The 72089-nt window shown below is 41.1% G+C and overlaps 1 protein-coding gene across 2 annotated transcripts; it reads left to right on the forward strand.

Annotated features, from left to right (window-relative positions):
- The first annotated feature begins 33756 nt into the window (after positions 1 to 33756).
- Positions 33757 to 40017, forward strand: IRX2 (iroquois homeobox 2). 2 transcript variants are annotated; one of them, XM_030507381.1, is made up of 5 exons: positions 33757 to 34538; positions 36358 to 36763; positions 37208 to 37954; positions 38644 to 38711; positions 39423 to 40017. In XM_030507381.1, exons 1-4 carry the CDS (start codon positions 34296 to 34298, stop codon positions 38685 to 38687), a joined length of 1440 nt encoding a protein of 479 aa, XP_030363241.1. In that variant the 5' UTR covers positions 33757 to 34295; the 3' UTR covers positions 38688 to 38711; positions 39423 to 40017. The 2 variants fall into 2 exon arrangements, 1 of the variants encoding a protein (XP_030363241.1); XR_003994526.1 differs by lacking the exon at positions 39423 to 40017 and having other exon boundaries at positions 37208 to 38516; positions 38644 to 38703.
- The last annotated feature ends 32072 nt before the right edge of the window (positions 40018 to 72089 follow it).

Raw genomic sequence — 72089 nt, forward strand, 5'->3', positions numbered from 1 at the left:
AGCAGATCTCATGGCATAAAGATCCAGAGGCCAAAAGGCTGCCATAGGACAAACTGCAAACGGAACCTCTAATTCCATGTGTCCTTGAATTTTATTGCACAATCTCTGTCTTTTTCCAAAAGGGTGCAAATAGGAAGCTGGAGGAGCATGTTGAGAGTAAGGCTGTTATTATGTCTCTGCATCATGTAGAATCACTATGCTGAGGAGCTCTGTAGTGGTTGGTTACAGCAGCATAACTTTTGCACATCATAGCTTTTGGCTGCAGGGAAACAATTTCCCCCTTCACCCTCTCCTTCAACTTCACATTGTTTTTCTCCCTTGCTAAGTCCATTCAGTCAGACTTTGAGCAGGACACAGGAGAGCTGGAAAGAAATTCCATTGATCCATTACCACAGTGTTTAAGGACTTGTGCCTGGGAGAGATTCGAGGTGTCTTTAGGACCAGGACAACCTTACAGTAGTGTTTTTTAGGGTAGGATGACTACATATGCCATTGTCAGTATTTTTTTTGTTCTGCCTTTTGAGGACCATTGTCCATTCCCAGCTGTGTGACAAAGCCTGGAAGACAGACAACCTGACACTTGTGCTAGGCTACGTAATCCTTTGGAAAAGGTCTCTTCCAGATACATGATCCAATACACAGACATTCAATCTTCCACTGTTAATCATACTTTGGATAAGAACTTGCCCTATACCCCAACCCTTTCTTTTTATTTAACAGACCATCTTGGCTTATATGTATCCTTGCCTCTCCCAGACCCACCTCTGCTACACAGGTGCTGAGTGCATTTCAAAATTTTGGTGGGGAGGAAAAATCTCCACTCCAAGCAAAACATAAGAAAAACACCACTTTTATTATTCTATCCTATATGACCTTGAGAAAAAATGAAGCCTTTTAAAGTATTCCATCCAAACCTGTGGGGTATTAAACAGAGAAAACGTAGGAGGGATTGTTGGTTTCACCTTTAAGAAAACAAAAGGCTGATAGAAAAAGCATTTCCCACAGATTTCTCCCATGTGAGACCTATATGAAGTCTCCTACATGGTGGAACATGGAGCAGGGGCAGGGTTCTCCCGGGTTGCAAGGGATCATCCTCAGAGCTGCTATTCCAGAGACAGCTCACAGCCCTGTTTAGGCTTCATTAAAGAGCAGGGGGAAAGGAGGGAAGTACCCAGTCAGCTGTAGATCCAGGCTGCCATCAATGTACTGTACCTAAATTAAATTCATTTACTGTAAGCCCTTCTAGAGGAGTTGCAGCTATGACTTTATTTAAAAAAAAAAAAAAAAAAAAAAGGCAGCCTGTCTTTTTCATGTGCTAAACATGGAGTGGAAGATGTTTTACTGAAATGAAATTAGAAAAAAAACCCACAAAAACACAAAAAACCCCACACAGTATTTTCAGTTATAGTTATTACTTATGCAAAATAAATGATCAAAACTAAGTAACAAACTCACATCTCTCTTTTGAGATTTCTATACACAAAGAAATTGGGTTATCTACAAACACTTTATGGTTTTGAAATGTGTTATTGCATTCTAAATACTTGAATTAAAACAATTTGATTTGCATTGTACTATTATAGAAGACTCTAAATCCTTTTATCAGATGATGGGTTTTTTTTTCCTTTCTTTCTTTTTTTTTTGGTATTATTAAAGGTTTTCAAGCTTTGTTATTTAAATAAGATAAACACTAAGGTAACTAGGAAAGCCAGCATGTTTTAGAAGTCTGCTGTTTGAGTGCTTTCCAAAGAGACAGTAGTATCTGTATCCTAATATATGTATGAAATATAATAGAAGGGATTCAATAAGATTCCTTAAAAACTATTAGGCATAAAAATCCTGACACAGTGGAGATATTGCTTGAGGTACACCTTCAGGATCAAGGTCAGTCCTTATGCTCAAGCATCACATTGTGGGAGAATCTTGGTTTTGCAGAATAGAATACAACAAATTTAAGCAAACCCTAAATGCTAGGCAAAAATATTCCACCCCCAGGTTTGTGGAAATTCTACCTGTGTATGTCCTTGTTTACTGAACAGGTGGCTTAAATGGCAATGTGAGAAGAATACCATATGTCTTTGCTATTCAAGTGAAACATGAAGTCAATATTAAAAAGTTCCTGGTGGAAGCTTACTAAGTAAAGATGGCTAAATTTCAAAACCTTAAAGTCTCAGTTTACAAGTCTGGACTTCACTAGCGTGAAGTCTTCTGAACTGTACAAATGTTTTGGATGTGAAAAATGTGGACAGACGTCTTGCCTGTTTCATTTCAGAATCTGCGTCCTTCAGAGTTTTCTTATTTCCTTTTCTGAATCAGAGCTATGTGCATAAGGACGTATGGCATTGTGCACTTGCTAATGGTCACAAATCCTTCAGAAGGTGTGTCATAACCATGGTAACAAAAGTTTTAAATACACAAGAAATTAGAGTTTCCAGTATGTTCCGTCACCCCCATTGGATTACATTCAATTAGTGTACAACTTCAATATTTTACTTAAAAATATGATATGCTCTGACCACACAACCCAAGTCTTGGAAAGCAAATGCAGGGACTGTGAGAATGAAGACCTTAGGCCCACTGTAGGAGAGGATCAGGTTCGAGACCATCTTAAGAACCTGAACGTGCACAAGTCCATGGGACCTGATGAAATCCATCCACGGGTCCTGAAGGAGCTGGCGAATGAAGTTGCTAAGCCACTGTCCATCATATTCGAAAAATCCTGGCAGTCAGGTGAAGTTCCCGATGACTGGAAGAAGGGCAATATAACCCCCATTTTCAAGAAGGGGAAGGTGGAAGACCCGGGGAACTACAGACGAGCCAGCCTCACCTCTGTGCCTGGCAAAATCTTAGAACAGTTTCTCCTGGAAAACACGCTAAGGCACATGAAAAACAACGAGGTGGTTGGTGACAGCCAACATGGCTTCACTAAGGGGAAATCCTGCCTGACCAATTTGGTGGCCTTCTATGATGGAGCCATGGAACTGATGGGCAGGGGCAGAGCAGTTGATGTCATCTACCTGGACTTGTGCAAAGCGTTCGACACTGTCCCGCACGACATCCTTGTCTCTAAATTGGAGAGACATCAATTTGATAGATGGACCACTCGGTGGATAAAAAACTGGCTCGATGGCCGCACGCAAAGAGTTGTGGTAAATGGCTCGATGTCCAGTTGGAAACCTGTAACGAGTGGTGTCCCTCAGGGATCGGTATTGGGACCGGTCCTGTTCAACATCTTTGTCGGCGACATGGACAGTGGGATTGAGTGCGCCCTCAGCAAGTTTGCCGACGACACCAAGCTGTGTGGTTCGGCTGATACGCTGGAGGGAAGGGATGCCATCCAGAGGGACCTTGACACGCTTGTGGGGTGGGCCGATGCCAACCTTATGAAGTTTAACCAAGCCAAGTGTAAGGTCCTACACCTGGGTAGGGGCAATCCCAGGCACTGCTACAGGCTGGGCAGGGAAGAGATTCAGAGCAGCCCTGCAGAAAAGGACTTGGGGGTGTTGGTTAACGAGAAGCTTAACATGAGCCAGCAGTGTGCGCTTGCAGCCCAGAAAGCCAACCGTATCCTGGGCTGCATCAAAAGCAGCGTGACCAGCAGGTCAAAGGAGGTGATCCTGCCCCTCTACTCTGCTCTCGTGAGACCTCACTTGGAGTATTGTGTACAGCTCTGGGGTCCTCGACATAGAAAGGACATGGAGCTGTTGGAGCAAGTCCAGAGGAGGGCCACGAGGATTATAAGAGGGCTGGAGCACCTCCCATATGAAGACAGGCTGAGAGAGTTGGGGCTGTTCAGCCTGGAGAAGAGAAGGCTGCGTGGTGACCTCATAGCAGCCTCCCAGTATCTGAAAGGGATCTACAAGGATGCTGGGGAGGGACTCTTCCTTAGGGACTGTAGTGGTAGGACAAGGGGTAGTGGGTTCAAACTTAAACAGGGGAAGTTTAGACTAGATATAAGGAAGAAGTTCTTTACAGTGAGGGTGGTGAAGCACTGGAATGGGTTGCCCAGGGAGGTTGTGGATGCTCCATGCCTGGCGGTGTTCAAGGCCAGGTTGGACAGAGCCTTGAGCCACGTGGTTTAGGGCAAGGTGTCCCTGCCCATGGCAGGGGGGTTGGAACTAGATGATCTTAAGGTCCTTTCCAACCCTTACGATTCTATGATTCTATGATTCTATGACTGTTGGAGAGTTAAACATCACTGAATTTTTATTTTTACACATTTACTGATTAGGCACAAACCCCAGGAGTTTACTTTATAAAAACCATCCACTTAAGTTATGAGAGTTCAGATTTAGAGTGACCAATCCAAACCTTTGTAACCCTACTCATATCATCGATTTGGGAATTATTTTTTTACAAGCCACATTACATTTTCATTAAATAAGGAGAAAAAGACAGATCTTTTTAAGGAAATGCTTCTTTTTTAATGAATTATTTTTGCTGATTTTTAAACATTAGGGATTTCTTATGTGAGTTTGTGACTGAAGCTAGTGACTGTTCAGTTAACTCTAGTGAGTGTGTAAAGTACCTTAGGTTATCAGAAAAACTGAATATTAAAAAAATTATGGAATAGCTTGTAACTTAGCAGGACAGCTGATTTTCTGTCTTGTTTTGAGGATGTTCTTGCTTTTTACTTTAAAAATAAGGCAAACTTGCAGCCAAAAAGTTTTACTCAATTCCTTTGAATCTAATGCTACTGAAAGGCTATACTTAGAGTTACGCTCATAGAATTTTATGTGAACTAGGAACTTCACATTATTTTATGTACACTGCACATTGTTCTCAAGAAATGACAGATTCTGAGTCTTGATCTTGACTCTGGGTCTGCCAGAGCCTCTAGTTCTTGAACGAACTGCTGCCTTGGTGGTCATAGTGAACACAAAAGTGAAAAAATAATCAGATTCATGGCCAGCAGGATACTTATTTAAATAAAGTGTTTATCTTTTCTTCACCTGATTGTTTTGTTTGGTTGGAGTTTTTTTTAACAATTGTACTGAAAGGCATGGCTGAAAGAGGATCACTTTGACGAGTTGGTAAAAGGTCTGTAAATTAATTGTCCAAGTACCATTACATGATCTAGGCTTTCATCTTGTAAAAGAAAGCCTATTAATAAACCACTTTTCGTACCATATGAGCCCACCTGACAAAAACATTGCTGCATTCATTTTCTCCTTTTACTGGCAGCCAATTTTGTAGCAAGCTAGCAGTATGTAACTAGTAAGATTTCAACATGCTGACAGCAAATTCTCTGCCTCTAGAGGCAGTAACCACTACCTCTATTAAGTTATTCAGTGTTTCTTTACCTCACATTCTTTTCTATAAACTAAAACACTATTTGTTATGGATAGAACTCTTTCATCCATAAGACGCAAAAAGGCTTCTGCAGAAGTGGCAAATATAACTAGTCTGAATTTGCAAGCAGGTCAATGGGCCTGCAAGCATATGAAATTATTTACTCTGCATCACAGACTAGGTATGAGTCAGTAGAAGAATGGAAGTCTACTATTCTTTTGTACAAGTCTTTGATCAGCATGTGTTTCAACATTTACTGCTTATTTTGTAAATAGCGTGTACAATGAAAAGTTTCCAAACATTTCACATATTTAAGATGCTTGGTAACTGATTTCAGTAGGTACTTAGTACAGTGCACTCATTTGTATCTTCAATTTTAATTTTTACCTGCTCTTCTGAGTTAAGAGAGCTCAGGATGTTAAGAACAAATCTAAAAGATGAGGAAAAGCACAATTAATTTTAATATAATTAATTTAAGTCATCTTTCCAGCCTGGCAAAAGGGCAGCAATGCAAGTGTGTCTAAACACAGCCCATTTTGGATTACTGCCATCATCCTGCCCAGTTGTCAGCTGCTGTGTGAATGCAGAAGTGCATGAGTCTTCCATTGCTTTCACATCATATCTGGCACCCCTGTGTAGGGCTTCCATATATTCTCTGGACTCTGCGTTTAGGCACCTGAGTCATTTTCAGGAACCAAAGACACAGAGAATACTCCAGGACAGCATTACGCTGTCCTTTGTCCACTTGCAATCTCCGGGTCTCATCATAGCACCATTTCCAGCATTTGGGGTGATTTAATGGACAAAACATATGTTTGCTATACTATCTCGATTCATTCCAGAAGCAGAATTGACCACCACCTCCCCTCCTTAGTGAATTTATTTTTGATGTCTTCACATATTTTTTTCCCTAAATATCCAAAATCGTGTTCACATGAGTCTTCCAGGAGATGGAAATGTTAGCTTCCCCTATCAGTACTTTGTAACTAGGCACAAATGAAAAATCTGATGAGAGTCATTGCACCTGAAGGATTCTTTAAATTAAGCACAGCCCCCTTGTGCTATTTCCCAATAGGCAGAAATAGGCTATTTACCAATTAGGCAGAATATCTGGAGTATTAGGGGGAAAAAAGAAATACTGAAAAATGGAAATGGTAGGATTGGCAAGAATTAATACAAGAAGACAAAACTTCTGTATAGAAGAAAATCAGATTATACAGATACACACTGCTATGATGAGGCAACACTTTCTTCTGGAATATTTATTACCTGGGTATTCCACAGCATCTGTTAGTCTTTTTTTAATCACTAATTCTAGAAAATATGCAGGTTTTTAAAAGAACTAGTGAAAGAACTCTTTAGATTATTAAGACTGTTTTTCAGTAACTCCAGGAATTTGGGAAAGTCTCTCAGAATGGAATAAATCTATTATTGTGTCCATACTTCAGAAAAAATAATGGGAAGACCATAGCAATTACAGGCCTTCTAAACTGACACCAACCACAGATTAATCAAGTACCCAGCATGATATGTGATTAAAAAATAATTAAGAAGAGTAATATAACTGATCCTACTGAACATGGACTTACAGAAACTTGCTTTATACTTTTTTCCATTATGCATCTTTTACCAAAAAAAAAAAAAAACAAAACCAAAAAAGGTTTTAAAGTGGGGGGAGGGGGATGGAGGAGGGGAAGGAGAGAGAGGGGTAGTTGGTCAGATACCACATATTCTAATGAAGAAATCAAACTAATACTGAAGCCTCAGTAGTATTCATTAAATGAATGAAAAATCTTTCTAGCTGTTCAGTAAAAATATGAAACAGGAAAGAATATTGATCAGTTCTTGTCCTTTCTTAATCTTTCTATCTATAATCTGAAAATAGTTAGTATTGATAAAATCAGTGATTAATAAAAGATAGAGAAAGAGTAATCTATAAAGAAGATGGGCCTCTGATTAATGGGCATGTGGATAAACATGAAATATTGGGGGAAAAATCTTTTTTGTGAAGGGTGGTCATGCCTCACAAACCTATAACACTTTCTTGAAGGACTCAAAGCCTATGTATAGAAAGATTTAGTTGATCTAACCTTCTCGAATATCTAAAAGAAGTTCAGAAAAACTCATTTTCAAAGGCTTTTTAAGGGAAAGTTCTTAAACGAGTAAATATTTTTTTAACAGATGGTAAGAGTAAATGTTCAGGGTTCATAAAAAAGAAATCAATCAAGGAGTCTCAAAAGGATCTGTGCTAATCAATCATCTGAAAAGGAACGAATATTTAGGCAAGAAGTTTGATATTATTATATTAAAGTATTTAGAATAGTAAAGATACTATGTTAAAAATAACACTGAAAGATCTGTTGGTAGAATGGCAAACTCTGGATACTAAACATGTATTTGGAAAAAAAAGACCAGACAACGTAATGGAAAGAAAACCCGTCAGTAGCAGTTAACTGTCAGGACAGTACTTAGGAAATCTTCATGTCATATTTTTGGGGACTGGGAGAATACTCTCATAAAAAGTACTGCTACTGGACTCTCCTGTCTTACTTTAAGCGTGTATTATTTATCACTGAAGTTGTTTTAGGCTTTTGTACTAAGCCAGGAGAGAGCTCAAATGCAGTTCAGCAGTATGACAAAATATATAGCTGTTTGCTGCATCTGAGGAAATTACAGGTAAAAACACATCTACTGAGCTTTTCCCTGGGAAAATCACCTTTGGGTCATCATGTCACCCCTGCCAAGAAGATAAGGACTGCTGTCAAAGAAAATTTGCCTAAATGGCATGGTTATATGCCTGTAGGTGAGAAGGCAATGCAGCTTCCTTGGTAAACCAGGCATGAGCAAACCCCCATTTATATATGGTCAAATATAAAGTGCAAATGGTTATGTTAAAATATAAGTGTAAAAGAGCAAATAGATAAAACTTCCCTGATAGCAAAGCAGTAGCTTGGAAAACACCAAGTGTCACATAAGCAACTGAACATAACACACTGCAATGCTTCTGTAGCCAAAGAGGATTGTTTCTATATTGCAGTCCTTTTCACCTGTTCCTAAAAGATTGATCAAATTGACCTAAATGACACTCAGTCACCTGAATGCCATTTCAGGGAACAAGATTTACTGTTGGAAAGGATACAAAGTTTCACCGAAGAAAATTTGAGCTCACGAAGACCAATCAATAAATTAACTGAATTCAGGTCATTTATCACTATGATTAGATTTGGTTCAGTACCAGAGAGATTATGAGAATGATCATGTTACCTGTTCATACTGAGAAGAATCTCAACCTTTGCTAGTTTTCCCCAACCATAGACCTAACTACAAATGTGTGTCTGCAGAACTCTGAAAGAGAAGTGACAACCCTTAAGAAAATAATGTGTATGGTAGGCTTAAGATTTCTAAGCACTCCCAGATTGGCAAAAAGCTTATCTAGAACAAGTCTCTGCATTACACTTTAGTGACCTATTTCCATATGAAAAGACACTTTTCAACCCCATATATATCATAGTTGTTAAAAAAAAAAAAACCAAAAAAACAACAAAAAACAAAAAACAAAAAAGAAAGGGTTGAAAAAAATTTTTCTTTTATCTCTAAACCACATAGATTTGAAAAGCTTTCCTCAAGCTTTACACAATCTTGCAAAAAATCATCGTCAGGATAGATGTCATTAGCAAGAAATTTCATCTAGAAATGAATGCATAAATGACACCAAAGCACCCAGTGACACCCACATCAAAATGCTTTGTGACACTGAGTTTGCCACATGCTTTCAGCATTTATGTGTTTTACACCAGTTCAGGTGGAAGGGTTAAACATAAATTTACAGCTTTTTCTGCTAGATCTGCTAGTGCAACAGCCAAGCTGGAATTTTGGAGACTTGTGGCATCTAAATGTTGGTCTTGAACAACATACTCTCTCAGTGAGTCAAACTAGAATATTCCTGAGTACACCGTGAAGGCTGAAGTTAAATATCACTTAACAGAGGTGTAAGGGAAAAAAAAACCAAAACAGTGTAATGTCAACCCCAGCACTATTAATATAGATCATATTATGAAAATTAATATATTTTATACTGTGGCTGGACAGTAAAGCATAAAACCTGACAGACAACAGATCAATACATTCTAGGACTGCAAAATACCCTCAAAAATCAAGATAATGTGATATGTGTTTTGAAGTTAGTGATTTCTGAATGACAGCTGAAACATTCAGATTTATTTCTACACAACTTTTCTTTACTTCTCTCTCCTTTACTTTCCTCTTCCTTTTTTCTTTCCATATCTCTAGAAAGAAAAAAATCTATTGCTTTATGAGAAGATTAATAGTAGAGTTTATTCAACAAGGTTATGGAATATAGATTTCCTTTGACTTACTCTTCATCCATAGACACTAGAAAGGGATAAAACCTGCTGAAATATGTAACACTAGATTTTGCGAATACAAGGCCTTAAGAAGCTAGAATATTGCTCATTCTAAGCCACCGCATTCTCATAAATCAGCCAGTGGTCATTTGAAGGCTTGCGTTTACATAAGAGCTTTGCAAGAAGGTTTACAAAGTAGTTTCATTGTGAGCATTAGAATTACTGTATGATAAAACAATTAATATATTAATATATAATTAAAAGGCATTTCTTTGATAATATTCTTTATTTTAAAATAATTGAGCACATAATAACTATACAAAAATTCCTTTTAGGGATAAATTTATTCAGTATTTACTTTTTCTCCAAGAAGGTATTTGAGATATCCCTTGTTCATGTTAAATAAAGCTGCATAGGCATGCACTAACAAATTATAAATGGTGGGGTTTTTGCAGGGAGCATAGTTCAGTATGTTATTCAAATAACCTGAGGCACTAGCTGGACTTCATTAGGCTTCGTCAAGCTTAGCATCCTTTGCTGCAATTGCTACCTAAAAAGATGTGATAATCTTTGTCATGGTACAGAATAGGGTATGAGGTACATTGCTACGAGTGGAGGAAGCAAGTGTTGGAGCAAAGGTGCAAGAGACTGCTGGTGTTAAACTTTGTAATTCTGTTTGTTTGTAACCTTCCTCCTGAAATACCAACTCCAGCATCTTATAATCTGATGCAAGTAGTTAGCCAATCTTTTCCTGTCAACATCAAGTCTTCTGTGTCATTAAAAAAAAAAATATCGTGTAGACTTTTCACTCCCATGTGTATTTCAAGTGAAGCACCCCTTCCTGCTAGCTCTTGCAACTCTTTTGATTTTGTCTTCCACTTCACAGTGACAGAATGCCCCAAGACAGTATCTATCACTGGCCCAGAACATCTCTGACAATTTATTCCTCCTGAAAAAAAGAACCAAAAGGACCAACTAAAGGACCCCCTGGCTCCACTCATCTGTTTGTTCAGGGAAAAGACTTGGCCAGGGAACACTTCAACCTGCCCCCTACCTCACAGCTAGTTTTCAGTCATATCTTCTATGAGCTGGGCAAGGTCTGACCACAGCTAGATAGGAATAACTATATGGGTACCCTGCTCTGCACCAGAGACTGGGAGACTCAATGTAACGAACACACTGTGGCAATGCTGCCCAATTTATTTATCAGCAATACAATTTTCATATAATTTCTGTACTGCAATTTCTATGCGACTGCTTTATTTTCACCATGTTTGTCTCCATTTTAGAGACAGGCCACACAACAAGGTTCTACTGACTCCTGGTTTTGCCACTATAAACCCTTCTGCCCTTACAGGGACCAGAGCAAACAGATTATAAAACCCCTTTTCCTATTTAAATGCACTATTTCCAGCAATCTCCCAGTAATTCGTTATTTTGACGTTTGCACATGTTTTTGCAGACTGGAGATTGGAGGGGGCCAGCCTGATACAGATGGAGGGAGACAGAGCTATAACGAGTTATGTACAGAGAGGGAGCAGACTTAAGTGTTATTTCCCAGACACTCTACTTTTTTTTTTTTTAAGTAGAGAAATGTGTTTCTTTTAAAAAAACATGATGTTGACTGTTAGGTGGCAACCAGATTCCACTTTAAAGGGGAGCTAGGGATCTTCTCCTTAATCCTCTATTTTGTAAAGAGTATAAATAAATGTACCTGGTACTATCACAAGCCTCCAGACCATACTCTGGAAAACACTGGACAATGAGGTCTCATACAAACAAGCATGGAGTGAACAGAGGCCTGATCATAAGGGGAGTGAGATGAAGGATGGGGTGCAGCCCAGCTCTGGCACCATGAGAGCAGGAGTACTCACTGCAAGCATGAATGAAGGAGGATGGATTCAGTATCCTCAGCTACTTCTGTAAATTCATTCTTGCAAGCTGTAGTCCAAGAACTGAAGGCTGATAACTGAAGAATCAAGCCATAGCTTTGCTTGTACAAATTACATCCAGAGAACTGCTTTTACACACACATGACTTTCATAACGTGCCCATTAGCAGATCTAGATATGTTCCAGGTTAAAAACACATGCTAATGTACAGTTCCTTAGCTGCCTTAGAGAAATGGGACCTAAACAGCAGGGCAGAGGGGAGTTCCCCTGCTGGAAAATATGTCCCATTCCAGGCGTGCACATGAACTGGTGGAATGGCAACTTCAACTTATGAATACACTGTGCTTCAGGCATCTGCTGGGGTTACTAGCACTAGTTCTTTCAGATCTGCTTCCAATACCCCGGGTACTACTTGAAGAGTAAAGAGAATATTTCAATCAGCCGCCACAGACAACCACAGACAGTAGTTTTTGCAGCCAGAAGAATTTTAAGACAGTTATTTTTGCCAGGTTAAATAAAGAGGGTATGCCATCAGTAGAAAGCAACACTTTTTAATGATATGATATGATATGACACAATATGATATGATATGTGATATATGATCTCCCCATAACATGGTCAGCTGTGAGCATGGTGAGGCAGGCAGCTCCTGGAGGCAGCAAATAGTCCTGGGCCTACTGTCTAGTTTCCCCTTTTGTGGAGGGCCTGTACTGCTGAGGGCTGGTGCTCCATGTGCAACTAAGGGATCTCCCTCCGTAGGAGCAGTTTCCCAAAGAAGAAAACTTTTTTGGGCAGAGGCACCAAAAAAACAAAATACTCAACTCCCTGGGCCCTCCCCTCAGCTTTTTATTTAATTCTGCCTTTTCCCCCACTTCTCCCTCCCACTTCCACTGCAAGAATTTCCACCCTGCTCCTGGTCCTGGCATCCCATTGCTGGCAAGAAAATTGAGTTTTCTCTACAACCATTGAGAATCTCTGAGCCCACTTTAATCGAAGAGAATTTTCTATTTTGCTTTCATGCTTCCTTTTAAACAAGCTCTACTAATTGGACATTAATGCCCTCGCTGTTTTGACTTCAAATATGGCAGTGCTATTTTGCCACCCTGCATGCTGCCCTGGGGCTGATTCTGCTTTGTAACCAGGGGTTAACGTTTATTACCACAGGCCTTAAGGGAATGGTACGGTGACACAGGCCAGGGTCCACAGAGCATCACGTCCTCTGGTTAAGCAGAAGCTTCCATTAATATATGCAAGTTTTGATACAAGGCTTGGACATTACAAGGCTAATGTTGTAACTGAAGCAGATCTTTAATTACCTCTCTGTGATCAGTTGTCCTTGATCCTACACATGACCGAACAAAGTAAAACACCTGGAACAAGAAGGAGAAGATTTGCAAAGAAATGGAATGGACTTTTCATCTGCAGTATTTAGTATAGGAGAGGAATGACTGCACTGGTTGGGCATTCACAAATCTTTATCCAAGCACATGCATTCAATAATCAGGTGGCTTTTAGATCACAATCCAAACGATCTGCCCAGCTTGGTCATCACATTTCCTGGCAAAGATGTTCTGGCTGTCACAAATTATAGTATGTTATTGTCTATTTATTGTCTATCATTTCCAGGATGAAAATATTCCTCCTAGACAAGGCATAACATATGATATGATAAACTGTGCAGTTATAGAAGTTTACAACCCCTTGCTATTAATAAGTGGGGTGGGCAGTGTCCTTTATATCAGAACATCCGCCTTCGAAATACAAAGTAACCGCAACACATGATCTGTCAAAAACTATCATGATGATAAACAATGGGGTGAGCTCCAAAATAAATAAATAAACATTGCCAAAGAAATTATTTGCATATTTTTCTCTCTCCCCAACCAGTGCTTGAATAATGTCCTCATTCAATGTGCTCGCTCATCCACGCAGGTGCCAGCTGTGCCTCCTTCCTTCAGCAGTAGTCACATGTTACATGGTTTGTAATACCGAGTCCATATTGCTGCAGAAACCTAAGCCATCAAATACAACTCTCTCTGGCCCTTTAGAATTTGTGTGGAATTATGATTTCAGCACTGCAACTAAAATTTGACATTCGGTTGAAGACTCTGGCATGCAGGAAACCAAGACAGACAGAGTACATGCAAAAATGTCCAGACACTAAGAGACATCTCCAGCAATCCTCATGTAATTAACATAAATCTGGGCTGCCAAAAGTACTAACAGCACTTGAAGCAGCTTTGAAATCCCAAATGCATGACTTCTAAATTTAGAGCTCTGTTCTTACTATATTCTGTTATGCACATGTTTAGATTTCTGTTGATTGTTTGCAGAAGAAAAAGAATGTAAAGGTTATTTGTTTAGAGTGAAACCATGGCCTACAACTGCAACTCAGAATTGGGGATGAAGAAAAACTACCTTGCCAATGCAGGAATTTAGAGTGGCATTGTGATTCACAAGGAGCTCAGAACTGAGGCAGCTGCTCTGCTCTTAAAGAGGGTGAGGCTGGCGATGGTGATAGTGATAGCGGTGTTTGCTAGCATACGCAGTCTGCCTCGTTCCCTGTGCCTTGCCTTTTGCAGATGCTAAAAGAAATGGTAGGTCCGCACAGCTGTTACACTCACTGAGATCCTGACCATAGCTGTCCCTTGAGTGGATGGCACAGATATGGGAGATAAAATTTGAGCATGGTGTAGCGGAACTGCAGAACATTGAAACAGGCACTGAACAGAAAGACAGATCTCAAATATGGAGGAAGAAGGTAAGGACCAACATGGATTTTTTTTCTTATTCAGGAGCATCACCATTCCAATTCTGGTACTCAATAGATACCCTGATGTTTCACATCCCCCTTAGCATGTCACAGACAGCTAGATTTGGCTACAATTCAGTTGTCTGGCACCACCTAATTATCCATAAGGTCTGAATTTTTAATCTGTGTATTTGTTACAGGGCTTCTGCTTCAGCAATTCCCCTCGGACATTTCTCACATGGGTTTTTAAGGCACGTCTGTACCATTACATATCTGATAGAAGGGACACATATCCTACTCCTGTTATTTCACCTTTTTTTGGGAGGGGGGAGGGGGAGGAGATGGTATTTCCTGTGTGGAAGCAGACCAATAAAATATCATAGTCTGTACCTACTTTCTAAAAGCTGAATCTTTTTGCTTTCTTTAATGTGCGCTTTTACATGTTCTTCTGTAATGATGAGGTGTTTTTTCTTTGTAATTATACATGCTTTTACACCGTTACGAATCCTGAGATTTCTTTTCTCTTTTTTTTTTTTTAACTTGATTATTCTTTTGTAGATTTATCAACTCAGTAAAATGTAGTTTGATTGGAAAACGCAATTGGTATTATTGTTCAATATCATTAAGTTTCTTCCTTTTCTCTGTTTCTTTGGGGTAATTCTATCAAAACAGCCTCCTTTTCTCAGCAACCTGAAAATTATGTTTTCTCTTCCTTCTCTTTGTAAATAATTTTAGCAGCAGTCTGAAGGAGAAAGAGCATGTACTTAGTGGACTACACAGATACTATGGAAAGAGGCAGATTGCATGATTCTAATGGATACCATCTCAGTAGTAGAGGGAATAATCTCTAGGTAAGGTATTAGGTTGCTGTTAATGTAACCATGAAGGCAGAGGGTGGTAACAGGATAATCCTAGTAGATATACTCAAGTGTTTAAACCAGTTTTATGGTATCCTTCACATGATAATGTAATCAAAAGGGTCAGATAAGGAACACATTTTTAACCATTTGAATGTTAGCGAGAGGAGCCTAGACAATAAAAATAACAGCTGGAGATACTCTTGTCTAAGAAGGAAAATTCTGCATTTGGTACTAGAAATATTATAAGATGGCTGTTATGACTAAAATAGCCTTTCGTACTTCCAGTTTCTTCCGTAGGATAAAATGGGAAAAAAAGGCACAGACAGGGAATTCACATCAAAGACACTGTTAGTTCTTTCTGATAGCTCAGAATGGGAGGCAAATGTTACGGATGAAACATCTACATAGCAAAAAAAAAAAAAAAAAAATATACTGGCGTGTTCGTAGAATCCACAATAGAAAACCTACTCAGTATATAACAGCTTGTATTGGTTTTTAACATCTGCCCATAATGTGTAACAAAGCTAAAAATTTTAATAGGGGTGACTTCATCCCAGAAGATGCTTGCTCATCATCTCATGCATCACAAATTTTCCAGAATTTCTAAAAATAATAAATCGTAATATCTTTATGCAGAAACTCTTGAACTCAAAAAAGATAACTCAGTTTTTGATCTTATTTAAATGAACTAAGAGCTAATTGCTACCATAAAGGAACTGGTTTTCTAGGTATAGACAGAATGACCTGACTGCATTTACCTTGTGCAGAGAGAACATACCATCAAACTATATACATATATATATGTGAAGTTTGTGTAGACTACTTTTTGGTGTATTGTACAAGGAAATAGCCATTGATATATCACATATTTAAAGTGTTAAGTATTGGCAAAATATGGGAACTATCAAAAAATAAAATCCTGGATACCCACAAGCATGGTTCACAAATAAAACAAATTATACTCAGCAAGAAGCTATCCTAGTTAAAAGAAGATTGAAAACAAAATAGAATATAAAATATTAATACGAAATCTGAGTAAATAACAAAATATTATAAGCTACAAGTTGAAATACACTCAGCGAGAAGAAAGGACTGTATGTCCAAAAGCTTGTCTGTTTTTTACAGTTACATCTGTTAATTCAGTAAAAATGTCCCCTCTCCCTGCAAAATTTGCACTAAATTTATCCTCAAATAACCATGGCTACAACAATACGTAATAACAAAAGGAATTTAAATGTAGAGGACAAAATAAAACTCTAGGTTATGTATGCTTATTCTAGATTGCAAACTGTAGCTATGCACATATGTTCCATAGGTATTTTGGGGGTTTTAACAAAACACTGTACCAAACACATTCAATAAAGTGCCAGGTACTGAGAGTTTACCACCTTCAAAGGATAGCACATGAGGAGACATATGCTAAAATGGTGTAGTTTCAAATTACCATATCTTATGAAAACACTTTATGTGCAAAAGCCTTATAGAAACTAATCACAGACTTCTGAGCAATCATTATTCTGGTTTTGTAAATGTATAAAAAATAGGGAATTTTCAAGGTATTGAAAAATTTTCTGTACCACTACAATTCTCATAGAAGGTTCACCCAACTTGGTTTAACTAAATTTAGGATTCTATTTACAGATCAAGTCTGGTGAAAGACTTGTTGCCAAACAACTATTTTTGTCAAGATTACAAGTTTAATCAATGTGTGGCATCATAATAAACATGAATTTCTCCAGAGCAAAAGACACTTCGAAACTGATGGAGACTAAACAGATCAGGTTAAAATTAGTTCACTAAAAGATCTTAGACTAGGTAGTCCTGTTTCTAAGAAAGTCTTTCAGTGGTTTCTTTTTATCATATGGCAAATCATCTAAAGATGGTAAAAAATCTGTGTTAATAAGTTTTGTAGATAATGCAAATGTTAGTGAGGCAGATAATGAAGAGGGTCACCAAGAACGATCCAAATAATCTGCTTAAAATGACACAGTCACACCCTCCCCCCCACCCCCAGTCATTTAGTAAGATGCATATATTACCAAGTAATATACCTAGGAATAAAGTGAAAATTATGCCTACAGGCCGAGAGGCTCGTGCTTTGGAAAGCTGGGGCAAACAGATCCATTTAAAGGTACTGGAGGTTAACCACCTCAACTACCAGTGCAATTCTAGGGCAAAAAGTAAAAAAGAGGATGTAATCCACAAACTTCTAAACCAAGAAAAATCAAGTGGAAGCTAAGAGGTGGTCTTGCCTGCACACACTACCTTAACTGTCAAATCCTAGCTGTGAGGCTAGTTAAACAGGACTCTTAAATCAAAAATCCACACTGCCAGATCCCTCCACACAGACCACAGGTAGAGATGGGCTATGCCAGGGGTCACCCAGTAGAAGGAGCCAGGCTCCACTGGTGTGAGTAATCCCATTAGAGCTTCTGACCAAGCAGGGATTTAATGGGGTTTTGCTTTCCTTGTAACAATGGCATGAGGAGTGTTAGTGGAGAAATCCTCCCCCCCAGCCATTAACGCAGTGGTCTTTATGTCTGCTGCAACATGCAGCTTAACATCCCTAAAAACTGAAAAGTCTAACTAGTTTGCTTGGTAGAGGGGTTTTATTAGAAGCACCTCAACCACTTCTGACAGTGACAGTTTGGGTACTGGAGACAGCACAGCTGCAGCCTGGAGCTGCCCTGCCTGGACTACATTAGCTGCACGACTTTCAGCACTACTCCCAGTCTAATGCAGCTTTATTGCTACCTGTAGTTGAGCTAATTTGTTCAGAGGTAGCATGAGTATCTCTGTGTGGCACTGCACCATGTCATGTGCATATGCCTTTTATGGTCTGTAATGCACAAGGATGTCAGGCTAAAATGATCTAATAATCCTTTCTGGCCTTAAACCGCATGAAACCATCATCAGTCCGTTCCATTAATCTTCCATGAAGAAAAATAAGACACCTGAACATAGCAAGACAGTGAGATACAGCATTAAAAATGTTGAAAATGTTTCTCAACTTCACCCTGCTCTCTCTCTAATTCTGCCGTAAATTACCAGCCCAAGTCACACACCACCCATGGAGATATCAAGGCACTCCCAGACTTTATCAGGCTGCTGCAGAGGACTTACATCTGGCTTGCTACCTAGGCAGTAGCAATTAGCACAGTTTTGGGGGAAGATAAGGAAGCGACAATTGTTCACAAAGAAGTCCAGCATGGTTATCAAAGCTCCTGCGCACTAGCACAAGGATTTTTAGCTAGCCTGTAGAATCACCATGTTAGATACTGTTGTCCAGGCAGCCCTTGCTATTTTCATTAGCATGAGACAGAAACCATCCTGGATTTACTCCCTTTGTTTTAATGTCCCATGTAAAATGCACTGAGCAAGTTGCAATCTGGAAATGGGTAAAAGCTTTGGATCAAAAAATCCAGTAACTGCAACTGCACTTGGCCAGTTTGTGCAGAAGTTACCAGAACACGGTCTCATTGCTCCATACACAGAGAACAAACAGCTGGAGGGCCTAAGCATCCACGTGATGGGGGTTTCAGAGACCAAGCCTGGGAGATGTGCTGATTTGCAGTTCTGGCATGTGAATAGGTTTGTTTTGGACAGCATCTGTTTTATTTTTTTGTTCTCTGTTGTATGTCATGTTACTTTAAAAAGGGATTGACTAGGTCAGATGGACCCCCTGGAGGGAGTAGAGATTCCTCCTTTCCCTGGAGAGCAGATGAGCATGCTTAAAGATGGTGGAAGGAGAAGGAGGAGAGGAGGAGCTCAGGGGCTTCAGGGTGTAGTGGGAGAGGAGAAGAGAATGGGAGTCCTAGTGAGAAGATGGGAGCCTGCTGTTCATGTCCTCATGAAAGGAGCAGGGAACATATGCACAGCCAGGCTTCCCTGGCAACAGGAAGAAAACTTCCTAGGGATCAGAGGGGACTGTGCAGAGCTTGCTGAAAGTCACTGAATTGGCTGAAACCAAACCTGGAAGCTAGTACGCACCTAACACCACACAGGGGAGAGGGGTGAAGCTGTTTAGAAACTTTCCTCTTTTTTTTTGTCCTCGCATAGAGGGAAAATGTTTCTTTATTTATAAACATTTTCATTTCTATTCTGTACAAATTGTCTTTTTGAGTTTAAAAGACCCTTTGGTCTCTTCAGGGAGTTCACAGTAAGGAAAAAGTCTAGATCATCATTAAAGCCCTGTCTGTCCTCTCATAAGGTTTGGAACCAGAAATGACCCCCAATTTTGCTGCTCAGCACTAGAGATACATGAATGATAGAAATTCTGTGAAACAGTTAATTGAATTTCATCTGTAGCATAAAACCGCCTCTAAAAGGTGTATGAAAAATCAGGAAAACTGTGTTAGTTCACATCTCCTTAATAATTTTTATTTAGTTTAAGTGAATAGGTTGAAGAAGACAAAAAATGGATTTTGGTTCATTGGTAGTTTAAAAAAAAAAGAAAAAGAAAAGTTTTGTTTTGGATCAAATTGAAAACAATTTTCTTTTTTTATAGTTTCATGAAACATTGCAAAACTGATGCAACCCAAAATATTTTATGTGGGTTCAAACCTTTCAAAACTGTTTTTCTTAAAAAATGGAAAGGAAATTTCAAAATGGAATGTCATTTCAAATTAAATAATTGAAATGCTTCACTTACAAAAATGTCAAAAGGAAACGTTTGATTCTGTCAGAAAATTACAAGATTCTTTTCAAAGCAAAGCACTCAACAAAATTAACATAATTTTGCAAAATGTTTTGCCATATCTCTGCCTTTGTTGAAAAAAAAAAAAAAAAAAAAATTGGCTGAAAAATTTCACTCAGCTTCACAAATGAGCAAACATTAAGAGCAAAAAAGCATGTAAGCGCTGAACTTTTTCTGGCCATAGAAACCAGAAGTGCCCCCGAAGAGTTAGTTTAGTCATAACCAGAATAGCCTACCAGAAATCCAGATCTGTTAAGAATAAAAATTAAAAACAGATATGCCATGAATGTTTTTTTTTGTTGCTCTTCATTATTTAACATTTTCTTTTACATTCCTTCTGCCCCCTTTTGCCCAGTCCTTCTTAGATGCCTGTGTTCCAGACATTCCAGGACAGAACATCTTGTGATCTGTGCACAAATACCTCCCCAAGGAAAATTATGGGTCAAAGTCTCTGCTAGCAGAAATTGTCTCCCTACTCGTAAACTGAATTATGCTAGCTGGGAATCTCACCTGTTAACTTCAGATACAGTGATTTTAAAAGCTTGTTTCAAAGTGGCCAAACATATTTTGGCAGGTTTTGTTCCATAGATTTTCATAGGCAAGACAAAAGTTTCCTATTTGGGATTTAGAGAGGAAACAAAGCCAGAGGCAGCATTACTAGTGGCTTTAAATAAGAAACAAAAGTATTTTCAGGACAGGGTGAAGGACATGCACTCCCTTTGCAGGCTACGGACTCTCCTGAACAAGAAGAAGATCTGAGAGGTTAAGCAGAAAAGGAAAACTTTCAGCCTTTAAGACAAACTGAGCCTACAGAGTATTTTCACACATTCCCAGACCTCCCAGAAATCTACAAGCACATCAAACTGTGCTGGAGGAAGAGCGCCTTGAGCCAATGCTGACCTGAAGTGCTAAGCCATACGGCCTGCTGCTGTGCCATACAGGTGCCCCATCTCCAACTGTCAGCTGAGTTTATTAGCTTTAGTATCACACCTCAGGAAAAAAGTTATCTTGCTTTTGAATCCATGCAGGCTTCCTAAGTACCAGGTATGTGCAATTCTAGGTCATAGGGAAAAATATTGTGCATGTGTGTCAATATGTGTCAGGTTTATTATGCACCAGGATAGTGGAAAATAAACCAGGTAAAATCAGTTTGATGGCCCTGAGATAAAAAGTATCTGCTCTGTTCCTAATTGACTGAGTCCTCTGGTGCTGACCAATTCGTATGGGGGACTCCTGGTTTTTTCAGTGTTTCTCTTGAGGACAAATCTTCCTTTTGTTAAATCAAACAATATCATGCTTTTTGGGTTTGTGGGGTTTTTTAGGGGGTTTTGGGGTTGGGTTTTTTTTTTTTGTTTTAATCAGAAAAACAGAATTCACTGGAAAGCTGTCTCTTTCCTTCTCCTTCTTACTTTCTCTTCTTCTTTCTTCTCCTTCTCCTTCTCTCTTTCTGTCCTTGTCTTTCTCAGTTTGATCTTTTGAAGGCTTTTTAACATTATAGGAATACCAAGCTTGGTCTTTCATAGAATCATAGCATAGTTAGGGTTGGAAAGGACCTTAAGATCATCTAGTTCCAACCCCCTTTCCATGGGCAGGGACACCACGCTAAACCATGTCACCCAAGACTCCATTTTACTTTTTTTTTTTCCTGGAGCAGCTCTGGGAAGTTTTGTGTTCTGGGTGTTCTGGCACTGTTGTATAAAGAATGAGGATCTTGAACAAAGACTTTCTTTGCCCAAAATTATAATTAGTTGCTGAAGTTGCTAACAAAAGCAGAGGCAGATGAACAAAATTATTCTAGGCTTTAAAAAGCTTGTATGATGACAGATTGAAGAGACAGGGACTGTTTAGGGATGAAAAAATAGGTAATTTTTGTTCAGAAGAACAACCAGATATATCAAAGCGATAAAAATTAGGTAAAAATAATATCAGCACAATTACCCTGTCATTGTGTAAATCAGTGGTGCACCTCTATGTTAAATAGTTTGCTCTGTTGGCTGGGGTACCATCAGAAAAGTGAAGCAGTATTTGAAAATTATTCTAAGTTTCTTAGCTCTTGCCACACTGAGGACAGTAAGACCTCATGAGTGCATGGAGCTGTTGATAAGAAAGTCCACATCTGTTTACTGAACCTAGCTAATTCATGAGATTTACAGGATGAATTTTGTCATCTTTTGCAAAAGTCCAAATAAATTATGTCTTCCAATCTTCTTGTATTCACTCTTTTGTTATCACACCCAACAATTAAAAGAATGTGAATAGCTTACAGAGGCACAGATTTCTTTTACAGAAGCCATGGTGATCTGTCTCCATCATATTATTTTCAGCTGGGTCTTTTATAATTCTGGTTTTAATTAGCATTTCAACCAACTTTCTTGGTGCTAAAGTAAGAATTCTCAGCCCTGAATTTTTCAGAATAACCTTTACAGTAAAATACCATTTACAGCAGAGCTGTTCTCTGAGAGAGAGCAGAACTATTTCATTCTGATTTCTTCTACTTGCTTTTTGAACCCTTTTGACTAATATTTTATTTTTCATTTCTCATTTTCAAAAGTCAGCATGCTATTTTTTTCTATTATTGCTCACCTCTCAGAGCTTAGTTTGCATTTACTTCCATTGTATCACTACATGAAGGAAATTGGCTTTTCCTGTAAACCCAAAGAAATTCTTCCAAGAAGGGGCTACAGACAGAAGGTCATCACATATGGAGTAAAAATGGATCAGCAGAGAAACTGAGAGAGAACTCAGCAATCAAGTATTTGAAAGGTAACAGTATGGCAAAGCAGCTGTCTTACATTGCCAGTAGGTGATGGATCAGTTTTAAGAACCTGGTTTGTGGTACAGCTCTACCTGTCAAGGATGTAGGACTCTTGGTGCTTCAGCAGTCTAGCTGAATGCAACAGGGGATATGACTTGACCAAGGCCTTTTTTTCCCAAGTCAACAAAAACTGAGCACACTCTGCCCATGGTTCAAAGAAAGCAATTTTGGCCATCCGTTTGCTCAAATAATAGCAGTTCCAGTGGAGACGAAGACATGGGACCTGTTTTTTACATGCTTTCAGGCTCTATGCTGTTCATAGTTGCAGGTCTAGGAACCAAGTTCTTAATCAGGGCATTAGGTAGTCAAACATTTAAGAAAAAACTTCTTTTATCAAATACCAGCTGTAACAGGGGTTTAGATACTTACTAGCCCAAATCACATCAAGGCAAATAAGGTATATGCTTCTAGTTATGTCACTGTCTTTGGTAATATCTTTTAGGCCCAGAAGTCTTCTTGAAGCAATGCCAAAATACTCCCTAAATTCAAGGCCAAGATGCTGCTGCAGCTTCTTCAAATAGATCTTAACCACAGGAATTTACCCTTCTGTGGTATTCTGATTTTGACCTGTCATCAAAGCAACTTCCCCAGCCAGCTTATTCAAATGGCAGTTCTGTGATCTCCTCTACATGTCTGCAGGCGGTATACCCATCAGCCAAGTGTCTGAGGCACTGTATGCTACACAACGGCTGGATCTACAGTGGAGGAAGTGTACTCCACAGTGCATCCTAGAGGTTCTGGTCATCCAGGCTGGCTGGGGATCATCACCATTTCCTTTATACTCTCACAAGATACTTTGATCCCTCACCTGAATTTCCTCTCATGTTGTTGTTGATCCCCAGTTGTGTTTTAAATAACCAAGAAAGATCAAGTGATCAGCTCCAAAGTACTCTAAAGAACTAATTTAGAAGAGCTTTGCTGTAAATATCAATAATGAAATATGACAAATGAATTAAAATAATAAAATACAAATGCTGCATGAAGGAAATAAAGTAGCAGAAAGAAATCTTACTCTTGATGCTTTCATATGCTTTACTGAATTTTCTTCTCCTATAAGGCTAAATGATGTCAGGTCTGAGTGTAATTACAGTGACAATATTTATTTGATGACCTTCTATAGTGAGGTATTTATCACCCTGTCCTCCTTCAGTAGAAATGGTGAATCTATTCCCATGCCAACAAAAAGTCTTTATGCCTCTTTAAGAGGGAACAGCAAACTGTCAGCAACAATATTAACACAAGATATAGGCATGGTGGATTTGGGAGAGGATGGTTACACGGTTGGAATTTGGTTACATGGTTGGATTTGATAATCTTGAAGGACTTTTCCAACCTATATGATTTTATGATTCTATGAGACAGAAACACAGTCCATGAAAAGTTCACTCTCATCCAACCTTAGATTCTAAAGTTCAAAGGTTTTATTTTGTTTGTTAAGGCAGGGAGGAACATCACAGAATCCTTCCTTTATTATCCAGTCACTAGTATAAAGCTTCATTATTAAAAATATGACAAGTGAATGTCTCTAATTTGCTCACTGTCTCATGGCTCATTCTGTATCAAGTTTCACCTCACAGATACACTCTGTGCTTCCCTATACCAGCCCAGTCCTCCTATGCTCTTGGTGCTGCCTCTTGGCTGGAGAAGTAGATTGCTTCCATCGCCCTTTACCTATTAATATTTTCTTTGATTCTTCTGAGCTAGTCATCTTTCTTTTGACCTAACTTACAATGGAAGTCTTCACTTGAAAAACATAACTTATATTTCTAAGCTTGCTAACAGATCTGTAAAAGTCTGTTAGCATTTCTACTTCCCCACTAGTATTTGTATCCTGTGCTCTGTTTACTGTGTAGGTTAGGAGCTATCCTTCTACCTATGCTTTTCTGCTGTACCTGGTATTGATTTCCTACATAATATTAAAGAGTAACCTTGAATATTAATGAATTTTTTTAACTTCATTGAGTTTTCCTACAAAAAATACTGTGAGCTTAAAAACTAAGAAGCAGTCGTGGCCTGCATGTTTCATACTGAGTAGTGACTTTAAAAAAAGTAAATCTGCTAGACAGTAAGTGGCCAACTAAAGTGGGAAAGGGAGGAAACGAAAGACTAAAAAAAGACTAATAAAAGTAAAAGTCTCAGATTAATTTCTAGCGTTAGTGGGACAACGTCTTTAAGCAAACAAAAATCTGTTAAACAAAAATCAATTAAGGCAGCTGAAAGAGATGATTCCATTAATCAGGTAAAAACAACACAAACAATTAAAACAACAAAAAAGGCACATTAAACATACTGTTTCTTCTTTCAATTGTGTATTTGAAACAAGCATATTTAAGGAAAAGATTCCTTTATAACCCATATTTTTTTTACAAGGGTTAGAATTAATGTTTTATCCCTTCATACATTCATGGAAATATTTTCAGTGGACAGTGTTGACAAATCTAATAAGGTGTATAAATTCAACTGAAACACAAGAGGTGTTAGAAACTAAGTACCTGTTCTGGGTTACCTGTCCTTGGGAAAACAAAACACATAAATTAACTGATGTGCAAGTGCATATATCGTACTAACTGTGTTTGTAAAAAACCAAAAACCTGTTATACATTCTTAAAAGAGTGGCGCTGAACAATTTCTTAAATCAGTGGATTTACATAATTAAGTTTTATTAGTTTCTAAAGAATCTCACTAAACCTATAGTGGAAGATACCTGATGTGTCTGAATATTGAACTGAAGCACAAACAGTAAGAAGCCGTTCATACAGTTCTTTTCGTGAGATTATTCCCTTCTGAAGGTCACAAAGGCAAGTCCACCATTCCCAAGTCATCGTCTGTGTGGCATACCATTACTTTCTACAAAATCTCATCTATGAGAAGGTAAGGGAGTAGCAGCAGGGGAGCAAAAGAGTGAGAGAAAGGGAGAAACTTCTAATTTGAGAAGCCAACGGCCTTAAAAAACTAAAAGACCAGAACACTATAGAAATTGTGATGATCCCAGGATAGAATTATTTGAGGCAAAATGTCATAGTGGAGGCTGCAGGTTAATCAGGTTTATTTTCTTCCCATCCTTATCACTTCCTATCTTTCATGTACAAGGATTTCACCAAATGGGTCTCAGATGAAAAAGTCAAGCAGTGTATTTGCATGAGAAATAAAATTTAAACATTGTGTACCTCTGGTGTTTGAGATAATGACATCACACAATTCTCAACAGTTTCAAGAAATCCGTGTTCAAAAATGCAGAAGAGTCACGACCTTCTAGGACTTCACTGTTTAGCAATTGGGGAACATCCAAGAAAAGAAAAAAAGGATTATTTCACTACTTGGCTTTTAGAGATACATTAAAAGGTCATGTGTTTTAAGGCTGAGCTGCATAAAGCGAAATTCATTGTCTTTTGATAAGAATGAAGAGATTTGTTCTTTTAAACTCCTGGAACCTACACTTCAACCATAAAATGTCTTTCTGAATACTGAAGAAAATCTGTTGATTGCTTTGTGTTGGTGTTAGTTTAACATAGGTCTTTTAGAAGACCTCTATCAAGCTTTTTTCCCCCCAGATGTTTTACTAGTAGCGAAAAATACAAGCTCTCCAAACCTTCCACAGAGTGAAGAGCCAGCCAGTATTTCAAATACTTTGAAATACAAAGTATTTCAGCTACAACAGGATCCCACTGTTGTGAGGAGTGTAGCCAAACACATAGCAAAGTCAACAGTTTATGTCATTCTTAAAACCATATTGAGATCAGAAGGAATCAAAGCATAACTCTTCAGCTAGTTTTCATTTGGTGTTCCTGCTGATGGAAATGAGTCACATGTATGAGGCAAAATGTGTACATGTTTAGGCTTCTCACTGGCAAAGAGACCACCAGCCATTCCCAGACAGAAGTGTCTTAAAATCTGCACAGGTTGAAAAGCTAGGGGCCACAGTCTGCCTGCTCTTCCTTTAAGCTATGTGAAGGAAAGCTGTACAGTTGGTTCAACTGGCAGTCTACTCCAGCATTGCTACAAAGCCAGGAACAGCAGTGAGACCGTATCAGTAAACCTAGATAGCATGTTTTTACCAAGTTAGAAATAGTGTCATATTGGTTTAGCTCATAACAATATTCAAAGTCATATTTGGGCATTTTCTTGTTTATCATTTATATATGAAGGATTAGTATTATGAAAAATCTCCCCAAATTCAAAGATTCTAACTCGGAGTAAAGTTTGAAGGTAAAGAATAAAGAAAAAAAAAAGGTAATAATTCTGCACTAAATGTAAGGAACGCTGAAAGTTCAACACTGATGGAGGAATTATCAATTTAAGGGAAGAACTTCAATTACTCTTAACTCTGCCCATTAATGGAACAAAATGTAAAATTATTATAAAGCGACCTGAATGCTTGTGAACTATGCTGCACCAATCTTAAGTAATTTTTTTTAAATAACTCTTGGTATCCCTGTACACATGAACGTATAATAGTTTTCCTGAGTATGACTACAGTTTTTCTGTCTTTTTCCAGTCTACTTCTGGGAATATACCATCACCTCGAGTGACTCTTTAACATACAGCGGGGATAACTGACTGTTCTGAGAAAGGAAACTACCTGGTTCTAAATGGATACGAAAGGGTGTCGTTGTTCAGGAAGGTTATTTATTGGAGAGAGTAGGACTTTCTGGTTTGGGAGTGGGGGTAAGCTTGATCTAGAAAGGTGTTTCTGGGTCTACAAGTGAAGGATGCACGTACACAGATACACACACGGAGGTGAATGAATGTATGAATGAATGAGAGAAAAGCACAAAGCAGGTGAGCAGGTGCTCTCTAGTGTTAAAAGCGGTGATCAAACAGATGATGGCAATCACAAGAAGGGGAAAAGGTCTGGCAGAGTGACTTCAAAACTGCCTAGAACAATTTTAAACCTGGCATAACTGTGAGAAAGAACCAGTGGGAGAACACATCCACCACGGGTGAAGCACTCCCAGAAGCCTGCCTACCAAAGTGCCCAAACCTATTTGTCGACTGCGGCGGAAGAATCAATTTTAACGTGAGCCCTTAAAATAAAGCAACCCTTCAGTTAAATCGTCCCACTTTTCCTTTACTGTGTCCATCACCCGCTTTGCGAGTGTCCCAGGCGGTGAGGGGATCCAGGCTGCCACTGACGCTGAGGCAGCCTGTCCGAGACGCGCTGGCCGAGGACAGAATCCAGAGGCAAAGACGTGCTGCGGCTGCCTGGCTCCGGCGGAGCCGGAGATGGGGGATGGGGAGCGCTTCTTCCCCCTGCACCATGCCGGGCGGGGAGGAGGGGGGGGGCTGGGCCCCGTCTGACCCCCCCAGCCAGCCCTTCCCCTCCCTGGGGGCAGCCCTTCCTCCCGCCTGTCCTCGGCTTAGCCCGACGAGGGCAGCTCGGTGCCGCTCGCACCGAAACCCGCTCGAGGCGCTGCAATCACCGGCGGTGGCTCCGCGCGGGCGGCGGCCGACCGCGTAGGCCGCTCCGCGAGGCTCAGCGGGAGAGCGCGGGGCGCTGCGCGAGGCAGGCGGCGGGGGGGGCGCGGAGGCGGCGGCGGCGGGCCCTTCGGAGCGAGCGACGGGACCTCCCTGCCCCTGCCTGCCTCCACCGCCTCGCTGCTCGGCGTCTCGTTCAGAAACCAGATACACTGATTTAATTTATTCTTCTTTATTCCCCCCTTTTCCCCCTCCAGAAGGAGGAAGTATCCTACTTGTGGATCGTACACCTGTTCTCGCCCTGAGAACCACTACCCACCTTTCAGGTGAAAATAGCAGCCTCCGGGGAAGCTTTGGAGGTCTTTTATCCTATACTTACGGGTACGTATTTGCTTATACTTCCCTAAGCAGAAAATGACTAAGACTCTTAATTACTGTGTGACATATGGGAAGCAACTTTTCTAAGCCTCAGATCTGCATTTAGAGATCCGCTTTAGTTTTCTTTTCTTTTTAAACTTAGCCCCCAATAACGTCCCAAAAGAGAAGGGGAGGAGAGCTAAATCCTCGGAAAGACATGGCCCCTTATTAGTGCAAAATGTCGAAGTCACAACTCGGGGGGAGGGGGAGGGAGGAGGGAGGGAAGAGGAGTTTAAAAAAATAATAATAATAAAAAAAAGAAACTGCAAACAAGGGCTATGTTTCATATGTGTCTATTTGTCTGCGTTTGCGTGTTATAGAGAGTCGGCTAAATTCCCAGCGCTCCCCTGGGCAGACCCTTCCTGCACTGTATTTTGAAAATGAAATACCCTATTACGCTTTTACCGAACTGAAAAAGGGGGGGGGGGGGGGGAGGATAAGGGGAAAAGAATGGACCATAACTCATGCGAACGGTCCACCTTTTAGCGCAGGTATGACGGGGCGACAGTTAGATAACATTGTTAATAAAAGTAATGCCTGAAATATGAAAAGAAACCGCAGGGAAGGAGCTTTCATGAACAATCCCGCCGCCAGTGCTGGAGAGCGCTGGATGGAGAATCCATCGCCACAGCGCCCCCTCCCACACGCAGGTCGAACTAACGATCTTATCCTGAAGATGGGAAAAGAAAAGTTCTTTCTTTTCCTTTCTCCCTCACTGTCCTCTCCACTTTTTGCTTTACCCCTGAGAGCAGATCCGCGGCTCCCCCAGCCCTCCCCTCCTCCCCTCGTTCGGACAGGTCGCTCCTGCACAGCACCTCGCCCAGAAGAAGCCCGAACTGGGCTCCTCTTACTAGAAAACTGGACAACTCTGCTTGCACAGTGTGCGTGTGTCATTTGTTATTTTTAAATACAATAGTCTATTATTTCCCATCGTTGTCTCCGGGAGATGGTGGCGATCCCCCATTTCATGAGAGAAAGGAGAAAGCATTCCCAGACCATTGCGTGGTTATGTCACAGGAAACTCTTTCTGCTGCGCATTGTGTTACATCTCCAAACCCCACCAAGCTCCACTTCGCTCTGCTTAAAAAGTTACTGTGACCGGTGTCATGACAATTGGGCAACGGGCATTGTGTGGGCGATCGGCGTGTGCTCCTAGCCGGGCCACAGCCAGCCCTCCCGGCCGGGGAAGTCGCTTCTTCTCTCCAAGAAGATGTGTATTTATATGTGTTTCTTCCCTTCCTTCCTTCTTTCTTTCTTTCTTTTTTTCGCGGTCTTTTACCTGAGTAAAACTGCATAGAGCGGGGACCCGAGTGAGTGGCCGCCGGGCAGCAGCGGCGGGTGGGCAGGAGCGTGGTTCCCACAGACGTGGCTTTCAACTTCACTCGCCCGAAAACTTCAGCCCCTGTCACTGATGCAAAGAGATGTAGCTAATAAATGACAAACCGCAAAACCTGTCTCCCAGGACGGCAATGAAAAGGGGCTAGGGGGGAGAGAAAAACGGGGGGGAAAGCTGTTGACTACCTTCTCAGCTGTGCTGGAGCGAAATGAATTAAAGAAGACAAAGCGAGAGCACCGCTTAAAATCTGGGAAGGTAAATGCTGAACTAATGAATAGATTATTCAAATAAAAACGCAGTGTGTAAAGTCTTAATGTCTCTGTGCAGGCATGTTAATTTGCTACAGTTAACATCAATAAAAAGCGCATGTAATACTATTCTACTGTTTAACAGCGCAAGTTAGATGGCTTTTTATTACTAACGGGCAGTACTATGGGAAAATTAGATTTCGGCAGTGGAGCCAGGCAGATGAAAAACCTCTTCCCCGCGAAAGGCATTCAAATCAAAGAGAGATAACTCCGAGAAGAAGTTAAACCCGGCCGCATACACTGACCGCTATTTTAAAAAAAAAGTTATTGACGCGGTTTTCTGGTTTGTCTATCGCAAGGACTCCTCCAGCTATTTTTAAATGACCCCACTAAGCTGCTCGTTCTACACATTGTGCAGAGTCAAATTAGTGGTGTACTTGTAATAAAATGCATATCGTCTCCTTGCAGTGGGTAAATCCATGTCTTTCTGAAGCCATACAAAAATTATGCAAATCAAATCAACGCAAGAACTTGTCTTTTGAAATGATAATACTTTATTAATCTCTGATTGTGAAAGTAACCCCGTTTCTGTACATAAAACAATATTTTTGGACTGCACAAATTAAAACATCAGAAATATAATCTGTTGCTCTTTGTGTTTGGGGGAAAGGGAGCGATGTTCCCGGTTGAAACATTCCTCCTACTGAAATCACAAAAATGTATTTTCATAGAGGAAACACATGCAGATGGAAGAAAAAAGCAACACCTACATTTGACACGGATGAGCACGTATGCCTTGCGTGTATAACATATGTACAGGCGTGTAGGTATGTACAGAGATTTGTGTCTCTCTTGTGTGTGCGTGTGTGTCTGTGCGTATCTACACACGGTCTGAACTGAATTGTATCAATTCTCCTGGGATCACGGTATTTATTTAAGCACTCTTCCCAGGTCATAACTGTAACACTCACTTAATAGCATTAATCCCTTGTTATAATGTAAACACAGCGGCCATTGTATTCCCAATCTGTATTGTTCCACTAATTATGAAAGAGGAGGAACTAAAAGCAATCAATTCGCATAGATAAACACTTACTTAAACCACTCCTGCTGGAAAAGAACAGGCTTGGCTTCCCAAATGAAAATGCAGAGAGTATAGCACATTTTGCAAGGCATGCAGGTTGGCTCAGAGAGATTCATGTATGACTTTATAATGTTATAATTAATTTTGCATTCTCAGCTCTCCAGCTGCTGCTCCGTCCAGAAGCAGAGCTCATATACTTAGAAATCGGTCTGCGAAACACAGGAATTGACTATTCATATGTAATCGCATGATATCGATTATTCCATAGAACTACTGAAATATGAATGTGTTTTATATAAAGCTCTTGGTTTTAGAGTTCCTATTTTTATTTAATATATGCGCATTAATCACCAAGCAGGGAAGCAAATGTCTTTTCTGTAATCTGTTGCACTAAGTTTACCCGTTGTTTATCACTCTCTTATCAGGAAGTCGGGAGTTAATGACAAGAAATACCTGTTGGTGTTAACCTCCTCCCCCTCACCTGCTTTTTTAAAGGATTGCCTCTTCTACAGGCCAGCTGATAGATCTGGGTAGGGATTAATCCGGTATGTCTGGTGGCCAGATCTCCACTGCTGCGTGCAGGGGCAGGGGTAAACTGGTATGTGGGTTTCGCAGAAGAGGATGAGAGGAAGCGAAAGAAATTAAAAAAAAAAAAAAATCAGATTGAAAAAGAAAATGTAAAGCTTGGATTGCTTCAGACAATATGTGCATCTCGATACTTGACCGTACTTTCAATATGGCATTTTCCCCGCGGTGTCCGCGAGGCGATTGAAACGGCTTCTCGAAGTCTATTTTTCTAATTATTTTTATTATTATTAGCTGCATGTTTAATTGGTTAACAATAGTCTGCCCTGCTAACTCGCAGTTCTCCAGCTACAGCCTTCTCCCTTCCCGTCGATTCCCCGAGACGATTCCCCGCCGTGCCTCACCAGGCGCGTTTTTCCCATCCTGCCTACCTAACCGAAATTACCTGGGGAAGTCGGCCGTAAACGTCAGGCTACTTCATTTCCTTAAAGAAGGGATAAGTGCTCACTCACAGATGTTAGGAGAATAAAACTCACGGTTTGATGAACCTTTATTGACCCCCACCCCCCTTTTTTCCCGGTGTGTGTGTGTGTGAGCTCCTAAACAATTTTGCTGTCGTTGTTTCCAGCTCGTCCCGGGCTGGTGATCTGGCAGGGTGGCAGGTGAAGGGCTTGAGGGGAGCGCGGTTGCCTCCAGCCCGGCTGCCCCGTCCCCACCTGCGCCCCGGTCCTGCCGGAGCAGCCTTGTGGGCCGCAGGTGCGGGCCGGGGGACTCGGAGCGGCCTAGCGCGCTTCCGTCCCGCGGGCAGCGGCTCGGTGGGGTGGGCAGAGCCCCATGCTGTGCCCTGGGGCTGGGGGGGTTAGCGCAGGGAGGCAGGAAGGACACGGGACACTGGCCCGCCGGGTAGAGCAGGGCGGCCCGCCGGCACCTCGCCTCGTCCCGGGAAGCGAAGGCCAGAGCATCGGTGTGGGCAGTTCACCGCCGGTTGCTGAGGGGTTCGTCTATACTAATTATTAAAAAAAATATGCAGGCGCACGTTTATGTGTTTGTTTATGTTTGCACTAAGAAGAAAAGAGCCGTGCCAGCGCCTCGTGCCCACCGTATCCGGAGCTGGTGGTGGGTAGAAGCTGATAGTGGCCAGGGCAGAAGGAAGGGGACAGAGGAAGAGATGACGTTATTGGGAAAATGAATTACATCGTGACCGTGTTCCAGGAGATTTATCTGAACTGCAAAAGGGGGAGGAAAAGAGGGAGGGGGGAGTCAGATAGCCCCCCGGAAGGAGTTACCCAGGCCTCTTCTCCACGCAGCAGATCAGGAGTAGCAGAAATGAAAGAAAGATGAGGGGATTTCTTTTTCCCCTTCATGCGAAAACATGCGCCATGACTAGATCTTGACTATTCGTCACAACTTGCAAAACTGTAAAGCTCTCGCTGCCAGGAGCAGCGCGATCCTGGATCGGCTTATCTGAGCAGTTACTGCTGTTCTTCCCTGCCATGCAGGGCGGCACTCGCACAGTTCTGTGCTCTTCCTCCTTTCCGCGCTGACCCGCGCCCTCCAGCCGGGCCCTGCGCACCCGCGCGCAGGCCGGTACGCGCGTCTAAGATCCGCGTGCGTGCATATGGCACGTGCCTGCGTGAAGGGATGAGCACATTTATAATGCGTATTTCTTTCTGTTCCCGCGTGGATATAGAAAGCGCGGGGCGGGGGGGGAAGGAGGGAGAAAATAGGGGAGGGGGGAGACTGTAATCAAGAGTGTGCGAAAGAGTATTTATGGCTCCGCGGTTCCGGAGAGATACTGATGAACAGTATCATCGTTTGGCTTCGGCAGCGTGCTCGCAGCCGGAGAGGCTGTCTTGCATTACAAAGCCTGCCTTCGTTGCTTCCTTGCCTGCCTGCCGGCCGCGGGAGGAGACAGGGCCGGAGCGGGAGGGGGCGGGCCCGCCGCTCTATGCAGATGAGCGGCGGTGACGGACAGCTCCGTTTTCCAATGTCCCTCAGAAACTCGAGTGCTCCTTCCCTCAACTCTTCACTTCAGACTCTATACTTCCCCCAAAATACAGGCTCGCAGGCGCTGGGGGAGCTGGCTGGCTGGCGGGGAGAACTTCATATGCAGCAGCCACTTTTCTGATTTCGGGGGCTCGCTTCTCTCTCTCCCTCTCTCCCTGTCTCTCCCCCCCCCCTTCCCCTTTCCCCTTCTGTTTCTTTCCCTTTCCATCTCTTTCTCTTTTTATTAACCCTCTCCTCCTCCACCTCCCGCAGATGCCCTTCACCTCCCGGTTAGATATCTGACTGCTCTATTTAATTTCCCTTTTTAGGGGGTGTTCTTTTTTTTTTTCTTTCTTTCTTTTCCCCCCCCCCCCCCTCCTTTCCTCCTGTTTGTTTTTATTCTGACGGGGTGCGCATGGGGGGGAGCATATAACAATTCTGATTCTCTACATAACTGCACAGAGCCAACCGGAGAGAGGGAGAGAGAGAGAGGGCGGGCGGGCGGGAGAGAGGGAGGGAGAGGGAGAGCACGAAAGCAGCGCCAGGAGCAGCGGTAGCAGCAGGGCCGGTCACCCTCGCCCCCTCCCTGCTCCTGTGCACGCCAGTGCAAGCCATGTCCTATCCTCAGGGTTACCTCTACCAGCCCCCCGGCTCGCTAGCTCTGTACTCCTGCCCGGCGTACGGGGCGTCGGCGCTGGCGGCCCCCAGGAGCGAGGAGCTGGCCAGGTCTTCGTCGGGATCGGCGTTCAGCCCTTACCCGGGATCGGCAGCTTTCACCGCCCAGGCGGCGGCCACAGGCTTCACCAGCCCTCTGCAGTACTCCACAGACCCCGCCACGGGATTCCCCTCCTACATGGTAACTACCGAAGAGAAACCCTCTCCTTCTTCATTAGCATCCGCATTCTCATCCTCATCATCTTCAGCCTCTCTCCTCACACACTTACCATCAGCCCCAGACATCACGCCGCACAGCCGGGCGCCCCGCACCGCCGCCGCCTCCGCGCTGCCGCCGTCAGCCGCGCACTGCACCGCACCGCGCTGCGCGCCGCTCCGCAGCCCGGCCGGAGCCGGCGGGGACGCGCCCAGCCCGGCCGAGCTGAACCTTGCCGAGCCGGGCGGAGCGGCGGGCCAGGGCACCGCTCCACTCCGCGCCCCAGCCGAGCGTGGTGCCGGCAGGCCTGGGACCCGGGCTCGTCCCGCGGTTCGCGTAGCTGGGCGGGCGCCCTGAGTAAAGAAATACGGATCGTCTCAGTCAGTTAGGTTGGGTGCTTTCATTCCCCCCCCTTCCCCCCCCCCCCCCCCCGCTTTTTCTCCTATGGTTTTTTTTTTTCCCTTCTTATTTTTCGCTGTGGTAGTATAGCGGAGGGTTTCTCTTTTTCTCTCCCTCCCCCCCCTTCTGTCTCTTTCTGTCTCTTTTCCCCTTCTCTTTTTAAGTCGGTGTTTACAGGCGCTGCTGGCTTTATCCCCGTGTGGTTTTATTTACTTTCAGTGTGTTTTGTGCTAATGGTTTAACTGGATTTTAGGAATGAAAAGGAGCATCTGTTTGCGATCTGTGAGCTTCGCTTAAGCCCAAGATGGTTGTGGTGGCCGCAGTTTCGGATTTCACTTTCTTATTATTAGTTAAAAGGAGCATTTGCGATTGCGTGTGTGTGTATTCTGTGCATAAACTATATAAATAAACCATAAACTATATAAATAAGCTGCATGTCTAGATGGTTATATAGTTTTATAAACACACACGCCCAGAGTCAGACACATATCTAGTCCGTATACACAAAGACCTGTACCCTGAATTTGAGCCTGGAGCCGCTGCCGAGATCCTGGGAGGGGATGGCAGAGGGGTAGTTCGCTCTCCCTGCAAAGTGACAGGGAAACTACTTGCTTTCTGTCTGTAAAACTCGGTGCAGAAATTGTCATCCGGTCTTTATTCGGAGTGTTATGAACGATCTGAGGATCTCGCTTGCTTGGTTTTCCTGTTGAGAAGCAGTAGGCGAGTGGCTGGAAGTTGCAGCGAGGTTGCGAACTGTGCGAGGTATATCGGGTGATGTTGCGCCTGTGACTAGCCGATCTGGGGGATTCAGAGAAGTGCTGAAAGTTAGTGAGTTCCTTAGCGATATCTTTAACTTTTCTTTCATTATGCAGACTTAAATAAGTGCAGTTTAAACCTTAAAGGGCGAATTAAAATGCTAATTACATCGCATTTGGACAATTCGAAACGGTGCATATCTTCTGATTTGCAAATTGGATTTGCAATGCATTAGTGCAGTGAATTGCTAAGTGGCGGCTTTGTTGTATTTTCTATAGCAAAAAGGGAAACATCTTTTGAACCTTTGAGAGAAATGTAGATATCAAGACACTACCTGTAGGGCCTTTAAAATGTCTACGCGGTTCAAACATTTTATTGGGAAATATTCAATTACAGGGAGTTGAAATTAGTCAGAAAGATTAAAACATCGCCAATTTTAAGCGCGTGTGCCTCTGTCTGTGTGCTGGGCAGAGGAGGGGGGGAGATCTCAACTTAATGGCCTTTGGGTGCCGCTTCTCCCCCTCATAGAATATGGATACAAGACACCATCCCGGGAAAATACAAACATAACCACCGATCTCGCCTTGACAACTTACTAATGGCTATCAGCAATAACAAATTGCCAACCTCACCGTTCTGTTCTGTCCAGGGCTCTCCCTACGACGCCCATACGACGGGGATGACCGGAGCCATCAGCTACCACCCGTACGGCAGCCCTGCCTACCCCTACCAGCTCAACGACCCTGCGTACAGGAAAAACGCCACCCGCGACGCCACGGCCACCCTGAAGGCCTGGCTACAGGAGCACCGCAAGAACCCCTACCCCACCAAGGGCGAGAAGATCATGCTGGCCATCATCACCAAGATGACTCTCACCCAGGTCTCCACCTGGTTCGCCAACGCCCGCCGGCGGCTCAAGAAGGAGAACAAGATGACCTGGGCCCCGCGGAACAAGAGTGAGGACGAGGACGACGACGAAGGCGAAGGGGCGAGGAGTAAAGAGGAGAGTCCCGACAAGATGCCTGAGAGCAACGAAACCTCCGCGGAAGACGAAGGTGGGCGCGGGGTGATTGCGGCCGTGGCGGGGTGGCCCCTTCGCGTCCCGTAGCCTTTTCCCGGGAAGCGGGGCAGCGGGAAAGGGGGGTAGGTGGGGGACGGCGTTTAACAAAAGCGAGCCCAAATCGTGTCCCGTCCCGTCGCCTCCGGCTGCTCCCTCCGGTCGCTTGTCGCCGCGCAGTGCCGGTGGCCGGGGCGGGCGAGGTGCGGAGGGTGGCAGCGCCGTGCAGGGGGCAGACGGGGCCATGTGGGGGGTACCACAGCTGTGCTAGCCATGGGGATGGATGTCCCTCCAAACGGGACTGCAGGGAACAGGCCGGGACGGGTAGCGTCTCTGCCTGCCGCGGTGGTGGTGGCGGCGATGCTCGCCTCTACGCCTTCTCTGTGTTTTTTGCCGTCCCCCGCACTGACTCCGTCTTTCCGTGCCCGGCGGATCCTTGCAGGGATCAGCTTGCAAGTCGACTCGCTGACGGACCACTCCTGCTCCGCCGAGTCGGACGGCGAGAAGCTGCCCTGCCGAGCGGGCGACCCCCTCTGCGAGTCGGGCTCGGAGTGCAAGGAGAAGTACGAGGACATAGAAGAAGAGGAGGACGACGAGGACGAGGAGGAAGAGGAGGACATCGAGGAGGACGACGGCGGTGGCGGCGGGGAGCGCGACCCGCCGGCCAAGACCGTCACCTCCTCGCCGCTGGCCGCCGTGGAGGCCCCGCTCCTCGGCCACCCGCACGCCGACGCCGCCCGCAGCGCCAGCAAGGCGGCGCTGGGCGGCCGCGCCTCGCCCGGGCCCCCGACGCCTGCCAGCAAGCCCAAGCTCTGGTCACTGGCCGAAATCGCCACCTCGGACCTCAAGAGCCAGACCCTGGGCCAAGGGTGCCAGCCGGCGCCTCTCCCTTCGGCCACCCCTGCCTCCGCTCCGCACAGCGCTGCCTACTCTCCCTCCTCCCTCCTGGGGAGGCATATTTATTACACCTCACCTTTTTATAGCAATTATACAAACTATGGGAACTTTAACGCTCTCCAGAGCCAGGGAATCCTGCGATACAACTCCGCAGCAGTGGCTTCAAACGAGGGACTAAGTCAGACTGTCCTAAACGCCAGCTCTGTCCACAAACAGAGCAGTGACTCTTTGAAAACGATCACTAACCAGCTAGAACAACATTACAGGCCCTCTAGTTATGACTCTAAGAAAGGTAGGTGACTTGGTTTTGCCGCTTTCTTCCCCCTTCTGCCCGGCTCCCCTTCCCTGACCCGTACAAGTCCTTCCTGCGCTGTAAATACCGAAGCCTCCTCTGGAGAAATCAGCTGGCGCGCTGTCACCGCTGCCACCGCCGAGGGAAGATGGGCAATAGTACGATCCGGGGATTAAAACCGGCGTGTCGCCGTCGTATCGTACCTGTCTCTAAGAACCTCGAGAGGAAACGTAAAAGATCGCTTTTAGCTCAGTCTCAGAGGCTGCAGACGCGGCATTTAAAAGTCTTTTTTTAAAAAAAAAAAAAAAGAAAAAAGTGCACACAAAGATACCCAGAGAGCACTGGTGTCATTGCCCTTTTTTTTTTTCCCCCCTCGACAAACTGGTTTTGCTTTCTTTGTTTCCAGTATTCTCACGGGTTTCTGCAGCTTTGAGTTCAGATAATTGCTGACCTTGGACGTGAAATTACGTGGAGCATGACATTTTTTACTTCCCCCTCCCCTCCGAAAAGTTCTGCATTAATATGATTGTCATCTTACTGTAACAAAATACTCGAGATACGGGTAATTATAAAATACTGGCCAGCCTTTTAAGCGACCTAGCTACGAGTGAAGGCTGGGATCTACACACACTGTATAATCTAGTTAGCTGGCTGTGTCCTGTGACTAACTGACGGTTATATTTTGACAGATCCCACTGAAGTCTGCACAGTAGGAGTACAACCATACCTATAGAAGTGCAATCACACAGCAACGCAAGTAAGTGAGAACATTTTCTATTACACTGATCATTTGGCACCAGGTCTGAGACATGCTGCACAGCTCTAGACTTGCTTAACGTTAATTTCTTGCTTCATTACTGAAAAGCCTGATTACGAAGTAAGACTCTCGTTTCTTCTGGTTTTGTAAACCTCTCATTAAAACTTTTGTTTCTCGGGTTTGTCTTAATTTGAAAGCCAAGTTAGACAGTTCCCTCACCTTGCCTGCTCTTTGCTTGTGTAAGGCAAAGCTGTAAGGGCTATTTAAATGTTATGGAAAGAAAGCTTTAGGAAAAAAAAGAATCTTTGAAGGCATTTTTGTTTAAAAACAAAGTGCTTGTGCTCACGTGGTAGTGCTAAAACTGTAGGTTCGGAGTGAAGCTTCCCGCAGTGACTGTGTATTTAAAATAAAAAGGGACAATTATTAGAGACCGACATGCATCTTAAGCAGGGCATGTTATCTGTGGATTGCCTCTTGCCTGGCTAGCAGTGGCACTCTTCACACCTCCACTCTTTAGGGCTAAATAAACGACAAAACCCCTCGCCTTGCAGATATTTTTTTCAACTAATTCTTTTGTTAGAAGAAATTTGATTAGTAAGAATTCCCCTCTCTCTTTTTTTTTTTTTTTTCCTTCTCCTTTTCCCCCGTTTAATAGTGTTAGAGTGTGATTGAAGGATTTTTGGATGATCTGGCTTTTTCCTTGGTCCACAGGTAGGTGTCACAATTGCTTTGAAAAAAATCAGCAAGCCATCATCTCTCCCCGAGCTAATAAATGTAACAAATCTCTAAATCCGGATCACATCTGGTGCCACTGTATAAAAGAAGACCACAGAGCACTATTAAATCTTCAGAATCTAATTATTAAACCAGAATTTTGTTGGACATACGTGAGTTTGCTGGTATAGTCTAGTTTCCCCAATGTATGTGTGACTTTTGAAAACAGATATGTTTTTCTCAGGATATCTTGAATTGATCACTTCATTGCCACGGTATCTATTCGATAGGTGTGATAGGATTTATTGTAAAATTTATTTGTAAAATATGTATACAGTAGAGATAATAAAGACGTGATTGGAGAACTTGAGTCCTTACAAAGTGGAAACAAATTTGATATTTATTTTTGTAATGATATAAAGCTTCTAATAATTTATGCAAGTTGTATTGCAATGGAATCTGAACTTTTTGTAAATAAATTTTGCCTGGTTTTTATTTGAAACGTTGATGGTTATACAATCTTTGGTTGTTTAACGAGAAATCTTTACTAATTTATATCTCTAATTGTAAATAAAAACAGACTAGTCTGCAACAATATGGTGGTTTTCGTTCATTTCCCCCCAAATAACAATCTATTATTTAGAAAATTATGAAAGTTGTAATTTCACTAGTAGACCTTAGACCGTAAAATGAGTAAGTAATTTAAATATGTTGCAAAGATATGCTTTGCATTAATTAATTCCTTCTGGGTTGTTCCGTTATACTTAAGCTTTAAATATACACATGTGTGCAAATATGTATTTGTATATATACATGCATATGCGTAGGGAGAGTGATGTGAATACATGCATGTTTCTTATAAACTATGTTGGGTGTGAAGTAGCTCTTTATTTGAGTTAAAATTCTTTAACTGCACCATTTCTAAGAAGAAAAAAAAAAAAAAAGATTTATAACCAGCTATGGTTTATTTCTAATTTATTTGTTTCTGCTTCTGGCTAAAATACGCAAAAAGGGGCAGGGAGAAGGAAGATATAAAAGTCCAATTCCTGTTTTTTATTATTTTCCCCCTTTTTTTCCTTGTATCCGTAAACTGTATCTTTACATTCGTATTGGAAATCCACTTTGATTGGGCTCATAAAATCAGCTAACTAATCAGTTGAAATTTTAGTAAAATAATGGGAATCTTCATATGATATAATTTCAGAAAAGAAATGAACAATCATTTATTTTCCTCAAAAGATAAATTGAATGAATATAACGTACAGTTATAAAACAAGAATAATAGCTTCTTGGATTGCCCTTTAATCAATCATACACTGATTTTTCAAGAGGCTCATCTATTTTATTCCATGATTAATAATGTTCCAGCGTGAGAGCATTATTAGATCCCAGCAGGGGAGATCCTGAATGCTTTTAGCTGCTTTGGAATGGTCAGTTGGGGTTCATTATGGTCTGATATTGAGCAATTTATAAAATCTTGTCTAAACATCTGCCAGCTCAGATAGGCCGATGTGTCTGAAGATGGGAAATTGCTGGACCAGTTGATATTGACAAACGGATCTCTCTCCAGTGGCTTTTTGTTCAGTGAAAATTAGTGGCCTCTTGCTCAGGTCTTGTTAGAAAGGGCATTTGAAAGTGATCTTAGATACTTCAGGCATCAGCCCTGGGAATGTTAACTGGATAAAGAGCCGTGCTGGTCTGGAGTCAGGAAATATGTTGCGATTGTATTAAATAGGGGGAAAGGAAGCTGGTTTTCTTAAATACATACACACAATTCCCGTGATCCATCTTCGCCTGCACACCCCCCACCTGCGCCCTTCATATTTTACCCCTATACAGATTACCAACTGGCTGAAAAAAATATATGTGATTTTCAGCTGATAGGGCAGAAATTAATATTGTAATTCTGGAAAACTCTAGAAGTCATCTAGCTAAATAGAAAACACTGAAGATCTTTGCAGCTGGAGGCCTACTCATCTTCTTATGTTGTTTGTAGAATGTTGCTTCTCTGCTCCTGTAACATCCTGTTTTTCATTGAGGTAAACTGCATTGGTATCAGCGTGCAGTGTGTAGTACAATTAGAGAAACAGCTAAGAAATATTTCAGCTTTTCCCCTCCAATTTCGTATATGATGTAGATGCAAACATTTACGGTAATCTTCCTTGGCCGCCTTTACTGTGCACTTGAGGAAGATTTTATGGAGGGACTTTTTATGTCGGGGGAGATGCCTGAATTTTCTTTTTCCACCTCTTGCTCCTACCCCCCCATCCACCCCCACCACCCACGTTTTATGTTCCAGGTCTCTGTTGGACACAACGCACACATTTCCATTGGTAAAAACCAAAAGCTGTGGCAGAGATTAAAAAAGGCTAACGACATTCCTTTGATGTTTATACGCCCAAAGACTTATAAAAGATTTCCATAATTTACCCACCCTTGCTAGTATTTAGACCTGGATTTCTTTCTGGAAAGAAAAGTAGAAAGACTTGGAAAACTCGCTTTTAACTATTCACTATGTATGTAAAATCCAGTGGACTTCTCTCATCCTCTGAGATATTCACGAACGGTTCATGGATGCAGATGGGCGACACCCTAACGATCTGGCAAATAAACGTGCTTTTTTAAAACAGAAATTAATGGGCAAGAACTGCATATTCAACGTCATTTGCGATTTAATAATCAAAATTGAAAGCAGGAGGAAAGTGTAGCCTTGCAAGATTGTTGGCACAAACAATGTGACAATTTCAGTATAGCGAGAAAGAGGGATGAACGATAAAATACATCACTTGGTGTACGGTTTGTTTCATAACGATGCTAATCAGCCCTTTGGGATTAAAACCCCACACCACTTTCTATATTTACTCTCTCCCCCACCCCCTTCTCTCGTTTCTGTGCTCGTTTCGGAGCGGGAAAGACAAACCCTCCCCTCTTTGAGGCCAGAGGTTTCATTAGAGCTGATTTATTGAAATTCAGGCTTTAATCTCAGGTGGGATCCCGGAGGAGTTGGCGGTGTCGTCAAATAGGAAGAGGGTCGCTTTCCACTTTGCACTTCCTGGGCTGCTTTTTTCCTCACTCCCTGCAAATGTCAACATTTGTTCTCAATAAAAGAGTTATTGTTTCAGGAAAGCTGCTCACCAACTGCCCTGGAGAGCAGAAAAAAATCGTAGCCCACCTTTGTCTAGCTGAAGACTGGGGGAAGGGATGGGGACGGAGGTAACACGCAGCCCAGGCCAGCAGCGGACAGACAGACAGATGCGGGAATTTCTGCTGAACACCAGCTCCCGGCTGGAGGCGAACCGGCCCGGATGAGGGGAAAGTTACTACTAATCTCGATGGGCGCCTGTGTTTCCCACAGGGAGGATGCGGAGAGGGGAGAAACAGCAACAAAACCACCACCATCAAATTGCAAGGTGCAGCGTCTGATTTAGCCCTACCTGGCGGCACCCACCTCCCTAATGGGCCATCAATAAGCTCCCGATGGAGGGGGTGGGAGCCCTGTTGCGAGGAGTGGGAGCGGGCCGGGCAGCCCTGAGCGGCTCGGCTTGGCCCTGTCCGGCCCGGCTCCTTCGTGCCCAATCTCACAGGGGAAAAAAAAGCCCCAACCCTTCTTAACACTAAAAGTTTCTGCCTCCGTCACGTTACATCTCACTTAAAGGCGGTTCAGACTCACCACGCCGCTGAGGAACCGTGGTAGGGATGTAATCAATACCGGGAATATCTTATTGTTTATTAACTTTTGGGGAAAGAAAAAAAGAAAAGAGGAGGAAAAAAAATAGAAAAGAAAAGAAAAAGGCAGACTTTACATATAGGTAGATTCGTTGCCTTCTGCATTCAGACATTTCTCGGATGCTTGCGCAAACTTCTCACGAACCAGGTAGTCTAAAAGAGCCATTCTATTGTAGGAATTGTATAATGATGGTAAAAAAATATTGCTATTAACAGTAATACTGCCTATTAAGTAATATGATGTTCATCCCTTTGTTTTTAATCCAGTAACTAATAACTTGGGTATGTTTCCGCCTTCTAAAGAAATAAAAGAGAGGCAAAAAAAAAAAAAAGTTGAGAAACAAAGGGCTCCTCGGTGAATATTCAAAGCACCCATGCATCTAATCCCTGGCTATTACTCGGCGGCTCTGAAGCAGAGTCTTTATTGAAAGTACAGAGGGAAGGCGCGACCGGCGGAGGACATGCTGGCAGCTCGGGGCTGCTGGGAGCGTTTTACCTGTGAGCGTCCTGACCGAGCCGACAGCCGGGCTCCCTCAATCTGGACCCTACCCCCCCCTTAACCGTGACTCACTGGGGAATGTCACCTTTTCACATCCAATCCGGGCCGAGCCGGCTGTATCTTCCCTGAGCATAAGTAAGGGACGGAGGGACGCGGCCGCTCTGCCTCGGAGGGAGGGCACTGTTAATTTTGCTCCTCTCGGGATTTGGGGATTGAAAGGAAAAGACAAAGGGGGGTGAAGCGGGGGAAGGGCTTGTCACCCCGGCCTTGCCCTCCTTGGAAAGGCAGGAGCGCAGGCCGGCAGCGAAAGTCACTTCTGCTCCATCCGAATTTGGATCATCCGTGAAGAGAGATTTCAAAATACTCCAGATTATTTGGGAGGGAAAAAAACCCAACCCAACAATAGTCCTACTGCTACTTGTGCGGCGGCTGCGTGTGGATACTGTCGCTGCTCAGGCTCTTAAAAATCGCCCAGGGAAAAAAAAAAAAAAAAGTATGTACATTTTTATAGGGAGATAAATTGACAATTTATTGTGTATAACTTCTGATCAATTATTAATCGTTAGTGTCAACAACAGGGTTATAATTACCTTCAGTTATTTAAAAGAATATTTATTTTTTCTTCTCTCTGATCTGGTAATTAGTTAATGCTCTGGAGTAATGAATCCAAAGCTGATTTGATAATGATTGAGACAGTTTTTTCCCCTCTCTTTTGGCAGAACCCCTCTTGGGGAAGGGAAGGAGGGAGATGTCTCCCCCCGTTTGCAAAAGAGTCCATGTAAAGTCAAATCGCTGCGCGTTTCACTTTTCAGAATATAAATAACGATTCTGGGAGGAAAAAGGGCGAAATGACAAACAAATAGAGCCCAGCTGGGATGAATAAGGCCGATCAAAGTTAGCGGGGGCCGACGCTTTCCGCAGCCGCAGCAGGTCTGAGTCCCATAAAGGTGCCAGCAACCCTTACTTCTCTCCCCGAGATCAAGGGAGAGGGCGAGTGGGACGTTTTAACCCCCTGACATCTTCCCTCTAGCTGAGGAGGGCGGAAGAGAGAAGGTGAAGGAAGAAGCTGAGTATTTATTGTTTGGGGGAGTCCTCAATGCCTTCACGATCGCCCCAGGGAAGGGAAAGGGAGGGAAGAGAAGGGGGTGCTTTACCTGGAGCCCGCGGAGCCCCCGCCCAGCCCGCGTAGGATGTGCGGGGAGCGGCTCAGCGCAATGTGGGGCGGGAGAGGCTCAGTCTTGTGCGTTTAAACGATCCTGAGCACGGCTCAGCCCTGGGGATGGGGAAGTAAGAAATTATTATTACATTTTATTTTTTTCCTTCCTTGCGGGAGCTAGGTAGAGCTTCCTCATGAAGAAAAGCAGCAAAAGGGCAGCCCTCAGGGAGCGGGGCTGCCGCCTTGCTCCCGGGTCTTGGGGCGTGAGTAACCCCCTCCTCCCCGGGCCTTGGACCTGGCCGCCAAGGGCGAGGGAAACACTGGAAAGCCCCTTCCTCCACCACCAACACCCCCCGTATAGGCCAGTGGTGTTGAGCCGAGGTAGAAACTCCACCGCTATCCCCCTTCCTGCTTCCCTCCAGCCCTCCACTTAATTTAGCGCCAGGCGAGCACTCGGAGCCAAAAGCACTTTTCGTTTTTAGCGCAATGGGGCTCGTTTTACTGCAGATCTGCGTGAGATGAAATACACTTAGATAGTATTACATATAAAAGTAATATACTTTATATATAAAAATGTTTTCCCAGTGCAACAAAACTGCAGTGGGAATTGCAGTGCAAAATGCAAGTTTTAAAATTAATTCATCCTGACAGGTTTGACATAGCCCGGCTCCCTTTTTCCTGCAACTCCGTCCGCAAATGAATGCCGCTTCCAGAGTATACGTTTTAATTTGTCACATCAAGGCAATAAAAGGCAGCAATATATACTTAAGCCAGTTAACATTGTAATAACAGGTTTAAAGGAGCAATTAAATGGTAGTGAGTCGCATGTCTGACTTTCTATAGGCATTACCACATCAATGGTACCTTTTAGACTGACTATAACTTAGCATGATTGTCTCAATTAGTTTAGCTACATGATAGTTATTGTGAACTCTTTGTGAGTAATCAATGTTACGCAAGCTTATGGGAAGGAGCCTTTAACAGGGGTGAGCAACAGCTAAGTAACCTCTTATTTCCAAAAAACCCTACCTTTCTTTCTTTCCCCCCACCTTTTTGTTTTGTTGTCTCCTCTTCATTTCCTTCCCCCAACCTGACAGAAAGAAACGGTAATTTACAGTCTGATAAATCTGTTTCCGAGATCGGTGTAGCTGAACGTAGATTTACAGGCAAATAACGCCTTTCTGGCGCGGCTGGTGAAAGGAGCGGCCGCCTCAGGGCAGCAGGGATGGTAAGGCGTCCCTGCTTGCCCCTCTCCTTGGCTTTAGTGGGGTCTGTCGTGGCTGTTCGTTGTCATGATTCAGCCCCGAGCCGCAAATAGCCTTGAGGGATGCTCACGTCAAATGTGTACAGAACGCGGATAGGCGCCTCGCTGGCACCGGAGCCACTCCGGCTCGGCAAGTTGCGGGGGAGAGACCCGTGTATGCGTGTAAACGGGGTGTGAGTGTGTGTGTGTATGTGAGGGGGGTCTGTGTGTGTTTGTGTGTGTCAGAGGGAGGAATGACTGCAAAGCGGGGTTACAAATACGATGTAACGCAGAGAAAAACGTTCCTGCCGGAGCAACCGGCCGTTTAGTAACTTGTTAATTCTCCACCTACAGACTCTCTCATTAAATACCGACCCATGGGTGGCTAATGCAAAATACAGAAGGCTGCAAATTTAGTGGGAGTTGCGTGAACTGCTTTAAAACACTAACAAGTTTGTATTGTTTTCTGTCACGGGGGGAGGGGGAGGAAAAAAAAAAAAAAGAGCAAGGGAGCGTGTACCATAAAAATTTAAGATGAGCAAGAGGCAAGGATGTTTCTGTTGGTGAAGTTATTCTCATTAGTCCTAGCAATGCCTCACCATTAGAGAAGGCTGGAGTCAGCCTCAGTCTCAAGATTTCAGATCTGCAAGCTTTTTTTTTTTTTTTGCGTGCACATTACATTTCTGTCATGCTTTGCAGCAGAACATGATATCCCCAAAGAACCCAAAGAAGGAAAAAAAATACTCTGACAGCAACCATTAGTTAAGAGTGCAATGAATAAACCCCTTGCACAAGAGTATCAGGACTAATTAAGATTCTCTTTAGCAGCCCTGGATGGAATGTTAATGTAGCTTTGACTAACTGGGAATAAGCAGGGGGAAAAACTGCATTTTAAGAGGAATGCTGGGGTGATAACATCTCTCACTACTTCTGTCCAAGGTCTGCCCAAGCCTGTTACAAAGTCATTATCTCAAATTACTCCTGTACTTCATTTTTAGAGGGTTTGGGCAAGATCCCCTGGCGTTGAAGCGCTGCCTAGAGCCTCACAAAGCCAATACTCTCTAAGGGGATAAAGGCTGAATCAACCCACTATCTCTACCTTCGAGAGTTTGCTGGTACCAGTTCCTTGGACAAATACAGCCAGGATTCTGGAGGCAGATTAGGATCTATTGCTGGCGTCTCCTTGCAAATCCCTAAAGGGTTTTTGACCCTTTGAAGTTTCGTCTATTTTGCTTACACAGAAGTTTACATGATTAAGTCAGGATTTTACAAGGCTCAACAAGGCAAATTTAGTCACCTCGGCACACTCAACACCAAAAAAAGAGTGAAATATCCAGTTGTCCTGCTACTCGTTTAGCTCCAGAAATACTAGCATGCCGTGATATTCACAGTGATTAATTTAATAAGAGAGAAAAAAAAATCTGCAAAACTGCTTCAGCAGGGGAGGGCAAAAAAATTCCCCTACCCCCCCCGGAGTTGTTGCTGTTATTGTTGTTGTTATTATTATATTTTCCCCAGCCTTTGATATAGTAATCCTCCAACCTCCTCCTCCCCCCCGTCCCCATTCCCAGTTATCGAAAATACAGCTATTATTTCCCAAAGTCCTTTCCAGTCTTTCTAACATTTCCAGCCTGCCTTCACTCGTCCTTATCCAGGCAGTTGCGTTTGGTGGTTTTTTTAACTTCACCGCCGAGTAACAAGCTCTCTGAAATCAACTTTTGCAAACGCTTTCCTTGTTAAAAGCAGCCTCGCATAATGCAAATCTTCGCTTGGAAGGAGAGGGCTTGGAACTGACAGCGTTAACAGGCAAGGAGGAGCAGAGCTCTTTCTTGGGCATAGCTACCTATTTAAAGAAGTCTCCTGCAATCAGAGTGGAGGGCTGTAGCTACAGACTGCATCTGGCCCACCATATTTGCACTGCCTTTTGTGGAACACAAAACAATAATTTTTTCTCTCTCTCTCACAAAACAATCCCTTTCTCTCTTCCTCTCTCTCCTTCTCCCACCAGAGGGAAGATCACTCTGCCAGTGGATTACTGCTGCAGTTATTTTCTGCAAAGGAAGGAATGATTGGTTCAGGTCCTGAATTATTATAATAATTCTTCTTATTGTTTTATCAATATAACAACAACAATAATAATAACGTAAATAAATAAATAATCAGACCTGGAAGGCTGGAAAGTTTCTATAGCTGTATCAGTGAGTTGCAGGGACAACAAGGGCAACCAAGCGAGCTGCAGATTTCTCTTCCTCAATTGATTTATAATTGATGAATGGATTTTCTTGTGCAGCTGCAGCGTGGTTAAAAACTATTGAAGAGGTAGGTGTCCTGGAAGGTGTTATTTTGTAAGGGAGACAGTTAGGAGTAACTGGGTGCGTTTATCAGCAGGAGATCTGAGCAAGCAACATGATTACATTAGCTGTTAGTGGCTAGGATTCAACTTTCCATAGGCCTCCAGCACCTGCAGTCTGGTAGGTGACTCACGTGGAAATGGGTTCCTGCTGGCTGCCGGCGCATCAGGACATTGTTCTGGCACAGAGCAGCCCGTTGATTTTGATGAGGAGCACTGCACCCATCTCAATGGCACGCTGTGCACCACTGCCTTTCTGGCAGAAATCTGTTGGGTCTAGTTTTGCAAGAGAAAGGGGGGAGGTGGGGGGGAGCATTATCTTGCAGCATTTCTTTCTCTCACACATTTCAAGGAAGTGGAAGGGATTTTCATACACTTTAATACAGGCATATTTCTTATTTCAGCTGTGACTTTGGATGAACCTGATAGTTAAAACATTTGCAGTGTGTCTTAAAGAGAGAGAAGCTTTAAAATGGGTACCAAGAGATATGCAAAGCTGTTATCGTGTCTCTGGATCATGGGTGTTTACCACAGGTCTGGATGAACTTTAGGACCTGGTCCCTGAGTGGAGGGCTTTTCATATGTTCCAGATTCACATCGTAAACCATACGGGCTTCAGTGTGGTACCTTGTTTTTGTGTTGCTCTTTGGGGAAAAAAAAAGTCTTCAGAAAGGACAGGCCTTCAGGCATCAGGACCTCCCTGCAACCTTTTTGAAAGGGCTAAGAACTATATTCAAGAAGGGGACAAGATGTAAAGGAAGTAGAAAAGTCTTACTCTAATTCTTATCTTTGAGATAGTCTTACTCGGCTTCTTATCCTAGAGATCACTCAGTTTCAGGATCATGCTCTTTTTTGACCTTAAACTCACCCGAGAAATCACGTGCTGTCTTTCCTTATGTCTGGAAAGGTTTCAGTCTTCCCAGAGGTGAGGAGATTATGCCTAACTGTGTTTGGGATGCTGACCCCAGCAGGCCCCCACCCCACATCCTTGAAGGACTCAGTCTGCTACACGCTCCCTGAGCAGACCTAAAACAGCAGCTGCTCACAGGAGGTGGACATCATTGCCTTCTTCCGTGCACCTGAGATGGAGTTGTTTCTGCTGGTGACAGCACAGCACAAACCCAGCACAAAACCTTGGGAGCAGGGACAGAAATGTATTCCCAACGGAGTGACTTAATCTCTAGGCAACACATCCATGCCCCCACACTGCCTCTCGCTCTCTGGTGCCGTGTCCCTCACCTCCTTTTTCTGCACAGCTCCATCAGGAGGGGGAGAGGGAGAGACCCCCCATTCCCCTTTACCTCTCTGTGAGAGACGGGACACAGCGACTTTCACGTAGAGGCAGGCTTCAGCACATGGACATTATTTTCCCTGAGCTTTGGGTTGTGTGAGCCTGTGGGGGGAGCAGATTTCAGCCACATTTTGCCACTTTTTGCACTTCCTAATGGATAGCTGCACACAGAGGAGGTGACTTTTGTGCCCAGGAAGAAGGCTGCTCCAGACACAGTCCTCCTGCAGGCAGGGTCCTCAGGTAGGCAGCTGCCGAAGTGGAGGTGAGGCTCAGTTGCACCTATGGGGCAGTGAGAAGGAGTGACGGAGAAGCTACAGGATTTATTTCCTCTTTCTTTTCCCACTTGCTCTTCCACCAGGTAGGAAGACTCTTATTCTCATCACATGTTTCTTCTGGCATAAAAAACCAAACCCAAACACAAAACCTCTGGTGTTGTGCTCAGCTCTATCTGTTTCTACAGGTAATGAGATTTTATTCTTTTTTTCTTTGGTGGGTTTTTCCTTTGTCTTCTAATTTTTGAACTTCTTTCATGACAAATATTATACTAAAAGTCTGGGAGAGAGGGCTTCATTTATAAACTATTGAAATGTGGAATACTTACCTCATTACTCAGCTCTAGGACCTGGGGGTTTGAAGTAAAAAAAAAACCCCAAAAAACCAAAAATGTATGAGATTTCCCGTCAAACACTGAAACCTCGCTTAGCTTTAAAATATTATTGTCAGCAAAGTGACTTCATAATTAGATTTCAATTTCTCCATGTTTAGTCGGTCTTAACGTCTGTAAACTAGATTGTCTCATTTCATTAAGCCACGTACATACATTTTTTTAAATTCTTAGAGCTGCAAAATGTGGTAATGAAGGAATAAAAATCTACCTCCTTTGAATTTTTTCATAATAAATCATTTGACTTGCAGAATACTATTGGTGAACATGTACGAACACATCATTTAACTTTCTTATACTGAATTTGGAAAGTTGACCATCACAAATAAATTGTTTATATTTTTTTACAAAGAATTATATAGTGGAATCCTCGGAACCGCCTTTGTGCAAAGCCCCTTCTGAATTACAAACACACACAATTCTACTACAGCTGACTTCAGTGGGAGTTAAATACTCAAGAAGTAGCATTCAAATAAACTTTTATCTATAATAACAAGAATGAAACTATTGTCCTGCAACTGACATAACAGGAAAAAATATTCACAAACTTATAAACAGAAGAAACTACTCAGTTAAAAGCATAACTTTTTGGATGTTTTAGGAGACTAGCAACAATAAAAATGTCTGTGGAAATATGGTCTATAATATCCTTGAAAAATCCATACAGCTGAGTCCAATTTCTGTTATTGAATCCAGTCCTAAAAAAAGTGGTAAAGTTGAACTATTCATCCTTAAGTTATTTTAATGTAGTGTGCATATAAGCTGATTATTACTAATGGAGTAGTTTTGGGATTCTGAAGATAGTAAGTCACAGAGTAAATCCATAGTAAACTTGTTTTCAAGCTAATGAAATGACTGGACAGCAGATAAATCTGTACGTTTTGTCTCTGATTCTTTTTTCCTTTTATTTTATTCTAATCCCTTCTGTAATGCCTGAGAATATTAAGCACAAATGCATTAGGTGCCTGTATGAGTCAGTGGGAAATATGACTTCGGTCACCTTCTTCCATTATCACACTGTCACTGGAATATTATAGTGTAAAAGTATATAATGAATATGCAGTAAAAAATAAGTTGTGAGAAACAGCCTCTTTTAAAATATGTCAAGTCACTCATCAATACTGAGAAAACAGTTTCCAATATTTTCCTATTGTCAATTAGCTGGTTTTGTTTTTAACGAGAATAAAAGAAAATGTCAGATCTAAAATCCAAAATCTAAAATGCACAGATTGAATGCAAGCCTGTTCAATTAAACAGAAGAATTGTTATATGGGAAATGTCATCTTTTTAGTGGAAAATTGTTATCATGGATATCCATCTTTATACAGAATGAAGAGAAGTTCAGCAGAAAAAAGTGTGGTCATATAAAAATTACTTAATTGAAAAGCATATTCATAAGAGGACAAAATTAAGATTCCACAGCCATTATCCACACTTCCAACTGCTCGAATTTAAAGGCTAAACAAGTTAAATGCTTTTTTTCAAAAAAAACTGTCAATTTTTTTTTTTTTTTTTTACACTGTAATACACAGGATTCCCTGAGTTGGGTCACGTAGTGGAGGACAAAATTCCAGGTGCTTCTGGAGCGCAAGACTGTGATGGTCATGCCTCCAAGGCACAGTGGGCATATGACAAGGAAGGCTATTGTCCTGAGCTGGAGTGCAGCAGGGGGGTTGAGGATTTTCTTGTAGAAATGTGCTGTGAAGCACTCTTCCATCTCCAGGTCTGTGCCATAGCTTCTCTCCCAGCCTGTGATTCCAGATGCAGCTGGTTAGTAGATCACAGATCAGGTCAGGCAATTGCATTTGATGTGTGTGGGTCATATGTAAGACCCATATGTAAGAGAGAAGGAGGTGGGGGGGGAGAGAGAGAGAGAGAGAAAATAGCACTGCCTTGCAAATGTGCGAGGCACAAGCACAGTAAAAGGAAGATGTGTTGGGAATCAAATGGTACGAAATGTGTGAGATCTCATACCTCCTCATGTATGTTATTTCCACATTTTTTAAAAAAAAAGATAAAAATAATTTGTGCTGTAAGTACCTCTTACCATCTACCATCATCTGTAAGAATCCAGCATTTTTTGTATACACCTCATCAACCAAACTGAACACTCAATATATTAGGCCGCGTCAGACGGAGGAGTTGGGACTGTGCTGGCTGCTGGGAGCCTAGCCTAACCACCTTCTTTTCACCTCACTTGCTGAAGCCATCAGATATTTCTGGAACAGCATGTACTGATAGCAGAGAAAGACTTTTTGCTTCTTGTCAGACAGACTCAGCCACCACAGCAATTAGTTGATGTAGGGAGTAAAGAAGGGCAAATCCTGTGACCAACACTGAAGCTGGGAAAGTACATACCTAATATTTAGAACACTCTCAAGAGAAATGTGGTGTATTTATACACAGGAGAGAGAAGGAGGAAACCACATTTCTACCAAAATCAGAGCTCTGTTATGTTCAACCGGGATTTGTCTACATCCTGAGACTCAGCTATCAACTTGCAATATAATGTTGGCAGTGCCCAGGTTAAAGGAGAGCTATATATTTATAAAAAATATTTTACCTTGAAAATGTGACATCATGTTACTGTAGCTCTACAGAATTACACGTTAAACATGTTAATCTCTTCAAATATGTTAATAATCCATGAATCAATACAGAAGGATCTATGAATTGACTTTAAGGGAATACGGTTGCCTTTATCTAAGAATGTAAACACATTTAGAGATATGATAGATAAACCATGATGAGGTTAGGCTTTACATCAATTCATTTAAGATTTATGCATGCAACTGCTATTATACCCTGTAAGCATCTCCTACACGAATCTCTTGAAAGGAAACCCAAATCTTAAGATAAAACAATGAAGATATTCTTTATCCAACTATTCAGTTTATTGCCATGTATAAAGAGAGTGGGATAGACTTCATAGTAATTTGGGAAAAAAGACTTTCTAAATATGTTTGAGTTTTTTTCCCCTAAATTATCAACAAATCAGGCTTTGCAGTGGTAAATAACTATGCACAGCAGGATTTCAACAAGTGCGTTAAAGATCAACCTTGAAGAGGAACCTGGAGAACCATAAGATGTTCAAGCCATTTTCATCTCAGAACTCTAAGATCATTTACATTTTAACTTGAATATTAAGTATATCTTAAGTGAAAATAGTCAATGATGTTATTCAAAAGATGCTGGTGAATTTACTAAGAGCAATTTGGCCCTATGAGTTTAATGGGAATTTAACATGAGAAACAGATCATGTATTTGATGTGATTACTTGCAAACGCAGGTAAGCAGAATATTTGAAATGCATGGGAAATAACAATACTAGCAGATGGTTAAAAATAGATAACACTCAAAACTGAACAGTTGTATGTATATATATGCTACAGATGGAGCTGGAAATGAGATCCCTATTTAAAGATGGATAACATTTTCTTATGTAAGATTCCGGTGTGTTTCGTATTGTTAGATGTAATCGTTCAGACATGAATTTTTATGACTGATGTCTGCCTCACACTGCGCATCTTGCTTTTATATAAAAAGAAAGCTTCAACAAAATAGTTTAACTGTTTCCAGGAATGATAGGGAGAAATGATTTGGTTTGGTAATGTTAAAAATCTGTGTGACCTTAGCGAATAAACTGCTTTAAAGAAAATGATGTAAATTTAGGAAAGAGGGTATCTTGAGACCAGTAAGAAGCTTGGGTTTTTTTGCTTTCCCTGTAAAAATACACACCCATTTGGCAGAGTTGTCACTGGGTATTCTTGATATAATATTTTATAATTTAATTATTTGTAGATTTCATCTGTAGTGTGCATGTTTGTCCTGGGTTCAGCTGTAACAGTTGCCAAGGCTGGCAATCTCTGAGCAGAGCTAAGCATGTCATTCCCTATAATTGTTCATCTTATGTGCCTCAGTAACTCTAGAAGCGAGAGCAAGAAGACTGACTTTTTTTCTGCTCTCATTCCTCCTTCATTGCCATCTGCGTCACTTCAGGGCATTTTGAAGAAGGACAGGTTATTTCAAATGAAAGTCTGAGTGGGGAGCAGAGCTCGGACAGGGGCAGGTACCTGCAGGCCTTACGATCTGAAGAAGGTGGCAACAGGCACTAGAAGAGGTCATGAACAAGGTCAGGCAGTAGAAACAAAAAAATTAGGAAGAGAGGTGAAAACAGCTTGTGCAGAGGCAAAGAGAAGGGTGGAATATGACAGATTAGAAAAGAACGTAAAAGGTCTATAGACACTAAAATGTGTAATCTAGAACCTGGGATATGACTCAGGATTTCTGTTTTTCAGGGTTCTTCTGCTACTTACTAAATAACTGGGATGTCACAGGCAGTGTAAGTCCCTTATTCCCCATAGCAGGGGATCCACAATCAATGTTGATTTTTCCCTTGTCTCAGGTGACAAACTTCTGGAATTCAGATTCCAGCACCATTGTCCACAATGTGTGAGTTGGAAAGATTTCATATGATTAACATTTTTGTCAGACTGAGAAACAAAGAAGTGATTATAATTTTTTCTTCCCTAGGCTCTGCCACATCCCACTTTATTGTCTGCTGGATAGACAGATCTCTGAGAAAGAGGAACTATTTCAAAAACTAGCCTTTACTTGTGGATTTCCTAACTTTTCAATGTTTGGTCTTGTAGCATAAACTTTTGTTTAAACTTGATTCTTGAATGCAGCAAGCGATAGAAGAAAATGACACGACTTTTTGTCACTCATCATCCGTTCAATGACTGTTTATGTGTGTGTGTATGAATGTACACATATATGTGCTTTATATATATGCATATATCTCATTATGTGTTCTCTTTTTTCACACATCTTTTTGTGGGCTGAAGACGGAATACAGAGTAGCAGGGAGCTACGTAATCCTATAAACAGTTACTCTGGTGAAATAATTTACCTTATTTGAGTGAACACTGCCAAATCCAGCATGACAACTTGTGACATTGATGTTATTCAGATGTGAGAGTTTCTAGGTTTGCAACTATTGGCTGTAGCTATTTAGAGACTTTCCGTTTCTTCCAGCAGTGTTAGGTCTGCAATATGCTGTAACTAACTGATTGCAGCAAGGCTCCATGCTAAATTTATATATACAGAGCTCCCATATCTGTCCAAAAATGTATGCAGATAGCTAGTGTCAATGCAGGCACTGAGCCATTTGTAAGTTTAAAGTTACTGGTTTACATTAACATTTGCAGAATTTGAGTCTTCGTTATTTTGTTGTCTTCCTAAATGGGAAAAGGATATGGACAAGGCAAGGCTAAACTGCCAGATGTGTTGGTCCTGCCAAAGCATTTGTAGTGTATCTAATGCTTTTCTTGAGCCAGTTGGTCAGTCAGTCAGTGATTCTTCCCCCCCGAAATTACTCCTAGGAAGGAAAACAACTTAAGAATTTACCAACAGAAAGGGTATTTTAGAGAGAGGAACATACTTTTCTTCTTGCTTTTATTCTTGGAGAAATAAGATATGACACACCACAAAGTAACAAACATCTAATCTTTGATGCCATCCAAGAAGTAAAGAAGGAAAATTTTAAGGATCTCTCCTTTCCCAGCTATGCAGATTAATAATCGCACCAGCAAGAATTCAAATTTCTCATTTTCATATATGTATACAGATATCTCTATTTGTCCTGGTATTTGACACGCATGCATGCGTGTGTGTGTGCACGCACATTTCTCTCTTGTATAACGGAGATTGCTGCTTATGCACATCTGCAAGAAAGTTTGACCTCAGATGCTTTATTTCAGAATGTTTGGTAATCCTTGATTAATATTTATGATACCAAAAGAGTTATTTCAAAACATTTTTGCAATGGTCAATCAACAGTACTAAAAAAAGTGTATTATGCCATGTAAAACTTGCCAATCTAGGATAATTTCAGTATCAGATTAAGAGAGCATCATTACTATCTAAAAATGATGACATTTTCATGAAGGCAGTTCAGACTTGCTTGAACAAGCCTGGCACTTTCTGTGGCTTCACAGTTAAAAGTTTCTCACTTTCATGAACTCCTGTCTTGCCAGTAGCCACGTATTGTACTTCTTTGACACCAGTACGCTGAAGAAGCTCTGTTCTATTATGCCCTGCTGTTTGCCACCACATTGCATCAAGGGATGTATCATCCAAGGATGAAGCTGGCTTGTGCTGGCTGAAGATGTCTTTCCACTGAAGTTGCAGAGAAAGAGCAGTCTTAGGCTGAGCAAATTTCATGCTTGTGAAAGAATTGTGCTCAGGTTTGGCTCTAAGCAGGCAGTATTTTGTTCAGTAGCATTAAAAACAAATGAAAAAGTGCACAGAAAGCCAAACTGCTTAGGACTTCACACTAGAAATCTGCCTCCAGATGCCTGAGGACATCCATTTAAGTTGATGGAAGTCCAGGGGGAATTCAGTTTTGTCTTCCCAAGACTAAGCAGCTTGTGCCCTATGTGGGGAACCGGGGGCCAGCTCTGGGGAGCCAGGCTCCCAGATCCTACTCCATCCGGAGGGATGGGGTGGTTGTGGCTGCATCATGTTTGCAGCAGTGTTGTGCTCAGTTTCACTTTCACCCTCCCGAGTGCATTCCTCTAGCAATCCTCTGCCCCAGGCAGCCGTTTGTTTTGCCTTTGTCTATAAGCCAGCCTTAAAACAAAAAAAAAAAAAGGAAAAATTATTGAAATTAATCATAAGTGTCCACTATAATACTTTGCTTAGATATCTCTGGATTTTAGAGGTTCCTCTTTGTAGACACTTAATAGTGTTTTACACAACTGGTTTTCAAAGGTTAGAGTGGGTGTTTAGATTATATTGTTATGATATTCTCTTACAGGAAAATAACAGGAGCTGAGCAATGCATAAAAAAAACCCAAACATAATACTGTTGGAAAGTGTCTTAAATATCACCAAAATCCTGGAAGCCTGAAGAAATACAAAAGGAAAAAAAATAGGATTGATTTGATACAGTATTTTGTGCTTTTCCCTTGGAATTTGTTGATACTAATATTTTTGAGTTACTTTTTTGCAGCCTGCCTTGTTACTAATAGAACTGGGTTCTTCACTATTTCAGGTTAAGCACCAAACCCCAACCAAACTCAGGGGCATAACGTGCAGTAGCTGAACGTGACACTTTCCAGGCTTCTCTTGATCAATGCCGAGTGGGTTGCGCTGGTTCATAGATCATCCCGAAAATTCCCTAAAATTGTCAGAAAATCTCCCTTTTATTTAATTGAGATGCAGATGAAGTTGTAAGTGGAAGTATTTTTTTCATGTTTAAAAATGTTTGATAAGAATAATTTATGCTATGACTTTTCAAACCCATTCTTGGCTCAAAAAGGTGAAGTGGTTAATGCCTTGAGCATTTCAACTATTCAGGATGAACAATATACTCCATCAAATTAACCCGTGTAACTTGTCAATGATAGGTGGAGATACTTATGCATGCTGTTATTTTCTGAGATTGCTTGTTAAACAGTTTTCTGAGTGCCTTTAAACAATAACGGGGACACAAATGCGATTATTCAGTATATTGTTTGATAGAATTAAATTCTTATAAGAGCCATGTGACTGAACATCAAAGTGACTTGACAGCACTTTTGTTGTTTAAGTTGAACTCAGTTTAGCCTGTGTTTTTGATTGTTGCACATTTTTTGGTTTTCGTCTTTTTTTTTCTTTTTTTTTCTTTTTCTTTTATTTTCTCTGCAAAAAAATGGTGAGTCTAGTTTGATCATTTGGCCAGGAATATTTACTTCATGGATTACATTATGAATTGATTATAACTGTAGCTAAGAAGGAGGGTGAATTCCCCTAAAGTTAATATTTCTTGTTAAGCAAATCTGGAATATAGATCAGCTGCAACTACCAAACATGATGAAAGTGACGGTGGAATTTCTAACGTCTGCTCTAGTAAAACATAAACAGATGCAAAGTGTCCAACATCATGTTGTTGGTCACTTTTTGATGCATGTTGCTATACCTAAACTTCCAACATCAGGATGAGTTTCCTAAGAATTCTACATTGTGCAGATTCAAGATTTTGTTTTTAAGAGCTTTGTTTAATCTACAACCACTCTGGAATAACTCTCTGAGCTTTATATTAATTACAGTAGAACATTAAGAGGGTCTTGACAGCAGAATAAATTCACTTAGCTTATTTATTTAGCTTAGCCATTTGGATCTATTTGGTTGAGGTGAGACATTCGAAATAAATTAGTTAATTTGTGCCTTGGTTTAGTGTCTTTAAGGAGACACAATAAAAAATAGACCCCCCCAAGAATTTTCTCTATAAATTGAACTTTTGAGTAAGTTTACTCCCTAGCTAAATCTCATGTAGAGAGTTGCTTTCTTTTCAGGAAAATCATCTTTCAGTAAATCCACACAGGAATATTAGTCTTATTTCATTTAATCACCAAATCCTAACAACTAAGTATTCACTTCATTAAAGGCACTAAAAAATTTTGGGCAGCTGTTTCCTGCCACTTGGCTGAGGACAAGGTGGAGAAAGACAAGCAATTCAATCCTTGGTAACTCTCAGTTGTGTTCAGCGTAACTCTGCCATATAATTATACTGTCATTATTCTATTCCTAAACTAGAATCTGAATCCAAGGTGGGTTCTGTGATTTATGGTCTTAAATTCTGACATGTTTAAATTCATGTCGTATACACAAAAATTTCCTGAGATATTAGTAATCATCTCAGACTATTTCTTTGTTTTGTCAACTGTGCTTTCTCTCACTTCCCCCCCCCCCAAATGATTTTAAATTACAGTAGTCAAATGGACTGAAGAGGGAGGTGTAATTAACATACTAGTATATATGAATGATGGATTGGTTACTTGCTCTGTTCCTGGAAAACTGTTTTCTGTTCTGGTTCAAATACAAAATTCTGGAAAATCAAGAACGCTTTGTCAAAGATCAAGGTGGCTACAGTGTCGTGTTTTTAAAGCTGGTAGTATTTTTTATGCACTGAAGGTAAAAAGGAATATTGATTACAACTGAAGAGTGTCTTAAAAAATATCCATTTGATTGTATGAACTGTCAGGCCTATTGCCTGTGTAAGTGCTAAGATATCAAATCATAAATCAATATTCCAAGGCCAGAATCTAAGTAGATGTAAATCAGTGAAGTTATACAGACTTCAGTTAACCTGTGTTTATTTATACAGCTGGGTCTCGCCATTGGGTGCTGCAAAAATGGCAAAGTTATCCAAGTCAATCATAATTTAGGGGAACTTTTGGAGAAAGATGTGCTTGTCCCTCGAAACAAAATTTAGCATTCTGTATAGCCGTTGGGGAAGATTGGTTGTGTTCGGATGGCTCAAAACCTGTTCACCAGCGCAGGAAATGCTGAGCAGGGCTATGTGAAATCCTGCCCCTCCCTGGGGCACAGCAGCCCAGCCCAAGCATCTGCGCCCACTTGTGCACCACAGATTTCTATCCTCTTTCCAGTATAAGGCTGCTGCTTATTTTCTTTGAAAGAATGAGCAGGATACAGTCTTTTCAATAGAGCAAATCACATGCCCAATGGCCTAACAGCTGCAGTACCGGCAAATGTTTGCAAATATTGTTTTGTCTTCTGTGTAGCTCCTATCCTAGTTCAGTGTCCTAAACCTTTGAGCCAAGGGAGTGGGATGTACTGATCTGTAGACTCTATTCCCACTACATAGGTTAATTAATGGGATAAAGTGCATTCATTTTCCTATGCCTTGGGGTTTTAAAATGGAGGCACAGCTTCTCATGATGCTGTCGGCAGCTTGGTTTTATTAGCACTTCTTAGGCATAATTTGTAGGTTGTGATATGAGTCAGGCAGCTCAGCCAGCAGGGACTCATTCAAGGGGCAAGAAACACTTACTAAATGGAGTCTCTCAGGGGAGTCAGGCCTAGTCTGGGATATCCACCAGGTTGGTAAGTAAGGTGCCCAGCTTCTCATCCCAGCTCAAACTGGGACAAACCTATGTGCTGAAAGGTCCACATTACCTTCAGGGCTAGGCAGCAGCCCAGGAAAAGGTTTTGGACACTAATTTGGACTTAAATATGACCTAAACCCCACTTTACTTCCCCTCAAGAGGTATTCAGCATGTCCTTATAAATTAAGCTTGAAGCTGAAATGTTTGTTTTTAAACTAGGATGCTGCACTCAAGTGTGACCAGTTACAGCCCTAGGTAAGGATCTTAGAAAATAATGTACCAATTTGCTCCTGATGTACTTTGTAAACTATGCAGTCTCATCCGAATTTTAGCTTTCGGTATATAATACATGGGGTTGCTTTGCTTTTGACTATACAGTTTTTGAGAAAAGTTTTCTATTATTCAAATAATATTCAAATTCTCTTTGGTTTTCTCTGTTATATGGTGGAGACAAATTGTAGCATTATGCTTTCACTGAAACTTGTAAGTAAGAATAATGAAGAGAGGAAAAGTAGGTAGATTATAGACTGACACTACTGCATAGACATTTGTTTCTCGGTTGCAGTTACTAAGCTTATACTTACCCGTTTGCAGTAAAGATGAGGAATTGAAATAGTATTTGCTAAAGTTTCTTTTCTCCCTCAAATCCCATTGTAACTCTACAGTTTTTCCTATTGCTGCTCTTCATTTAATCAGTAACTTCATCTCAATGGGCTTTCATGCCCTGAAGAGATATATGGACGTACAAGGATCAGATGATATAGGGCTACAAAACTAGGAGGCTTGCTGACCACATAGATGAGCCAGAAAATGGCAAAACTGTCACCTGCAGTTTGCTAAAGATGAGCTATTCTCAGAACTGAGCACTGTTTTCCCAACAGGAAAGATAAAAATGCAGAAGTTTTGAATTTTCTTTTTGGATCTTTCAGCTTCTCTGAGGGGAACTTCTTATCCAACATGAATGCTAATGATTGTGGTAAAAGTTAATTTTGCTGCTAGATCCCTGAAGGAATTGAAGGAGGTTTAACAGCTTTCAGTCACATGTCATATTATTCTGTACAACGTGTGTATGTGTGGTTAGACAGCTCAGACTGGCCTTCGCCGCAGCCAGTGAGCAGATCCTGGAACTTGTGAAGAGCTTTTTATCTTATGCAGGTAAGTCCTCTGCTGAGCACTGTGTCAGACCTGTAATGGTCAACAGCAAACGAGGATCTGCAACACAGAGTTGACATTATCAACTGAGCCATTCCTTCCAAAAACAGATGGAGAGAGATGCCATTCCTTTTTTTCTAAGGTACAGATGGAGAAGGTAAGTGGTACTGCACAACTTACACTAACTCTTTGTTAAATTTACAACATCTGACTAAGCATTGTGTCTTGCCAAGGATTCAGATTTTGGTATGTACAATGGGACTGTGGATGTCTAGGAAGCTCCACTTCAAAAGTTCAGATCCCCACAGATTTCCCCCCCCCCTACATTTGATATCTTACTGGCAGACATCAAAGTCTGAGATAATCACCCTGAGCTCCTTTTACAGCCAGTAGTGAGACAGACTGGGTCCCTAGAGCCTTAGCTAAAGACCTAAGTACTTAGGTGTATGCGGTTACCTAGAATCATGAGGAAGCACTTAAAGCACATACCTTGTTTTATAGAGCTGGGTCCTACTCATGTCCTCAGAAGTTGCAAGCACAGACAAAGCAGCATAGCCCTCTCCAGGCTAGTTCTGTTCTGAACTGCAGAGTATCTGAGGTAGGGTAGCTTCCTTTCTTATTTGATCCATTACTTCTGATAAGACTCCCACCTGGAACAAAGGTAGAAGATACGGATGTCATTAAAATCAGCAACTAGCTGGTATACACAGGCTGCTTAAAAGCTGGCAGATGTCAGATTTTATAATAACAGAGAGAGGTCAGAGTTCTTGACATTAACAAAATGAAAGAACAAAAAAAAAGAAAGGAATTATGAACATAAAATTCTTACATTTTCATAATTAATTTAGTAGAATAAAGAAATTTTTGTTTTTCTGAGTTGACTTGATTTTAATACTCCTTTGAATTTGGCTTCAGTAACAAAATGAAAGCAAAAAAACCCCAAACCCCCAAACAACCATCCCCAGATATTTTTTTGTGTGTGTGAAACTGTTGAATCACTCATGGTTTGTTCCTACAAGTGAAGGAGGGCAGTCCTGTTCAGCTGATGGGTGAGTCAAACTCAGTGGGTGCAATGAAAGCTTGCAGAGGCCTGTGCAGGTTAACTACTTTTTACCATGCTTGTCACCATACTACTCATTATCTGCATGGAATGATCTATCACTGCTGCTGTTGCTGACACAACCTTTTAATTTTTTTTTTTCCTTCACATGCCTGTCCTGCCCAACGGCATCTGTTTTTGTTCAAAGAGGCCTATGTCTTCCCTCACCTTGATGCTCCATTGCTGTCTCTTTCTGGCAAAGAACTCAAAAGGTTTGGCCGGAAGGTTGCACTCAATCAATCCTGCCTTTAGGGTGTCCTAGAAGCACTTTCTTGGATCACCGTTGCTTCCTCTTTCCACACTCCAGTTCCCTGCATAGGAGGTGCTTGAACATATGTATATCATTGATCCAAGCCATATGTCCAGCCCATTACACCTGGGCCTTCCATGTGGATATGCTGCAGGAATTCATCACTGGTCAGCTTAGTGTAGCATCTGACTCAGAGCAAGACACATAGGTGCTTCTGGTGGAACTTCTCCAGCTGGCAGATGTGCTTTCTACACTATGTCAAAATCTCGCGCCTGTTCAGCACAACAGCCTTGTACAATTTTAGTCTGAATTGTAGTCTGATCTGACACCGATGCCATATTTGCTTAGTAAATCTCTGTCCTGGCAGAAAACTCCCATAATTCTATGAATGCAGGAAACTACCTCTCCGTCAGCACTGGCACAGTCATTAGAAATAATCTGAAAGTGAACCCATGTGCAACAAACAGCTCCGTCTCATTGAGTTTAGTGGAAGGGACAGCATGTTCTTCTCCATATCGACTGACACACCATTTCAGTTTTTCTCAAATTTATGATTAGTCTGATTTTTTTTTTTTTTTTGTTTGTTATGGAAGTAGCATATTTGTCTGTTAAGAAGATCTGAAGATCCTGGCTGATGTAAACGACCACTGTGTAACAATGAACATACCAGTGCTCTTGTGCACTGTGCTTGGTAACCGTAGGCTTGGTGCGAAGTCCTCTGAAGCTCAAAAGTGAGTCCTGATATTGAGGTTGAAGTTGCATTCGTTTTACCTGACACCTTGGCAGTAAAATAACATTTTCTCAGTTAAATGGACAAAGACAAGGACAACTGAGAACAACACTCCATTCAATAAGCAGTGATTTATAAAAACAAAGAGACAATCAGGGAGGGTCTGTATGACATGTGGTCTGAAAAGAAAAATAAAGGCAGAAGGAAGAGAAAGAAAAGGGGAGAACAGAGAGGTGGATGTGGGTGGTATAAATGGACAATGAACAGAAGGGGGAGGATGTTGAAGTTAAAACTAAAGAAATAAGCCTGTCTTAACGGCCCTTAGCAAAGGAGTGAATGAAACTACCTCACAACAGTCAAAGCACTATGTAAGCAAGAAGTTGCACTCAAAACACCCCTAATTGAACTTAAAGGGAACTTCAGTTCTGGCAGTAGTGGTGGTAACAGCCTCTCAGAAATATTCTTCCAAGGAAAATGTTTAAGTACTGTGTGTAGGAGATTTTTGTAAAAAGGTAAATTAGATCATGTCTTGGTAAAACAGTGGAGCAATAAGTGACAGATAACAGTTTGACTTTTTTTTCCCCTAAAATTAGGAACTCAGTTCCATTCATTCACTTTAACACCAAAGACTCTTCAGTGCTAAGCCTCTGTCTTCTTAATCTCTGTGTTGCCAACTTTTCATGATATATTTACCAACTGAATGCCAGATTCATCACTTTGTTAATTCAGCTTCACATCTGTGTATGTAATAAAGCTGAATCAATGAATCGAGAGGAAGAAATAGATTGGTGGATTGTGGTTTGTGTGGTTAAATCTTTTTTTTTTTTTTTTTATTTCCACATTAAGACAAGTTTCAGGAACTTCTTAAAGTTCTGCAGAGTTTGGGCTATAGCTCTGTCAAAGAACAGCTGATGAAATAACTCCTTACATGCATTGCCTTACCAGTAAAATATTCAAGAGCGCCTTAATGACAAGTAAACACAAAGCATTTGGCTTGGTCTCATTTGTTTTAAACGATTGACAAGATAACACCATGTTATGAAGAATTTAACTGAAGATTTGGAAGAAGTAATTATAATCTCCCAACAGGAGTTCCAGGGTCTTTTTTGAAGCAACAATATTCTTGGATTGCAAAACACTGATTGAAGCCTCCGTAGTGTAAGCCACATCAAGAAAAGAAACCTCAAATTAAGAATGATAATTACAAATAAAAGACATTTCTTCTGTGTCTTGTTTTCATTAAAAAAATGTCAACTTGTCCATTTAAAAGACATGAAACAATGCTATCAGAATTTTTCCCATGTGAAATGCTTGCACAGGAGATACAGATACTAACAGCATGTACTAACTAACAGTACAATGTTGTAGCATGCAACACTATATCACAACCTTCTTTGAGGAAGCAGATGACTGCTTTCTATGGCAGTCTGATTTCAGAATTGTTCAATTCTGCAATAATCATGTCTTTTATGACTGAATAAAGGAAAAAATCAGAAGACATCTTTTCCATTTTTTTTTCTTACATTTCTTACATTTCTGTGCAACATACAGAAAACCCCACATCTCACATAACTTACTGTTACTATTTAAATGAAAACTATTAATCATATACTACTTCCTTCATTTTGGTTTGGTATTTAAATGGAATTAATACAAATTTAAAGACATTTGTACTTAATGTAATGAATAATTCTAGGCTATAATCACCTTTAGTTATTTCAGTTGATTTCTTTTTATTAGTGTAATCTGATTCTGATTTTGAACAGACCTGACAGATACAGAGTCAGGAGGTTTTTTAAGGTCTACTTTATTTAAAAAAAAATTTCTTCTAAATTCTAAAACTATATTGAAGATTAATATTTCATCTTTAATAGCCTGTATACGAAAATGTGATATTGTTATTCTGTCCAATCAAGAGGAACCATATTTCTTAAAATTAAAAGGCAGAAAAGCAAGGGTGTTTATGTCTTTAACAACTGGCATGGCCAAAGGGCCTCTTTTCAGAAAAAGCATGGCATCTCACTCATGCGTTTTTTCTGAAGGTATGAATATATTTATGACAGTTACTTAGGTGCTTTGTTTTAGCTGAAAATGGGTTCTCTATACTTCAGATGGGGTAGCTTTCCTCTGTGCAAAGCAGAAGGATGATGTCAAATTTAGAGAAAACACTGGAAATTAAATTGTATGTATTTCTTACTCTTTGAGAAATTTTATGTAATGTGTATTTCTTACTGTTTGGGAAACCTATCAGAAGAGTACCTTTTTTTTTCTCCTTTTCTCTGTTTCTGGCTCACTATGCCTGATGGTATTCGCTTTATTTGTGGATGCTACTGTGTCATGTTTCCTCCAGAAGGAACTGAGTGGGCCTGGGGGCTCTGGCCTGTTGATGGAGAGCCACAAGCAGGACAGCCTTTCTGGCCAAGAGTTTGGAGGACAGCAAAGACTTTGTCCGCTGCTGGGAAGAGCAGGGAGCACACAGAGAGCAGGGCCTGGCAGGAGGCATGAAGAAAGACTACTGAAGGACTCAGAGCAGTGTTTCTGAAGATTTACAAAGGCAACATACTGGAGCCAAGTCTGGAGGGCAGCACTGATGTGCATGTAGGCAGAGTTTTATAAGGATCTTTAATTCTATCTTATCTTATCTTGGCATTTTGAATTTTATCTGTTCTAAAAAGGTGGCTGTCATTAGTCCAAATGCAACTGTCATTTGTGTTTAAATATAATAAACACAAGATATTTGTAAATATAGCTCCTAAGTTTATAAGAACTTTTGGCCTTATGCAGGTGCTTGCAGTTTTACCACAAAGTTTCTAAAGCTTCTGGTTATGAAGATAATTTTAGAGTCCTGGTAGGAGCTTGCGAACTGATGGAAGGCCCAAAGTACAATATGAGAGTATAAATGAACATACAAATATGTATTTTCAAAGAGAAAATGTGCTTAAAATTAGCTACCATTATTTTCAGTATTATGTTTTGGCATTAAGAGCCTCTGATGCTTGCCTAGGTTTTGTGCATAACCTGTGGATTGTAAACCAAAGGAAGAAGCCTTCCAATTCCTGGCCTGTGTATTTGTTTTCAGTTCTCACACACAAAAAATACTTGGTTCATGAGTAAAATTTTTACTTTTAACTATTAGGCTGAGAGTCTTTCAATGTTAGGATCTCGTTAATGTGTGACTTTCAGCTTAATCTTCCTGGATTTTTTGAGTCTCAATTCTGGGTATTTTTCTTTACAAGGAGTTAAAACATAAGTCAACTGATATCATTCATAGGTACAAGACAAAATAATCATATGAATCTGAGTTTGACAGAGATTATCTCCTTGGATTATTTTCTGGTATTTTGTTTTTACAAGTAACAGAAATGTACATGCCTATGAAGTACTAAGGTCAAAGAAAAATACAACATATTAAACAGGAATTTAGTCAGTGCACACATTCATAAAATGTGACTCTAATACAGTACTCTGTGTTTTTAAAAGAAATGATTGATAAAATAGTAGTTCGTTCTGTTCCAAATAATTCTTCCTGCTGGTGATCTGTTGCACATCATGCTTGTGGGTAATCAAGCTACTGAAATAAAGGCTACTGTACCCTTTGTACAGTATTTAATCTTCAGAAGACTTGTAATATTTTAACTACGTTCCACTTCTCACTGCTTTGTAATCTACACAAAAGTAGTAAAATGATTTCATAGCAGAATGTTTTGATATATATCTTCTAATAACATAACCTCATTACTTTTATGATATATCCTGCAGAAAATTTGCAAATAGCATAATTAAAATAAATACATTTCCCACTAAATTAAAGTGTGTTTTGTCATGTAGAAAAGGCCCATGCCTCCACGGGTCAAATAAACAGGCTGATTGGATTTCCACAGATTTCTTTTGGTCCCGTGTACTTTCTCAGAAGATAGTGACTGTCTCTGTCAAATACAGACCCTGCTACAATAATCCATCCCTTTGTCACACTGAGATATAATCTTCACAGGATTTTCTGTGATGCTTTGTGCAGATGGCTTTGAATCACATATTAAAGGTGGTTTGAGACAGTGGTGCTCCACCATCAGCTCGGCTGCATTCCTACTGCAAGGTGCAGTGTAAGGCTCTGGGTTTGACCTATCCAGTCTAAAGGGAGCGGGGCAGAAGAGTAGTCTCTGTCCATGGCTTTTTACATTGGATTTGCTTTTTAACTTGGCTTACCTGCAAGTATTAGTCTTTGAGTCACACCAAAGAGCTTAGCTTTTCCCAGAGGGTTTTCTGCAGGGTGGTGCTAGACTTGCCTATAGTTTGGTGTTGGTCATTGCTACATTTCTGTACAAACTGAGGATTTCTAATATGTATATTCCTTGGAGCAGCTCATTAGTGTTTACTTATACTTGAGTAGAAGTGTGCCATTTAAATAGCATAACTAAGTTGTGGAAGAACAAATAGATCTAATTTATCCTGCTGACACCTAGTATGGGAATTTGCTGTCACCTTTTCATATTTCACCACAACTCACAGCAATGTCAAATGAGGAAAGTATGACCGTTTTTTTGCAAATACATACAGAGGGGGAAATTGTTCAAAGACTATTTGATTTCAAAGAAACTCAGACAGCTGTACCTGAACCTCCTAACAGCTCTAAGTGATTATCCTTAGAGAAAAAAGCAACTAGCCAAAAGCTGAGTACTGTTTTTGTAAAGGCTTTTTGTCCTGGGATACTTGCATGTACCTGGAAAATATGTTTCTAAGCCATTGGCCAAAACCCAGTAACCATCTTGATATCCATTGAGTTTTACTATGTAGTTTTCAAACACATGCTGCAGATTGTTGTGGATTCAGACTTCAACCATGGTTAGCCCAAATTATAAATAATTCCACTTTAGTTCCTGTATTTCCTTTAAGAACAGAGCCCCACCTAGTCTGAATGATCTGCTTTCTAGGAGTCCTGGAGCTTAAGTACATTCATTGTTGTAAGATCAGTTTTATAAAAGCTTGGTTAAATGTCTTCTGCATAGTACCTGCATCCTCATTGTTCAGACTAGTCGGTTATTTACTGATGGCAACCATCTATGCTGCTATTAAATGACAATTTTTTTTAAAAAATCACAAATATTTTTCAAAAATTTCAACTAGCAGTTTGAATTTGATGCACTTGTGTCTTGTATATTTGTGCTGCATAAACACAGCCACTTTGAGCTAAGTTTTGTTCCTGTAAGTGTTCACTATAATTAAAGAAGTGCAGTCAGGATTAATTTATTAAAGAAATATAAATCAGTTTGATTTTGATGGAGGTAGAAAGAATCTAGCAAGATCATCCAAATAGGGTAAAGAAACAAGACCATGTGGTGTGGATGACCTGTCACTAACCTTAAATAACAAACAGAAAAATAGTTTTTATGAGTATTCAATTAAATAGTCAATCTCAACACAACTCATAGATCAAATACATCAATACTACTGTTCAGTGAAAGGTGCCAGATAGAAAACCAGTCAGTCATGATGATCTTCTTGAAGGTGGTTCACTCTTAGAGGTGTTCTGAATGTGGTAAGGTGCAAGTGCCCTTCTCTATGGAGAGCTGCTCTGAATAGTTTCCCATACTTGGTCTTATTTAGCAGTATGTTAAGCTATCTATCTGATGATAATGTGAGATGGCGAGGTCTTAAAAGTTAACACTAGGTTTTACAATACTTAGCTAAACATATCATCCTCTTTTTGAATCAAATATGCTATTTACTAACTTTCTTAGAAGAAATAAACACCTGGATGTAAACCAGGCATTTTTAGTTTCGTCTGGGTTCTATAAGGCTGATGATGAAAGGAACAAGTGCAACTCCACAATGCAAAAGGTCAGAATGACTTGAAGCTTTGCCTTTGTAGTCTGCTTGCTTACATTTTGAGCACAGTTCTTGGAACAAACTGCAGGCATCAAACTATTTCCCTCACTGTTCCCCCCTTATGTCTCCATGGCCCAACAGACCCTTGCTAACATTTGTGCATGATATCAGTTTTAAATGAATGCAAGATTTTTGTTTGTTTGTTGTTTCACCAATGATGTAGCAAAAAAAACTTAATTATTTGCAAAATGTATTTATTCATAGAATGTATGTATATAAGCCATGTAAACCTTAAAAATAAAAGTGGGTCCAATTATCTCTGTGTTTAAAAAATAGGTAAAATAGGTAAAAAAATAAGTAAAAATGTAAAAGCCTTTTAGAAATATGGAAAAATATTCAATTTTCCTGAGATTTGTATTGAACTATTAACATATCAAATGCAAGCATATCCTTCTAGAAAATTAATCTGCATTTGGAAATAACTTTTATGAGAAAACATTACTTTTATTGCGCTTGAACATTTTAATGGGACATTTGAAATTAACATGTTCTTAATTTAGAATTTCAGTTTTTATCATGTTTCTTTGGAAAGTTGTACTGTTAGAAATGCACACTTTTATTTCTTATTTATTATTCTCGTTTTTTGATATCAAATATATAAAAAAATGTAAAGCAGGGAAATATTTCTTTTCAAATGTCAGGTTTTTTTTTCTTTCCTTTTTCACTGTGGATCTTTCTAGACCTTTCTCATTGATCAGAACAATGGCTGGTAGGCAAAAAAATAATGAAAATATACAGTTTTATTTGTATCTTCATGAAATCTGAAGGAAAAAAAAGAAAAAAAATACAGAGTTATAGAAACGAAAGAGGAAAAGCTCTCTCAAAGACCTTGAGAGATTTCTGGAAGGAAGGAGTACTTCATCACCATCCAGTGATCTGAGAGGTCCTCACCCAGCTGTAATTCCTGTGTATTTAATAGCTTCACTGTATTTTTCTAACAAGGGTTGCCTAGGCTTCTGCTGAACATAGATCAGCTTTCAGTATTTATACAATTTTGCAACAGGGCATCCTATTCTAACTACATGGTTCTAGGAAAGATCACCACCTTTCCTTTGAACCTTCCTCTTTCTAGCAAGATTTAGTGCCCCTTGGTTATTGTACTGCAAGTGACAGTGAACTGCCCACCTCTGTCCACCCTTTCCATCCCAAAGATGATTTTATCATACCTTACTATAGCTTTTTATTTTCTGAATAGAAGAAACTGAAATGCTTCCTTAGTGGTCCATACTCTCGGTTGCTCTTACTGTCCTCTGAACCTTTTCCAATTCAATGACCTCCTCCTGGAGATGAGGAGACTAGTGTTTGTGCCATTCAAGATGTGTTTCAGACATCTCTTTACTGAGTGACATAATATGTTTTTTTTTTTTTACTTCTAATTCCTAATGGTTCTTTTGCCTATTTGACTGCCAGAGTTGATATTTTTTGTTAGGTTGATGTTTTAATGGAATATTCCACCATAACCCCAAGATCTCATGCTTCAGTGACAATGGTCAGCTTGGGGATGATCCCATTATATGGAGAGGCAGGACTTCTTTTAACATAGGCAGCAGCCCAGGTTTATCAAAACTAAATTTTATCTGTTGTTTTATTGCCCAGATCCTGAATCGCATGAGATGCTTTTGATGTTCTTAAGAGTTGGCCCTTGTTTTACTGTCATTAATTATTAGAGTCATCAGAAAATTTGTCACTTGGTTATTCTTTTTGAGGGAAATGAACAGCATGAACCCTAGGACATATAATTAAATTGAAAAAACTCCTTCTGTTGTAAGGATTTACCATCTCTTCCTATCCTCTGCTTCCTGCGCATTAGTACAGTATTTATCCATTTTATAAGCCTTGTTATCCTATGACTACATAGTTCCTTTGAAAATCTTTTGGACATTCATGGAAAATATCTTTATCTTCTTATAAATACATTCTGTTGTTCAACTCTTCAAAGAAGTGCCACATGACTAAATTTGCAATGTTAATAAACACTGAAAACATAAATGAATTGTCTCCATGCTTCTCTGGAAGAAAACTTGATACTTCTGCAATAAGATTCAATACGATTACTGAACCCCGCCGCCCAACCCTGTGTTTTAAAAGCTTCTCATCATTCTTATGTAGGCACTGTATTAAATTGAGACTTTCTTATAGTCAATTATACTATTAGGCAGTTTTCTATCCTGTATAAAAATTCTGTTTGTTTTACTTAAATCTTAAATGCTTTATTTCTGATCAATTATTATCCCATGAAAAATCCTGTATAGAATGATTTGAGATTATTTTTCTGTCCAACTGTTAATAAAGAAAATATGAATCTGTACTGGACACAGTTCTTTAGGAGGAACAAATAGAAGAAACTTCATAAATATGTGTTATAAAGAAAGCAGAAGAGTGCAAGCTGGAATCTCGAAGTGTTAGAGACAGCTGCACACAAGTAGTGGGGAGAAGACTAATGTTAAATAAAAGTGAAGCAAATACAGCCAAGTATATTTAAAATTATAACTGGAGGTAGTTAAAGGATTTTCTGTAGGTCATCACTCATTGACCATTTCTAGAGAAAATCATATGTTCTTACAGTAATGGTAACATGAGAATGCATTTTTTTTCCTAGCTGACCATAACCAATTATATTGTGCTTAGCATTCAGCTGTTTTCCTTTTTGCTTCACTTAAGACACAACATCTGGAGGGCCTCATTAAATGAAGGTTAGATAATCTACTAATAAACTATTTAATTAGGA

The sequence above is a fragment of the Strigops habroptila genome, chromosome 1, assembly GCF_004027225.2.
Source record: "Strigops habroptila isolate Jane chromosome 1, bStrHab1.2.pri, whole genome shotgun sequence".
Lineage (NCBI taxonomy): Eukaryota > Metazoa > Chordata > Aves > Psittaciformes > Psittacidae > Strigops > Strigops habroptila.

Bases quoted from the DNA above. Each gene is read 5' to 3' on its own strand.
- IRX2 (XM_030507381.1), top strand. From the start codon at position 34,296: ATGTCCTATCCTCAGGGTTACCTCTACCAGCCCCCCGGCTCGCTAGCT. The intron at 36,764-37,207 runs GTGGGCGCGGGG...GGATCCTTGCAG, and splicing joins AACCTCCGCGGAAGACGAAG to GGATCAGCTTGCAAGTCGAC. The intron at 37,955-38,643 runs GTAGGTGACTTG...ATATTTTGACAG, and splicing joins TAGTTATGACTCTAAGAAAG to ATCCCACTGAAGTCTGCACA.